Raw genomic sequence first — 72,089 nt, forward strand, 5'->3', positions numbered from 1 at the left:
TCGTGGACATAAGCCCACCGAACAAACTTCCACGAGAGCTTTCGTAAAACCGGACAGAAGCCCACTAGAGCTTTTGTGTAAGCGGAAAAATCCCACCAGAACTTTCGTATAAGCTGAAAAATCATGCAAATGAAAGAAACAAGACTTGGGATAGTCACATATATTTTTCAATAATATTTGCAAATTACTAAATTTACGTAAATCACACTCTGTAGATTAAGAATACGGTAACCACTTTCAAATTAATTTTTAATAGTTCCTTTTACTTTAAAGATCTTAATACAATGTATGCGAGTTTCTTCATCTAGTAGCTAGCGAACGTACCTTTGATCTGTGGTTTGATTTCCGGTCAGTGAGCATCGAACGCACTCCGGTGGTTCAGATCCAACTTTAAAACTAGTTCTCGTTCTGTAAAGCATCGCTTTTGACAAACGACGTAAATGGAAATCAATCAATCAACCGAAAAGTCTCATCTTAGATTCAGAGAGTTTTTCGGTAAGGAGCACTGCAGATTCTATATTTTTCTTTATTCAAGGTAAAAGTAATTGAAGTTTCGGGACTCGAATTCCATTTTCATATCCTTTTTCTAGTACATAACTTTAAAATATAAATTTTAGTTCAAAGAGTCAGACCTCTTTCCCTCCTTCCTACAGCTGTTCGTCCAACGAATGAAACATATTCTCGCTCCTTCGGAGCTTTGGTGACCACTTCAAGTAACTAGGGACCGAAGTATTCACAATTCAAATGTATGTCTGTATTCAGTACTATTAAGTACCACACATTTTGATTAGACTCTGCTGCTTGGGGTCGCGGGTTCGATCCCAGCCCCCGTCAAGTGAAATTTGTGGTGGACAGACACCGTGTGCGTGGATTTTCTCGGGGTTCTCCCGTTTCCTCCCACTTTCTTCATTCCACCATTTCATTCATTACTCATCATCACCGTCTCTTTTAGCCTAACCGGCATAAACGTGGGACGTAAAACTTAAAGATATTTAGACTCTGCTGCGCATGTCACCCAGATTGGATCGGTCGAAAAAAGACAATATTAACGTGTGCTACAAATTTCTAACTGGAATGAATTAGTAATTAAGAAACTTTTATATTTGGGAGTAGAGCGTAGCTCATTTGAAATTTGTAACATCGTGTATTTAGATAACTCAAGGATGTATTTAACTAATCATCTAAGGATGAGAAATGAAATAATCAATTACTTTTGGATATTTTCGACATCACACCACAAGCTATTAGGACTCGAAATGGTCTTAATTATAGAAATTCTACTACATTGTAATGGCACAGAAACTTAACCATTATGGTTATCTAACATCGCAAATAGATGCAGTACTCACAGGTAGTTCAGCTCAGTTCAACTCCAAACGATGTCCTTCCACTCTCCAATCTTAATTACAACTCCCCGAGCCTGTAATTTGAGAAGTGTGTATATTTTACACAATATACTTACATTTGTTTGTTTTGGTATTATGCGATATTGTAAGTAGTTTGACAACTGGATGATCATGTAATAATTTATATGTATAGTGACAGAAAAAGTGTCTGACGTAAGGGTATACTATAATGTTGTTTGTAAAGTATTAAAATGTTAAAGGGTGAGTGGCACTCATTGTGAACTAGTCGTTATTTCGTTGACAACTTTGTTGTGAGTTCTTGTCTACCACTTTTATCGACAGAACTATCAGAGTACGGGGCATAGATTATGAAAGTGTTGGATGAACCGGGAGCAGTAATAACCAGGTATGTGATTGGTGCAGATTAAGAATAGGGTAACCACAAATACCTATATCTTACTTGTATATATATACATTGTAGTATGTGCATATGCTTTTTTCTGCAAATTATTTGTGTCCTTTTGAAGATTTCAAACATTTCATAAAATACTTCGGAAGGGGCTTAGGTCCCTTCAAACTGTTTCTCCGCAGAAACGAAAAAATATGTATTTCTTTTACGTCTAGTATGTGCATGCATAGTTTCTATTATGGATGGCTATACCAATCATTTGTCTTTTATTTGTATGTTTGGTCAGCTTATATGAAACCTCTTGAGGTCTTTTGTCCGTTTACACGAAAGGTCTAGAGGGCTTTTGTCCGCTTTAACAAAAGCTCTGGTGGGCTTTTGTCCTACACCCATCGAAATTATGTACTGACGAGTTCTATACCATTTTGTAAAATGTACATGTAACATGGTCCAGAGAATGATTAAATTTAATGTGGTAACGTAGGAGTTCGTATATCTTCGGCAGCATACTATTCATAAAGCAATCAAGTTGAACTCTCCTTCGAGTGAGTGAAAAGGAAAAAAGGAAAGAATATTTTTAGGCAACTGACTTTAAAAGAAAATAGCACCTCCCGCTCCATCCTTTTTAGACGGAATGACTCCATCGAGCGTTGGAAAACAAGTTTGATAGCAATATTCTGAATAACTGTGGGGGGCTAAATAAAACAAAGAATGAAGAGCTGTGTTTCACTGTATTATAATTTTAAAAAAATCGTATTGGTCATTTACATAAATTTGAAGTGAATTAACATAATACTCTGTCCCTCCTAAATAAATTAATTCGTATACTGACTACAAGTAAGAAATTCGACAAGATTCAAAAATTTAGGTACCCAAAAAGCCCAAAAAGCTAATTCCTAATCCTATAATCCTAAGAATGAAATATAATCTGTGAGAGCTGGTTGTCGAATCTCATGACATTTTTTTTTCTTTTGTCTGTCAATTTGTCAAAAATGAAAGCAAATACTGCAATGTGTATGACCATAGTCATAGATAATGGTGTTATACACCAGAAAATATGCAGAAAATCAACGATTAGCGTTTAAATCTGTAGACACTTGCAGTGTTAATACATATTATGATTCAAAAAATCTAGGTGAAGAAAGCGATTAGAACAATCTATTCAACGGCATTACATGATAAGTTGTATTGTCTTTGCGGTATTTTTAAATATTACATCTACTTAATCCTAATTGTATTTCGAAACTATTTTGCTTATTACAAATGTAATAAAAGTATTATTTGACAATTAGAACACAGCCGTTTAAGGATTCAAATTGAATTGGAGCTGCTCAAAATAGCATCAGCTGGAGATATTTTGTTTCTGTGGCTATGAACTATCTGGTTCCTTAAGCCTGGCCGGAGAGGGGCTAGCCTGTAGTTACCTCCTTAATAAATATAGCTTATATTTATGTTACTAAAGCTGATCAAACATTAAAAATTGTTGATCATACCTGAACAAACGTCTGACATAAAAATAATTTTAAATTTTTTGAGAGGGGTGTTAACTGCACGCAGGTAATTGCAGTCTTACAAAGTCACTCAAATTCTGTTTTTATATGCAAATATGCAAGAAAGACTGACAGTGTAAATAGTTGTAAATACATTAAAAACAGTTTGTATATAACTAGAGAATATGGCACCACACTTTTTTTAATTTGATTTGTTCGCTTGTATGGCTAAAGCCGTGGATTCTAAGACCTCTGAATGTTAAAAGTTGCCATGCTGTGAGAAAGGGGAGGGAAACAGTTTAGCTTCGTCTTCCTGTTTGCGAAGCGTGCATAAGGGAGAAAAGGAGAGAGCACTCAACAAGCAGAAGAATCAAGTAAAGGAGGTGTGTGTTTTTTTTTTAACGAATGCGCACTATAATAGCCATATACTTCCAATGTGTCTTTTTGTTTACCGTTTCGTGTGAGTATTCGTTACTAAATCTTCTCAATCTCTCCAATGCAGATGTGAATTGATTCCAGGAATCATATGTCTAACTTCACATCCAAAACTAAACGAATACTTTGAGTCCTTGGACTCCCAAGATTCCGAAATGGATCCGAGTCCTTTGAGTTGTCTTCAATATTCGTTCCTTTGAGTGCTCAAGAAGAGTCGTTACTTTGTAACGACTCCGTAACTAATGACCCATCCCTAATAGAAATTAATAATGCTTTGCATAATATAAATTAGCTAGGTTGCTTATTAAGTACTCATTCTTGATGGATACTAACCAGAAAGAAAGCTTCATTTTATCTTGCCTTGAACTAATAGGTTTTACTCATAAAATTTTCTAAACGTCCGTGATATTCCATTTTATCGAACCATAGGAAAATTAATAAGATGTATAGCTGCAATCAGGAAACGCACTCCTAGTTGTGATTGGAGTGTCATTCCTGGGGACAGATGAACTGCAGAAGTGCTTAACCGTTGTATTGTATTGTATTTATTTCGCCCTTTCTTCATACATTTGGCACTGTAACACAATGCATATGAAGTGGACACGTCATTTATATATAAATACAAAAGCAAACTAAACAATAATAGTGAAATTTACACACTCTAGGTTAAAAATAATGCCTTATATCTTATTACACATTACATGACATCATTATTAAAAATAAAGTTAGACCGGGAAACCCCTTGCAGTGTATTTACAAATCCTCGAACAAACATCTAATGCCAAAAACAAGTAATGAACACTGATTTACTGTACATCATGTAACATTTTTACTCACTTTGCAATTCATGTATTGTTCTACCGAGTAAAAGCAGTGTTGTAATAAGTATTTCGGGAGTTCTTTTTTAAATTTAGCAACAGAGTCCTGAGTCTTTACATTTTGGGAAGTTTATTGTAAAACATGATACTGTCGTATTTACACCCTTTTTCATATAATACTGTTCTGTGTTGTACAATAGAAAAGTTTTGTTTGATTCTTGTATCATGATCATGTTGTTGTTCTACTCGCGTAAGAATATCTTGTAGGCGTCTCTTTACAAATATCAATAGATTTAAAATATACAAACAAGGTACTGGAAGTGTACGGAGTTTTTTAAATATTGATTCGCAGTGATTTTTTGGTTTAGCAGTTGCCATCATTCTTATTATTCGTTTCTGTATCGTAAAAATTACTTTGGCCTTGTGTGTATTTCCCCAAAATATAATACCATGTGTTAGTTTCGACTGGAATAATCCAAAGTAAATTGTTTTTAAAGTAGACTCTTCTAAAACAATTTTTAATACTTTAATTGCGAAATACTTTTGATTTAATTAGATATTTGCACATCCCAGGAAAGATTTTTATCTATTCAAATTCCTAAGAACTTAGTTGAGTTTATATAGTCTATTTCGTTATTTTCAACTACACTGTGTTTACTGTCTGTGTATGTTTGTTGCGCAAGTAATGAAAATTGATTGCTTGCGTCTTTTCAATATTTAATTTTAGCTTATTTTCTTTAACCCAGTCAGATAGTTTACAAAGGATTTCATTTCCACTACCTTGGCAAGGTTCTAGAACACAAGTCCCCCTTCCCATTTGGCTGTAATAAAGAGAGAAATCAACGTGCCCTCAGGGCCTCTAACCCGGCTTCACTCGCTAACACTCACTCGACAATACTATGTCAATTAAGTATTAAACTCTGGTACAGGAAGGAACCCACCTAGTTACTATCCTACATGGGGACAAGCTGTGCTCTAGAACCTTCCCCACTACCTTCAACACCCTCATTTGTTTTATCTTTTACTATAATATTATCGTCATCTGCATAAACGGAAGCTTCTGCTGGAGCAATATTACTTGGTAGATCGTTAATATATATCAGGTTGTGGATATAAACATAGCGTACGGACATATTTCACAAATATGATCGTGCAGTTTTACTATACGAATCCATAGTACAAGTAGTAGTATTAGTAGGAGCGAGTTAAAAGCCCCGCAGGGGTTGATTGTGTTCTGGTCTTGACATAAAATGGGCAAATTAAAGACGCCCAAATTTTTATGTACATTTTAGATCTGTAGATCCGTATATTAAAACTGCGCCAAAATGACATTGCAAAAAACTCTAACCCACCTCTACTAGTTAGAAACAAAATAGCAAAAGTTGTGTGCAAATTACGAATAGTCCGTCAGATCACTAGCGGATCCAGAAGGGTCTTTTGGGGGGGGGGCGGTTAGCTTCCTGGAAGATGACTGTAGCCTCAAGGTGTCCAGAATTTTACTTTTCAAGAATCGGACGCATATGAATGCAGGACTGGAGAGGGGTAGCTAAACCTGATTCCCAGATTCCAGTTTGGAACTCGAATTTGTTTATATATATATAATGTGTGTGTGAGTGAAAATATTCTTTCTGTAGATTTAAATTAAATACTCACTTTCGGTCATTTACTAGTCACCGCAATATGTCAGATACGCTGTCTTGCACAGTATCTGCACAAAAGAAAGTACTGTATTGACGATGGCATTCATTTTAACGAAAGAGTGTAAAATTTTCTCTAATCATTTACATTTTGAATAACAATTGCGGGACAGCAATTGATAAAAACGAAAGACTCGGTGTGAGCAAAAATAGATAACAAAAGTATACATGCATAAAGAATAATATAAAATGTCAACAAATAACAAAAGACACAATATTTCTATGTACATTTCTTGGTAGCTTAAAAAATACAATAATTAGTTATAAATTGATGTTTAATAGTAAATGAAACCCAGTGTTCCAAATAGGCCAAACTATAGGGAAGCAATCTTTACATATTGCTTTCGTTCCTGTTTATATCAGATAATATTCAGTAAATTGAAAACTGAAAAGAAAGAAATATAATATTCAAACTGAACTCCATGGACGTTTAGTGGCTCCGTGATTATTCCCCGTGGTAGTGGTTGCCCGAACATGAATTTCGTGGCTTTCCCCCAAAATAAGAATGTTATGGTTTTTGCCTTAAAAGAACTGGCCTGCGCTTTCAAGGGCACAGATCAGGTACAGGAAAATGAAATGGATACACTTTCTAATACATATACTAATCATCACTGCATTTAAACCTTGTACTGTACTATTAACTGGAACCCAGAAAGATGGTTTGAAGTTAAACTACAGCAGTAACATATAAAGAAATGAATTGTGAATATAAATCCTACCTAGGTATATAAATATAATAAGTTGCAGTACTCCTTAACCATATAAATCACTACGAAGGTAAATGGACAATTTATTCAATAATATACTGTAAATAACGTAATAACAAAAATATCAATACTAAACTTTCACTTACACAAACTCAAAAGAAATTTTGTCGGATCTAGAACGAAATGTTTATAAATTTTACATGAATTAAAATTATATAGAATCACAATATAAGCCATTATAATGTATGACTAGTAAAAAAAACTGAAAGATGAGCATAACCTACACTAAAATGAACGAAAGATGATCAGAAATGTAAAATCAAAGTGATGTCTCCGTTCATTACTGCACACAAACTATATTTCCTAAAATATACCGACTGGCAACATTATTTGACAATATCAGATATTTGAAAAAAAAATGCAAATTAAAATTTAATTTTGAAAAATTCTCACCTTTAAACGAAATTACCAATTGAGAATAGAGTACGTATAACTTGTTTTCCTTTCATCTCAGATATAATATGGACGCCGTTTGGTCTAATGGCTAACACGCTTGCCGTTGGCTCGCGTGATCCCGGGTTCGATTCCCGGTGGGGGTACAGTTAAACGAAAAAGTGATCTGGATTCCACTATAATCAGTAGGTCCGTGTCTCCATTAGCCGTTCTGGCACAACCGTAGGACGTTAAACAAACAAATATATGTATAATATATAACTGTTTATTAAAAATATAATATAGCCTATATACCGGTACACATTTTTTTACCATTGTAATTGTGCCCTTTTGTTTCAGTTAAAGATTTAAAAAAGCAATTTCAAAAACTTTTTCGAGTTTGTTCATCTTTCTCGATTTTGTTTGCGATTTAGATACACCCAAGGAGTTCAACTTTAGACTCAGACTCATGACTTTTGGGGAATATTCACGAGTTGAAAATAATTACGAGCAAAAACCACGATGGGCGGAAACCACACAACGGCCTTAGTCACCTTGTAGTCCATCTCTGTGAAAGTTACAGCACAAACTCAAATCTATGCCCTGTCTTGTTCCTGGCAAATTTGTCGATGACACGATCGTAATCCACGTTTGTCTCGGTGCGTATATTGTAGTGCACCCTTACTAAGTCAATCTGCACCCATCCGGGACCGTAGCCATGTATTCAACCTCTTTAGTGTTGGAAATGTTCTTTCGGTTGATGCTCTGTATAGGGTATTTTGTACGAATACACATTTTATGCAGTGGTATAATTGAGTATGTAAAGAAAAAAAGCATTATACCAGACTAGGAATAGGGAGTTGGAAATTGGCTCTATTAGGTAATTTCTTACATGTAGTTGTTGGAAACATAGTATAATTATAGCTATGCTTACAACAATAATAAAATTATATTATTCTAGTCTTCGCCTAGGTAGGGCTTCGCCCCCAGACCCCTAATTTGCTCTGCATAAGGCCTCACATAGTATAGCAAATGCTCCTACGTGCTACTGTGGCACACTATTTCGCTTTCTTCCTCCTCTCTCTTTCATATAGCATTGGATTGAACTAAAACTCTATCACAAACTTCAAACACCTTGTAAGGTATTTTAATGAGTCACTCCCACGTTAAGTGGCAAAAAACGCTCAAATACATGTTTAATTATTTTAAATGAAAAATTAACCTACCAACTTTCATGTCTCTAACCGTAAGGTATCCCGAGATATGGGTATCTTAATAATAATAATAATAATAATAATAATAATAATAATAATTTCCATCCCTTTTCTCTCTTTGTATGTAAAATATCAAAAACGCATAAATACCTTTTCAATTATTTGGAGTGAGAAGTAAATACGTTAAATTTCATGTTTCTAACCTTCGAAGATTCTTAGATATTGATATCTTATTATAATAATTGCAATCCTGCCCCCTTTTCTTTCCCCCCTTTTACTAAAGTATCAAAAAATGTTGAAACGCGTGTCAAATTAATTAAAATGAGAAATCCAAATTTCAAGTCTCCATTAATAAGGGATTCGGAGAGATGGCCACCCCCTTCCCTTCTACGAATTTCCAAGAAATCCTTCCTTAGTGATACCCTACGTCACAAATCTTATCTACTGTCCGAATTCCAAGTTTCTAGTGTGAGTGGTTTAGCCTGTGCGATCAGCTTGTGTTATTTCCCAAGAAAAGATGTATTGCCATTAAAAGTCACAATGAATCACTGGTGCCTTCCTAATGTTTCCGTGTTTGAACCCCAAAGGTCACGGCTCTCTTGTTGATTTAGTAGCTAGCGGACGTATCTTTGATGTTTGATGCATGAGGTTCTGTGGTTTGATTCCCGGTGAGTGAGCATCCAAAGCACTACAGTGATTCAGATCCAACTTTAAACTCTAGTTCTGGTTCTGTAAAGCATCGCATTTGACAAACGATGTAAATACATGTCAATCAATCAACCAACCGAAAAGTCTCAGATTCAGAGAGCTTTTCGGTAAGGAACGCTGAAGATTCTATATTTCTCTTTATTCAAGATAAAGGTACTTGAAGTTTTGGAACCTGAATTCCATTTCCATATCCTTTTTGTAGGACACAATTTTAAAATATATCTTTTTAGTTCAAAGAGTGAGGCTGAGGCGCCTTACCCTCCTTCCTACAGCTGTTCGTCCAACGAATGAATCATATTCTCGCTCCTTTGGGGCTTATGGTGACCGCCTCAAGGAACTAGGGACAGAAGTATTCGCACTTCAAGTATTCTGTATTAAGCACTACTAAGTACGGTACCACATATTTTGATTAGACTCTGCTAGGCTTGTCTCACATATTGAATCGGTCGGGAAAAGATCATATTTGTATTTTGGAACGATGCATTCTGAAAGTAAAGTCCAGACCTTTTGGGGGGGGCGGTCGCCCCCTCCGCCCCCCCTTTGGATCCGCCAGTGCGTCAGATTAGGCAAGCATTTTTCTTTCACGTTCGCTCTTAAATAATTGTCTAAATCGCTCTGGACAGTTATTACTTTGGCGTATGCCCAAATAATTGCGTACAGATTTGTAATATGCTTACAAACTGATATGCACTGAAAATGATTACTTCTTATTTTATAACCTGCCATCGTAATATATGCAATTATTTCATCACGAAATTCACTCGCAGTTTCCTACAAATTGCTTCTTAGAGTAGGAGTTTTGATGAGTGCATATTCACTTTACGAAGATTTCCACCAACACCAACTAGAAATACAGGCGCCGACGCGGGAAGATGACGTCAGAATCTTAGTCCAGAAACCTAGAATCCATTTCTTTTTCAAATCTGCCCAATCATTCACCTAGCCTATTATTTCAAAATGATCAACATATCTCTCAACATCATCGCCTATCCGCCCTTAAAATGGTTCTGGCCTAAGAATATGTGACGAAACCACCATATTATCTCTCTGTCCAACTTCAGCCATATCTAATTGAAAAAAACTTTCACTATTATCAAAGGCAGAAATAGATCTTCAATACTAGAAAACGAGTGGGAAAACTGTAAATTTACGTTAAGCTTATCCAAACACTTTCTTGTAAAATGAATACGCCCTGGAGAAGAAGAGGCAGTTGGTTCAAAAAATTCAGTTATATCTAATTCATCACTAATGTTATAGTCTGCTGCGAAATGACGCAACATAAAAAAATACTAATTATATGCACAAATTAAATATCTATCTATCTATTAAAATGCTACAGTACCAGTTAAGAACGACCGAGCTCTAACCTATAACCTTAGCTTTCAAACCTTTGATTTACGGTTATTTGTGATTTCACGTTTATAACAAAGACAAATATTTTTAAAAGAGTGTACTTTAAATAAATTACTTAAAGAAATATCTTTCACAAAGTTTATCCTTTTAAATTATTGTTCAAAGGCCTTTGCCTTTAATAAGCCTTCTCCGAAATAAATACAAATAAATTGTGCTGCCATCTTTGGAGCTCTTTTAAACTACATTTATATGTTTGTGGCCAATCCTTTCGACAATGAGATCTCGGAAACTACAGGCTCTAGAAAGATGACGTTTTCACTGATCGATTGCAAATTTCATGTAGATTGTCTAGTTCTAATTGAATATTTAAAAAACATGGGCACTATTTCTTTATTACATTTTTGCGGGTACATTGGAAGTGTTGAAATTAAAAAAAAAACTAAAGCATCACATCCTGAGCATTATACATTCCAACACCACACTCTTCTATATAGGGGTTGTGTATGTCTCAGGCGTTTGTTTCATGGCCAAATAATAATGGAAAAGGAAGGATAACCATTTCTCCAGTCTAAGGTGAACCTTTTTTGGGGAGTGTTTTGCCCAATGACCACCATATATAACTGACTTGTAATTAATTGTGTATGTAATGTATTTACTTATTACATACTGCATGCAAGAAGAAAGAAAACACTGGTCGTACATGAATTAGAAACTCCAACCGAAAGCAGGCTCAAATCTTGCAAACGGTGCGAGATATTGAGAAAAAATTTTAAAAATCTCCCCTTTATGATACCCCTTGGCTTTTTTTTAATCAATACGTCTTTCACTTGTGTCTGTAAAGGGACATGTGCAGATGTTATAAGGAATGAGAAGGAGATTTATGCTCGTATGCGAATGATGCGCTGTGTAGAGACCGCAGGTTCAGCTAGTAACATTAAAATTACTTTACACCAAACCACCAGACCAATTTCTGTTAAAATTCATTTACCTAGAGCTACAAGGCTTGCAGAGAAAAAAAGAAAGTATCAATCCCATCTTGTTCCGTCACTGCAAATAGTGTCGGCAAAGCACTGAAGGCACCTTAGAGAGTGTAAGAAAATTGTTGCCCAACCGATTCGAGATGTCTCCACCACCAGCTTTATGAAAAGCTGAAAACATAAATAATTATATCGTGTAGTTCTTTCATGAAAATACATGAATACTAAATTCGGGATGTAGCTTTAACAGAGCTAATATTGTAATTATAAATTAAATACACAGAAAACATATTTTAGAAGATGCAGCAGAATTTGGGTAGATAAAATAGAATCTTAGGTCTATAAAATATAATGGTTTGTAATGTAAAGTCTCTTCAATATGTCAGCTGATTACAGTACCTTCAAGTACTGAGGTAGCTCCATGAACTGTCGTCCAACGAAGTTTCTCCGCCAAAATCTTTGCACACTGGCTCCACAAACTCGGTGTTCGTAGCTTTATTCAAAGGCCGGTTTTAGAAAACCCAACCCCTTTCTTCTCTTCTCCATAAAAGGTAGCAAACTTCCAATGTTAGAGAATACCCACAATTACGTTGTCAATGACGTAAATCGAAAATTCTAGAAGGTTTAGAACATAAACCTCCAACGTTCAGTACTACAAGCGTTACCTTCAATCGACCTCACAGCAGGTGACATCGTCCAACGTGAACTTACCAACATAGCTGATAAACTAGAAAATAAGGATTTCCACAATAAAATAATGTTTATCTTCGCGGATATAAAACACTTCAGTCTGTAGAAAACATAATCTGGCATGTTAGACAATATCAAAAAATTGACTCAACAAACTAACATAACAAAGTGTAGCTGACATATAACAAGATGTGTATTGTGTAAAAGTAGCAAGTAAGGGGAAAAGGTCAGGACAAGGAACAAGATGTAGACATGTGCAGGGTAAAGGACTTCTGCCATTGCACCTAGTGTCATGAACCAAACAAGTATTATAAAATGCTTCAAAGAAGCTTAATGCTACATGAGTTCAAGTCTAGGAAAAAAATAAAATTTGTAACTGACATCCACAAGAAACGAACGACGGACTTTCGGGACCATATTTCTCATCATGTAAGAGTATTATAGGTACAGATCACATGTTTGTGGAGATTTTAAAGCTATTGCGTTCATATTAAGATTCCAACTTTGTTTTACAATGTTCTACTGTTATTGTGCTTCAGGGATAGTAGGAACTCTACTTTAAACAACAACGAAAAATGAGAGAAACATACGTAGTTGGAGAAAAGAACGTGGCACACAAACCACTAATTCCTTCAGGTAAAGTATGTTTGCCTCTATTACACATTAACTAGACCTCATGAAAATTTTTGTTAAAGCTATGGATCGTAATGGGTAAGGCTTCCAGTACACACAGAAAAATTTCCCTAATGTCAATTACGCAATAATACAGGAATCCCCAAATTAGAACATTACTGCACGATACAGTGTTTGAGAGTTTCTTAAATCTAAGAGTTGGCTGCATGGAGATCTTGCACCAGGATCATCGAGAACTTTCTATTCATACTGAGTCGAAGTGTATGAACATCCTGTAAAAGAACTCCTACAAAAAAACAAGGAAATGAAATCCATATGTCTCTCAAAATCCATTTCTTGTACTCGGACTTTATTAGTATTCTTGAAGCTGTCACTCACAGCATGTGGAAAGATTACACCAACAGCTGGGAACGATGGAAAACCGTTATAAGGGCAATAGGAACTCCAGGATGCTGCTGGACTATTGCTGGAACATAAGAAGGGACCTTCCTAATACAACATAATGCAGAAAGTCTACAAAGAGTGCGTTATAGGTGAACATACATACATAAGCTATATTAAAATGCAATACAACCGTTCTGGATTGAAGCGCGTGTTACTTAAAAAATTGAGCTCGAAAAAAGGAACTGAAAACAAATTTGAAATGAGCGGAAAAAATCAATTAGAAGCATTTTACTTTTTAATTATCTCTTAAGAAAAAATTCTCTTGCAAATTTCAGATTTGTTCCCTAATCTTATTTAAACTTCGAGGAAAAATTTATTTTCACGCGAAAATTAACTGGTATAAATATTTGTTGATTTTGCTAATGCACTGTTAGAGATATTATATCAACAACTTGGGATAAAATAGCAGAATTGAGTGTCCTTCCGTGTACCTTATAGATGAAATAATGATATGTAATATAAACGAAAATCAATAAATTTCTTTCAGATATTTGAAACATCAGATAGAAACAGTTTACAGATCACATCATTAACCCCAGCAAATATACGGTATATTTTCCACAAAGGGGTAAAAATGCATACAGGCAAAGTCCCAAATATACACAATATTTTTGTAAAAGCCGAGTGAGTTTTACGGGAGATATCGTGAAACAGACGGATTGTAAGACGTAGAAATGCCAATCGAGTGGAATAATGAAAACTCCGCTTACGCTTGCTTCAATAATGAATAGTGGGTGTCTTTGAAAAGCAGTCTCATTTAACTAGTTACGCATATATTCTACGAATTATATAGTTGGGTATATTGTATGTTTCTAATCTGAACTCTTTGTACATACTCATTAAGTATATTCTTTTCAGGAAAGGGGACACACCTATCTCTTGAGAGATATTTTCTCATCCAAATAAGAGACTTCGAACTTCTAAGGCATGTAACAAAAGGTATAGTTGAACTTCAAACTTAAAAAAGGACAAGTTGAAAAATTCATGTAAGAATTCTCATACGTTTAAGTGCTTTTGGGTAGAAATTACTGTGAAAACTAACTTCTGAGTGAAGATTTGAAGTCATACAGTTCAGAGACGTCTTAGTTCCGAGGAGTGCAGGAATAGTTTTAATGAGAAATTAACCTTTATAAAGCACTTCCTAACATTCAGGTCAAATCACCCATACATGTAAAGAGTGTGAAAGGAATTATTTTTTCAATATTAAGATTTCAGAGGAAAAAGGTAACAAATACAGATGAGCGCCCTGATCTGTATTATGAGTGTTGGATGAAATTTTAAAATAAATCAAGCTTGGGAGAGTATATCATCTCGTATATATGTGAGATACATCTCGTATGTCAGAACTGTGGTGAAAGATATATTCGAAAATAAAATCTCCAAAGATATGCGGGAACACACTAATAAGAATGGAATGTAGTCACTCACTCAAGATATACGCTTGATATCTGTCACCATTGTGGGAAACAATTTAGAAGAAAGTCAATACTGGAGACACATGTGCTAACACATCTCTCCTGTTACCTCATATCATTCGCCAATGTGGAAAAAGTTTTAGTAAATATCACATATTAAAAGGGATATGGAAACAGATACAAATTTAAAATCTTGTGTATGTCAGTTGTGTGGTAGGGGATATAACGACATATCAGGCTTGAAAAGGCACATCAAGAAACATACAGGTGAAAAACCCTATAAATGCAAGGAGTGTGGAATAGGATTTTATGCAAAATCAAATTTGAAACAACATGCGGTAACACATTCTGGTGAAAAACCTCATTCTTGTCAAGAGTGTGGAAAAACATTTAATCGTATTTCAAATTTGCAAGAGCATATTCTAACACATAGTGTAGAGAAACCTTATAACTGTCACGAGTGTGGAAAGGGTTTCATTCGGAAATTATATTTACAAAGACATATGTTCACACATAGAGGACAAAGACCTCACCCTTGTCCGGAATGTGAGAAACGATTTATTCGGAAATCACAGCTAAAAAAACATATGGTAACACATATGGAGTTGATACCTCAAATGTGTCAGTTGTGTGGAAGGGTATTTAGAGATATGTTCCTATTGAGAACACACATCGCTAGACATACAGATGAGAGACGTCATTTGTGCCATGTGTGCGGGAAAAACTTCTATGACAAATCACATTTGACAAGGCACCTAGTGACTCATTCTGGTTAAAATATTCGTCTTACTAATGTAGAAATAAATTTCATTGTGATACAAATTTACCGCAGCAGATGCTATTACTAAGAGTACAAAAACCTCATAACCCTTACGAGTGTCGGAATGGGGATTCGGAAATCACATTTAGAAGTGTATATATTGACACACAGACTAGAGAAACGTCTTTCTTGGCACGAATGTTTATATTTTACTTTTAAGCATTATTGCAAAGACGACTTGTTAAAAACACACAAGTGCGGAACCTTATACGTGTTACGACTGGCACGGTACTTACTACAAAATCAATTTGCGACTCGAGATAAATAATGCGTATAGGGAATAAATTTTATACATTTTTCAGGTGTGCCGCACAGAACTTCGTGTAAAGTTACATTTGACAACCCACTTAATAATACTACCGCCGAAACATCCCACGCACCTCGTAAAAGAAGAAAAAGTTTTAATATTTTGACATCGAGATGCGTCGTAGTTATTCATTGGGTGCAAAATTCATACATTTCACCAGAGTGGAAAAGGATATACTTAGGAAAACTTTGAAACAACACATCCTAACAAACGAAATATGTTTACCTGTCAAATATCTTCAACGGTGTTTAGTTGAAATAACTATCTGAAAGTTTGCTTACTAATACAAACTATTTAAAAATAAAAATTTGTAAGAAATGTAGTGAAATATTTACCGGTATATTGCATTTTGACACAGCAACTCAAGCCAAGAAACCTCACTCACTTCATGAACAAGAATTTATTCGCTCATTATATTTCACAAAAGACAATCGAACACAACTATACATCTTATAGGTATTATGAGTTTAGGAAGACACTTCGTCGCGCTAAAATGTATATATACTTAAAGCTGACGAATTCTACACATGAATTGCTTAATTTGAGAATAGAGGTTAACGTCTAAACAGCTTCAATTTTGTACAAGGCAAATATCTTTATCGTTGAAACGTGTTTAGGAAGGGGTCTAAAGATAATCTTGGAAACACACATGATAGCTCATGCACATGTATTTTTAAAGCGTGAGATAAGTGTGAAAATATTTACTTGAAATATATCGTCTCCAAAGATATATAGTAACGCTCACAGATAAGAGCCTCCATATATGGCACGTGTGTGGGGAGCAATTTAAAGATAAATCAAGTTTGCAGGCACAATAGGACATTTAGCTGAAAGAACGTACGTGCGTCAGAACTGTGGAAAAAGATGCATTCAAAATATGATCTAGAAAGACATATGATAGAATACACATATGAGAAACCTCGTATTTGTCACAAGTTTGTAAAGGATTTTAAACTAGAACTAGCCTGGCCGGGCACAAATAAATACATACATATGACAGGCCTCAAATCTCTCAGGCGAGTGGTGAAAGACTTCATGAACAATCACATTTGAAACAACACATAGTGAGTCATTTCGATGAGAAACCTCATTCGGGTCAACAGTGTTGATACTAATAACTAACTAACTAACTCTATGGCCTGTTGATACTAATAGTAAAACTAATTTGCAACCACCTTAACACCGAATAGAAAAACTTCCTAACTCTCGAGGGTACGACAAGCGATTCAGAATTTAGTACAGCTTTGGCAACTAGTTACCTATTCATACAGGTAATTCTTTTCACGAGTGTCAAGATTGTGGAAAACGACTTAGACAAAAACCGTCTGGAGGTAGACTCATGTCCAAAATGATTGTCGCATATCTTCAACTGCCTTCTTGTAAGAATATAATTTCACAATGATCTACACGGTACTTTTAATACTGAAACTACGTGTATAATTGGGAAATGTATATTTGTGGTAAATTTCATAGGAAAATAATTAAAATGAGTAAACTAAATTTTGCTAAATGGACAAGAAAGTTTTATTTTCGTTTTACTGTACTTACTGCTCTTTTGACATGAAATTTGCCACATACATGTCTTTGTCGATTATACACATACTAACATTATAAGAAATACCGGGCGCGGCGCGAGAGGGGGTCGAGCCCTGCCACCGCCCAGGGCGGCAAGTTTGATGGGTGTCAAAATTTCAAAAAGAAAATACAGGGGCGGCAAAATTTAAGAGAATATAAAAGCGCCGGCATGTGAAAGTACCGTCCAGGGCGGCAAAACTTCTAGCGCCGGCCCTGCATGAGTGTACATGTAACAACGCATCTCCATGGGAGATCTCAGATGAGTCGTGAACATGGAAAAAAATTCGCAAATAGTCACACTGGACAACAGATAATGATGTAAAATCATATGTATGTCAGTTGTGTGGAAGAAGTTATAAAAGCATATCAGGCTTGAAAGCACACATCACGACACATACAGGTGATAGAGCCTACATGTGTAACGAGAATGAAAAATGATTTTATCAAAAGTCTAATTTTAAAAATACATATGGTGACTCATTCTTGTCGAGAGTGTGGAAGAAATTTAATCTTAGAGCAAATTTGCAAGAGCACATCCTAACACATAGACTAGAGAAACCTTTTAAATATCACAGTGTGCCAAAGGTTTCATTCGAAAATCTCTCATACAATTGCATATGTTCACACATACAGAGATATCTCATGTTTTCCCGGAATGTCGAAAAGGATATATTCGAAAAGCATGTGAAAAGCCATATGGTTACACATAAAAATTTGAGATCTCGTATGTGAGTTGTGTGGGAGGGGATTAAAAAAATATGAGGAACATCTTTGTTTGTACAAAGTTAAAAGCGTGCAGTTTCACTATGCGGATCCACACAGAAATTCATTTTTAAAAAAATACTTTCTCGTTTCACTGAGGTGTGCTCTTACATTCTCCGGTGCAGGTTCACTTTAACAGGTCTTCTTCAAGACAGCTGGCAACGTGTAGTTTTACTGTACGGATCCATAGTATAAGTAGTAGTAGTAGGAGAAGGAGTAAGTAGTAGTAGGAGGAGCAAGTAGTAGTAGTAGTAGTAGTAGTAGTGGAAGTAAGTAGTAGGAGTAGGAGGAGTAAGTAGTAGTAAGAGTAGAAGTAGGAGTACTTAGTAGGAGTAGGTATAGTAATAGTAAGAGTAGTAGTAGGAGGAGGAGGAGTAGGAACGGGCAGTAGTAGTACTTAGAGTAGGAGTAGTAGTAGTAGCAGTAGTGGGAACGGGTTAGAAGCTCCGAAGGGGTTGGTTGGGTTCTGTTCTCGATACAAAATGGGGAAATTACAGACTTTCCAAAATTTTATGGCAGCTTATTGAAGATTACGTGCATTTCAGGTTCGACTTTAATTTCTATATTTCCACGTAAATACGCATCTCAGATGTAAGTGCACACAATATTTCCATTACTTATACACTACTCTATTAAAATATTATAAATTTCTTCTGTAAATTTTAAAATCTATGGATCTCTATAGTATGACTGCACCGTTAAAAGTCATTTGTATCATAATAAGCATATTCGAAAAAAAGCTTTAAAAGAAATAGTGGCTGAAATATCTGCTTTTAGTTTTGGTGTCATAATTGCGCTCTTCTGCAGTGATTTGTTTGCTACGTCACGACAAAATGCTACCGTGTAAAAGCACAATATACTTTTGATGCCATAGAATATTATAAGAGATTTTTGGCAGCACATCTGCTACGAGAAATGCTTTCGTCTAAAACTAGCCTTAGACAAAAGAAATTGAACGAAACACAATAGGAAACCTAAGATCACCATTATTAATGTATTATTAAACTCAACGTATCTCCTACTCCAAATTAGCATTACCAATAAAAAAAATAACATTACTAGCACTCAAAACTGATTAAGAATAATCACATTTTAAACATTGAAATATATAATTGAGCCTGACTAAAATATAAGCAGTTAGGCAACCCTGAATTAATCGAACATTTGTGTCTATGGTTATGTACTTACGGCAGATAAGGAAACGACAGAAGATATATTGTTCAGAAAGTATTATAATTCTTCATGAAAGACTAGAATTTAAGGAGACCTAGTTCATAAAAAGTTTAAATAATACATTATTGCAAGAATTAGAAGTATCTTATTAGTTATTGTCTTAATAATTGAACACGCGGTATCACATTCACCGGTGACCTGTTAGCCCCTCATGTAAACAAATTTGATCCGAATTAAGTCAGATCGTTTGATCGCTAAAAATTATTGTTTGATGGCCACTCGTATTGACGTAATACAAATAATTATGTAGGAGGCTAACAGATTTGTCTCTTAGCCTCCCATTTAACCAAATTTGATTGTAATTGGGTCAAATCGTTTAATCGCCAACAAATATTGTTTTATCGCCACGCGTATTAACTTTATGCAAGTAATTATGTAGGGAGGGCTAACAGGCTAACCTGTTTGCGCCTCCATGTAACTAAATTTAATCGGAATTGAGTCCGATCGTTTCATCATCGTTTGATCACCAACAATTATCGTTTGACCTCCACGCGTATTGATATATGTAATCATGTAGGGCGGTCAGCAGGATAACTTGTTAACCCCCTTAGAACCAACTATGATCGGAATTGGATTAGATCGTTTTATCATCGTTTAATCAAACTTTAAAACTTTTCAACCAAAAAATTTCAAATTAAAAATTTTCAAACAAAATTTTAAAACGATAATTTTTTCAAACACAAATAATTAATTTCAAGCATTAATTTTGAAACAAAAAATGTTCAAACAAAATTTTAAAACGAAAAAAAATTAAAACAATTTTCAAATTAAATTTTCAAACTATTCCAACAAAATTTGAAAATAATTTCAAACTAAACATTTGGAAACAAAATTATCAAACTTAAAAATTTAAATCAAAAATTTTGAAACTAAAAATTTTCCAGCAAAATTTCGAAACTAAAAATGTTCGAAAGAAAAATTTTCAAACAAAAGTTCATAAGAGCGGGCCGCGGTGGCTCAGTGGTAGAGCATTCACTTCTGGTGCTTGCGGTCCCAGGTTCGATCCCTGCCCCCGCCAAGTGAAATTTGTGGTGGACAAACACCGTGTGCGTGGGTTTTCTCGGGGTTCTCCCGTTTCCTCTCACTTTCTTTATTCCACCATTTCATTCATCTCTCATCATCACAGTCCCCTTTAGCCTAACCGGCATAACCGTGGGACGTAAAACTCAAAAATTTCATTTTTGAAATTTAAGCAGATTGACCCTAAGTAATATTCTCAAAGTTTAAGAGGAACGCATCAATGTAATATGTCATGGACCCCTATATAACAGTATGAGATAAAATCCCATCAAAGGAGATAAAATAGGTCAATCACTGACCACGTGACCATAGTAATATTTGATAATAATTTACCCATCGAATGGGATAAGCTGAACCACCCAATTTTGTACAATGATACATATTCTTATTCTAAGAACAATTACCAATTATTGATTTGACAATACCCAAAATTTAATGCACAAATATACCTGTGGCCTATGAAAAGTAATAAACCCTGTACTCATTCATTTAATAATATAAGATAATACCCTAACAGCACAAGGTGTGCTAGGCATGTGCTATTTAGGCGTCCCAGCTATTTTTTACGTACCCGAGACTTGGTACATATGGTATTCATGTGCTAAGTATGTACTTTAACTACCTAAAGTTTTAGGTGTTTGATAAACCTAATTGATATTTGCGACTATGTACCACAAATGTAGCCCTTATATGCCTGGCTCAGTTTCGCACTGTGATAGTCGTTTGTTTTTATGTCGTCACTTGGGACATATGTCTTTCATGTTCGAGGTGCTTCCTTTAGGTGCATACTTTTTCAGATACTTATGACACATAATTGATATCTGAAGCGACGCACGAATGACAGCTGTTTGCATTTGCTCAAGCGCAGTCACATGCAACAGTTTCTCGCGCTTTGTGCACCACTTTCTCTCTTAGTACACAATCGCTTAGAAAAAAGAAGCAACAAGTAAATCAAATTTGGGAGATGAATTTAGAACAAGAAATGACCAGTGGCGTAACTTAATTTTTTCTGGGGGAGCAAGCATTAATACTCGTATTTGGTCCCCCTAGAAAAGTTTTTCCTAATTCTTGGGCTCCCTCTTTCCATCTTGCTCTTACTCTTTATGGAACCCCTGAAGCCTGTGGGCCCTTCCGCACGGCAAGGTCTGCGGGGCCATTAGTTACACAACAAATTAATTAAGGGAACACTATTGATAATATCAAAGCCATACGAATAAATATTATTTCTAGAGCCCCTAATATATATCGAAATGGGCCACGATTCATTTTTGTTTTATTTACCTTTTGTGTGCTGTTTTGTTTATGTAATTTAGTGAACCTGTCTGATGCTTCATTTATGATTTCGTGTTCCTATCGTATATGGAATAAGAAAGTTTTGTCTTAAAATGGGTCCCCCTCCTCGAACGGCGGGAAGCTTCCCTGGGGCAGTATCCCCCTACCCCCCACAAGTTACTGCCCTGGAAATGACAAAACTGATGGATAAAATTAATAAGAATTTTTCATACGTATGTGAACAGTTAATTATTTACGTAGTTAGGGATAAAGAATTGTGTTTCTTCGATGCCAGCTATCGCCGATCATTTGAAAATGAATATGGAAGAACCATGAAATAAAGTAAACAGACGCGCGTCATTTTGTTACAAAATTACATGGCGACCGGATTTTATCTGATCCCAAACGGTTATCGTCTTATATACAGGATTACAAAAGCACTCTGATTATCCAAATTAAAAAGACTCCAAGGATTTATCCCTCTACAAGCGACGTTTTGTTCATCGCCTTCGTGGCCAATTCGGAAGAGCACGCACCTAGTAATCAAAGAGTTGGTGGTTCGCGTCCACCCCATGGTACTTTTTTTTTACTTTTTTAAAGTGTTTTTTTTTAGACTCGCCTTAATGTAAACAAATTACGCATAAAGGTGATTTAACATATTTTGGGTGAGTAATTTTCGCTTACGGTACGAGTCAGAACATACCTAGAACATACTAGGTAAGTTCCCCAAGTACATCTCAGGCACGTGCCTAAGGGCGGACATAGGCTGTGACTATCACTTGTCATCCATCTGATTTCTCTCTTACAGGTACATAAGGCAGATACTGGGCACATTCCCATGTACGTGAGGGAACATGATAATCATATGCCTGCTATGTAATTGTGCTGTTAGGCTAAAGCGGGATCAAAGAATATAAAATAGGTAAATAACCTTGGAAATTTGATTTATTTGGCCATATTTATACCCATAAGAGGCAACAAGATAGACACCAAAATTTACAATGCATCATAGAGAACGTTTACCGAATTTTATTAATTTTGGTCGTGTTGAAATTATTTTTCTTCTTTCTTTGTTTATGAATTACGTAGATAAATGTAAATAATATCCAATAATAAGATTTTTTATGTTTTTACTTCTGGGCTATCAAGTTACAAGATAGATGTCATGGTTGTTATACACTAGTGAAAACAGAGTTTAGTGTCGATATCAGCAGAAACCATGTGGTATGGACGATTGTGAAACTTTTTTTAATGTTAAGAGAACAAAAAAAGATTTGTGAAAAAAATTATAAATAACAAATATGCACATTTTTGCTTTCTATATGCTTTTTTGCGCTCTCTCTCTGACACTCTCTGTCCAACCTATACCACTAGACGAAAACTGTGTGGCAGAAAGCTTAAATCCATTGGTGCCACAGGAGAGGAGAGAGATGAAACGCCTTTTTGGAGATGCTTACTTGTATTTTGAGAATGTGAAATTTTCAAAATACAAGAATTTACCTTGAACCACTACTATTTTGATATAGACCATGAGTTCTTTTTTTTTTTTTTTTTTTGCTTTTGACGGTTTTTTTTTAGAACTTGAAACACCATTTGTTTTTGTGGGTCCCATGAACTATGATAATTAATAATTGCGGTAGAGGCTTAAAAATAAAAAACGACTTTTTAAAGAATTTTTTTTCAAATTGATAGTAATGAAAGTAGTCCCTATGTAAATCTAAGTTAAAGCTCTTAAACAAAAAAACAAGTTTACCCGATTTAAAGATTTACATAGGCTCATAGTTCATGTGGCTTACCTTGAGTGACTTTAACGGTGTGACATAGGCTACGAATATAATAGCATGTTTTTTTTTTTTTTTTTAAGATGAGGAACGGAGTCAAAGGCAACCAACAGATTACTCATTTTACCAGGTAGTAGTATTTTCAGTCATCTGCCCTGAAACCATCGACCGACATTTGTCTGAAATAGAAGACATTCATAGTACACTGTATACACATTTGTACTTACTTCTCTTTGTACTAACATACCATGACGTCAGATTGACTCCAGGAATAAAAGAATCTCAGATTAGGTGTGATTCGTTTAATAAAAAAAAAATATTTACAAATAACTCGCATTACTGTACACTTTTTTATGCAAGAAGGAAAGAAAAAAATTGATATGTTGTTACTCGAAATGAAAATGTCTGTGGCCACACTTAAGTTATTATAGCGATGAATTGTCCAGTTGGGTTATGGTGTCCTCTTTTAGGCAGTGTCTTCTTATGATGTCTTCTCATGACATGCACTTTTCCGTTACGTATATGCACTTTTTTCTCCCGATTAGGAAGGTTTCTCGAAGATTAGCTGCTACACATCCTTTTCAGTAATGTCCCCATTAGCAAATGCCGCCACGCGCTTTCGGTCCTCCATCTACAACGGCGGCACGGCCGCTCGAATGTGTAAGCAAATGCGGATCAGTTTCGGTATTCGGGCTGCTGTCGCTAGTGCGTTTGGTGGCTAGATTTCGTATTCGGACCGAAGGCGGATACCCAGCGATTGGTCTTTTCTGACTAAGAGGCGATATATGGACAACGGACCGCCGTCTGGTTTGCCGCCTTGTTCCGAAAGCTTCGGTTCGATGTATTCGCTTTGCGTTTGTCAATTGTCTATAACAGTCCGCGTGTGGGATTTTCCAAGACATTGTGTTTGTATGTAGAGTATTACATTCGTGTATGTAAAGTATTACATCATGTGCGTTCTATTTTCAGTTGTTTGCTTTGATGATGATAGTTTAGCTACAGTACCAGATTGTTGGATTGTAGAACAAGGCACAGAGTACAAATGTGCATGGCCAACAACTGGTAAAAATTCGAATACATTTCATCGATATGCGATTTTCCATTTCAATCCTGAGCAATCCTGGAAACAGTACAAGATAAAGAAGCTTTACACCTGCGGTAAGTATATTTTATTTTATATATTATGATAGATTCATAGTTATTGTCCTTATTCCGATGAAATTTACAATACAAAACGGAAGCACAGACTGTTTAATATAAAGAGGCAGTAACGATACCGGCGGTAATTTCACTTCTAGTTGTCTCGTAATGTTCCATGTATATGGCAGACGTCTTGTTTTATCAAATTTTTGGATGAATCGGTATGTATTGCATTATTAAGGTAACATATATGTCCTTGTACATAAGGAATAATTCTAGTGTAGAATGAACACTATTCAGTGTTCCAATGCACTACTCCGGACAAATCGAATTGTGTTTACCTATGTTGTTGCTACTGTATTGAGTGTACAAGGACATATCCGACTCAATACTATTTCATTTTGGGGTAGCCACATTGTATTCATGACATGTTAACAGGTCTAGTACCTTCGAGTAAAAACAAAATTAGAATTTTTGGAATCCAAAAGCCAATGTTAAAAAAATGAAATGAAATCTTGAAGTTTAACGTCCCACGGTTATGCCGGTTAGGCTAAAGGAGACAGACGGTGATAATGAAATGAGTGAAATGGTGGAGTGAAGAAAGTGGGAGGAAACAGGAGAACCCCGAGGAAAGCCACGAGCACGGTGTTTGTCCACCACAAAGTCCACACGGCGCGAGCTGGGATCGAACCAGACCCCAAGCACCGGAGGTGAACGCTCTACCACTGAGCCATCGCGCCCCCAAGCCAATGTTAAATCGAGTGGAGTGTTAAATTCACGTATGACTTACATAATTTCTGTGTCAAGTCTTCCAATTCATAATGGCTAGTACATGTGTTGGTACTGGTTTACTTATGGCGCACCACATTTTTGAAGGTTTACAGGTAAAATGTACATACTTTGCATTATAAGATATCTCATTTCTGCAGGCGATAGAATTAAATATAGAGCAATATACCAGTATTTTAGCTGTACAGATGTTGAATTACCGTTACTAGTGTAAAATCATTACAAGTGGTTTACGACGTATGAAATAAATGAGTGCATATGAAAGATGGCTCTATTGGATGCTGTTTTGCACGGAAAACGGATTTTTGCACAGTATACAGTTAATCTTCATGTTATGTTTACAAGTGGAGCGTTGCTAGGTAAGGTTCTAGAACACGTCCCCCTTCTCATTCAACTGTAATAAAGAGAGAAAACGACGTGCCTCGCTCGGCAATATTAAGCTTCGGTTCTGAAAGGAACTATTCTAGCTACTAACCTATATTGGGGGACTTGTGTTCTAGAGCCTTCCCGCGTTACTAGTATGAAACCATGACAAGTGCCATTGAGATTTCTATCATTGCCAAAACCCACTTCTTTTTACTATGCTCGCTTATGCGTATACCTGCCATCGTTGACGTGCCTGCGGCCTTCGGATGCACTCCCGAGCTGAGCTATAGCGTGGGCCCTCCAGCTTCGCTTTGAAACAGTTTCAGTTAGTTAGCATTCGTGCTTTTTAATGGCCACCTAGCAGAAGTTGATATGTGTGTTTCGCATTGTAGTTTTTATGCCATACGTTCAGAACCGTATTTGTACGCAAATCGTAAAAAAAAAAAAAAAAAAAAAAAAAGTAATTTTCAAAAATTACTTCTCATGGGCCTCCTTGAATTTTATCTATGTCAAATAACATATTTTCATGTCGTCCAACGCAAATCATTTAGGAAACAATAAAAAGAAAAGTAGTGAAGGAACTATAATTTTTCATCAATTATTTCGAATGGGGAGCCAAAAGAAAACCTGGAAGCACGCGTCTTTGGAGCGGAGGACCCTAGTGGGAGTGAAAGGCGGAAATTTTGGCACCGGAAATTTTGGCACCAGTAGTTTTGACACGGTAATTTTGGCACCGGTAATTTTGGCACCAAGAAGCGAAGCAAACGGAAATTTTGGCACCATTTATAATAGAAATACAGAAAATGTGAGAAAATACTCTGAATGTAATAGATATTTAAATTTACATGTTATTAACTAGAACTGCTCCAGCGCGACGAATCAAACCAGTGACGAATGTACAGTCAGCGACAAAATTTCTTTCTCTTCTGTAAAATTTATTTTGCTTATAAGTTTAGAATTGATGGACTGATTTGAGTACTTTTCTGAAATTTACCGAAAACTATATCTGCTTTAAGTTGCTGAATATTGCACTCAAATCTGTTCGTCCATTCGAGAGATATTCGCGGAAGAAATTTTAACATAGGAAAAGAGCTTTTGTTACTGGCAGTACAGACACCGGTAAAGATACTATTGGCAGTTTCATTATATATTCAAAGCAAGTTAAAATTCCCCTCTAATGGGTTTGTATTTTACTTTCAAGTGCAAACAGTAAAAGCTAATTGGAACCAAGGAAATTGAAGTACAGAGAAAGAAAATTAGAAAATACTCTGGATATAATAGATGTTAATGTACCAATTTATTTTGCAGAGGAGATTACATCGAGATTCTTTCCATCGAAACTTCCGACTCCCCTCTCACGCATATCCCAAAGCCTCATTAAAAGTTTAAGATTGAAATTGAAACAAATCCCTGAACGTGATTGGCTTGTCACACGGCGGCGCTGAAATCCGATTGGCCGGTCAACGGATGTTGTCGAAAAGTAAAAGTATAAATTCAGTATTTGATTTTTACTTCATTATTTTCAGTAGTGTCATTAACTGAAAGCATGGATGTGATAAGGTCAACGCGAGGAGGCGAGAAATTGTGTTTAGAGGGGTATATGTATACAAAACATAAGATTTCGAAAGAAAGTATTCGGTGGAGATGTTGTAAAAGAGTTAGTCTACAGTGCCCAGGAATTTTGAACAGTGATTTAAATAAGTGCAATACAGTTTTGATTCACGAACATATACGGTGACGAAGATGCAGTGAAGGTTGAAAGTAAAATACAAACCCAGTGCAGTGAACATAGTGCAGTCTTCAGCAACTCAAAGAAGATACAGTTTTCTATAAATTACAGAAAATTTCTCAAATCAGTCCATCAATTCCAAAGTTATAGGCAAATAAATTTTACAGAAGAGAAAGAAATTTTGTCGCTGACTGTACATTTGTCACTGGTTTGATTCGTCGCGCTGGAACAGTCCTAGTTAATCTATATATATAAAAGAGAACGTACAAAATCCTTTGTCCGCTCATCACGCTAATACGGCTGAACCAATTTCTTTCATTTTTGGGGGGTTATTAGGATTTGGACCCTAGATGGTTTTTATCATATCACTTTAATTTTTAATTACCAGTGTCTTGAGATAATTGACCATTCAAGTGTCCATAACGTACAAATCCTTTGTTATTAGTTCATCATAGGTAAAAATAAACGTATTTATATGCAACCCGCATGACCGTGTCACTCGGCGGGTTAACATAAATGACAGGCGATATACAGCGGAAAATAGCTTGAATCTTCTGTTTAAAATTTTTTAATTGATTTGCTTATTTTTACAGACACTTTTACAATATGCCAGCACCGGGATGACCGCAGCGAAGCGGGGCGGGTTAACATAAATGACAGGCGATATAATGTTAAGATTTACTGCAATCTTCTATGGTTTTTATCATATCACTTGAAAGCGAAAAAGTAAAAATTATCTAAGTAACAAAGTTTATTGCGTTCCGGGGTGACCGCAGCGAAGCGGGGTGAACGCTGCTAGTAACATATGAATTTAAATATCTATTACTTTCGGAGTATTTTCTCACATTTTCTGTACTTCAATTCTAAATGGTGCCAAAACTTCCGTTTGCTTCGTTTCTTGGTGCCAAAATTACCGGTGCCAAAATTACCGTGTCAAAACTACTGGTGCCAAAATTTCCGGTGCCAAAATTACCGCGCCCCAGTGGGAGTAGTAGTAGTACGCGCTATGGTCGTTCAGATTTCACTTTAAACTGTAGGTCCACGTTTCTCAATACCTCACTAATAAAAAGGGATATATCAATAACCACCCTTTCAACTCATAGAGCATATCATTGAAGCGTATTGTGAGATCCGCAGGGCATTATCTATTTCATTTACATTATTATTATTAATTCTATTTTTCTAACATGAGAAAGAAAGAATCTCACCCAACTCCTTCCATGCCTTCGGATCCGGTACTGCTACTCAGTGTACCGTTCCACACGATCAGTCGAAAACAAAACTAACAATTCCAAAACTGCTGTAAATGACAAATCCGGAACATAGATTCATATAAAGAAATTAATGGTTCGTATTCATCATTCAGTGCATTCGAAACTGTTAACTTTAATTCGACGTAATCGTTTGAAACGATTCAGTGGGATGCAGTACCGATTCGGAAACAATAATGGCTCTATCGTGACCGTGGGAAAATGCAATAAACGAAAAAAAATGTATAGAAAGGTTTTACCATGGCAGCGTCACGTCTGTGATTGTGCGGATTGTAATAAAGGTAAAAAAAAAAAAAAGCCCTGCGGGGTCTCTCACGCCCTTTACTCGCTCAGCTATATCTTGTAACCTAACTGTTTGTCAGTAAAGTGTGTGTGCAACTGGCTGGGCGATTCGGAACAAATGCCAAAAATATAAACACCAGATTAGCAGCATTACTTACTTCATGTGGACACAGCCAACAACGTACTAATCATTTCCGTTCGTCACAGTTAGAAATCACGAATCATAATCAAGTGACTCGAAATTCCTACCGAACAAAACTTGGGAGAGGGAAGTTTCCCCTTAAATTTGTGTATTTACATTGTTCTCGTTGTCACCTTAATTGGTTTTTCATCTCCGCTTTGTGTCATCTTTGTAAATAGTGAAACAGAATAATGTAAACAACTCGAAAGACTGAAAAGTATAAATACCATATATGAGAAACACCTCTTTGCGGCCAAAATAGCCTGGTTTAAACAAAGAATTGATTCACACAAATCCTGATTCGTGGTTAATAATATGTAATAGCACTCTGGAATAGTATGCTCCATTTCTTTCAGAGATGAGGGTGGACGAAAACTAGACGGAATAAAGTTTTCTAAAACAGACCTTAATGCCTCGATGACGTTGAAATCTGGCGATTGTGGAACCCTAGGGAGGCGCGAAAGTTAATCGTGATGCTATGTAAACCATGTTGTGAAAATAGTAACCATGTGACAGGCAGACAGATCGGGTTGAACCATAGGAAGGACGTTGCTCTATAAAATGATCTCAAAGGAATAGTCATCGTTCTAGGCAAGAGTACAATGCTCCTTGGAGAAAATCATAATCTCCCACAGTGTCACAGAATCATACCGTTCATAATTGGTAGTGAGAACAGGTTAACGAGGTCTACACGAATAACAAACAAACATGCTCGCCAATCGCAATACATGCTGTGGAATAACGCTTGAAATGTTAAGTTGTTTCCGACTACTGTTCACGTTATTCTGTCCAAATTCTGTATAACCTTCCGTTACATAGATGTTCAAGTAATGAATTCGTGGTATTTCATATTAGTGGAATATAAAAAAAAACTTTACTGTTAATTGGAGATAAATAATAACGAACTTATTTCCTCTGTTTTTTTTTTTTTTTTTTTTTTTCAATTTCAGACAATTACAGAAAAGCAAGAGAGAAAGAGGTACTTGCAGTCGAAACCTCAGATTTAGCAACTACCGCCGACACAGAAAACGTAGGAAAACTCGTCGTTATTTTCACGAGACTGACAGTGAGGAGAACATAAGTTCAGATGAAGACTTAGCGAGCCATCCGTTATTTGGCAAAAATAACGGCATTCAGGATTCTCCAGTTGGTCTGTTTCAACCATCATCCATAGGTATGTTCTCAATCACTTTATTTCACATTTTATTCTCGACTGCATTTTAAGGGCATATATGATATACTTGTTGTTTACACTGTTTTTTAATAATTATGTAATGTAATGTAGGATCACTTGTTTCAAATATCATAGTAAAATATACACTAACCTGAGATTGCTACTGCTACTTCAAGCATGATGCTTGAATTCTGGGAATATTTATCGCACTGCAAAACTAGAATACAAATGCCTTTAGTGTAAAATATTTTGCGACGAATTGTATAAAATTCTTCTTTGTATCCCGATTGTTAAGCATGCAATTGCAAGAATGTTATTTGCCTTAATGACGAATGATGTAGCCGTATCTACAAATCTTTCTGGGGCTAATGGAAAGTTTCCTTTTGGGAAATCTAATCTGCTACTTGTTATTAAAGGTAGTTATTTTCCTCACGCTTCTAGAACGTATTATTATTATATTTTTTCGTATTAAATATGGAAGAAGAACCTATTTTTGTAATTTTTGACATATTTACCATGTTTTTGCTAGCTGTACTACTAGTCTACAAAATTTCACAACCGATGTCTCCTTCCATCTTTAACAGTCGCATATCAATGTTATTATTACTTTAATATATACTAATGAAGGGGGAAGGTTCAGTTACTGACCCCATTATATTTCTATACATCTGAGTAAAGAAACGAAAATAAATGTGTTTCCTAGCTCTTCAAATATTTACATGAAATTACGATACATGTACGTGAGCTATTGTTTCTGTACATACGCGCATATAAACACTTCTACCAATACACTGAAAACTACAGTACGTATAACCTACGATAAAATATCTCCATGTAGTCGATTCGTATCTCGTCATTCATTTTTAAAAAGATGTGAGCAGTAGATTTTATGAGTTGAATTTGTTTTTGAAAACATTAATTTGAGCATGCCAAACTGGTATATTTGCCGTCGGGTGAAATATATTTTCAAAATAAATGTCTCAAATGCTCAAAATTTTAATGGAAAAATTAACAGAGATATTGACAAAAATATTGCGTGGGATCAGTCTCTGACCCCTTCCCCCCCCCCCCCGCTTATTCATATCCGACTGTTAATAGAAATGTGCAATCCGTTTTAGGTGTTCAAAACGGACATTGAATTACTGCGAAAACAACACCAAACATTAAGAGTGAAAAGTTGTGATTGTTCCGAAAAGAGGACTCGCTGGCGCAGTGTTTACGCAACGGATGGTACACTGGAGACCCGGGTTTGATTCTCGGTCCAGTTCCAATTTTTCACTTTGTAATATTTTTAATATCATGGAGCGCCGTTTGTTTATACACTGCTTTTAGAGTGCGATGTCCCTCTTCAGCAATAGCTATGTAAGACGTAGCGCTTCTGTTCAAAGTATGATTTTTCTGCTTGAGGCCCCATGTTCGATCTCGCTCGCACCAAGTGAGTTTCGTAATTGTTTGGCGAACACCGTGTGCTAGAATTGACTCCCAGTTTCTTCATCCAGCGATTTCTTGTATCATAATACACACTCCGTTAGCATCAAACACAAAATTAAGTTTCATAAATTGTTTTCAAGTTTTCATTTTGAAACTTCTCGAATTTGTTAATATCCTCTTTCTTTACTTCGTGGAATTTGGTAACCCTGATTATCAGGGCCCTCAAAACCACTGCTACGCAGTGATTTCTTTTTTCAAAACTGATTTCTTTTATTAGCATGGGATTCACTGGATGTGAAGAATTAAAGCTATGGGAAGAAGGACTCAGATGAAAACTAGGAAACTTGTCATTAAGTTAACTGTCAGACAAAAGTGCTAATTCGAGATATTATTTACAGTTAATTCTTTAATATATAATGAAACCTCTGAATAACGGATCGCGATGGATATGATTATTTGTCTGCAAATAAGAGATATTCATTAACGAATTCCTCCTAGATAATTACTCTACTGGTGATTACATAAAGCAGAATTTAAAAATTCGCATTATTTAAGAGTTACCGAGCGGAATAACGGACGGACGTACCAATATTACAATCTTATAAGCCCCACTGTGTAATTCTAACAGAGGCTAATATCGAAATACTGTACTCAGTGTTAGAATCGCTGGGGGATTTGTTTATATGGGCGTGTACTACAAAACATAATGCTTATAGGGTCATTTTTCTTTCAAGTGCAAGTCACTTCTATAGAAGTCTCTTAATGTGATTAATGACGAAAGTAAAAGTAGAAGTAACCGAATAAGAGTTTACTAAGAGAGAACCAACCACCCATGGCGGTTTGTGAATTTCTTAGGAAAAGAATACTTCAATAGTTGTCTGTCGTGTAGTCATTTGCACTAGCTTCTGATCAAAATTTGCTTCTAACTGTTGGATCTATTGAAACGGAATAGAAGATTATAAAATTAAATAAAGTATTTTCTTCCTAAATACGTACAGGCTGAAAAAATTCTTGTCAGTTATGAAGAGGTTACTGTAATGGTGTGGGTACAGCAAGACTGTCCTGTCTGCATCTGAGTGTTTCCGTAAAAGGGAAGGCTCTCTGCCATAAGAATAAACTATATCTTTCCCGGAACGAAATACATTTGTCCATATAATGGACGTGTCCGGTATAGAGAAGTGTTCGTTAAGGGAACTTTTACTGTATCTAAAAAAATGTCACAGAAGCTGGACAAAATACAAACAACTAAGTGTAGTTTACAGTCTTTCATAGTATAAATTCTACATATATTCATTAATTTAAAATGTTGACTGTTTAAAAAATTTGCATGCTAATTAGTTCATGTTGTTTAGTTACCAAACACCATTTTCTTTCACTCCTTCTACTTATTTATTTTTTATTTTTCAGAAGTATTTCACAAAACACTGAAGAGCCTTTCAGATTTTGACATAGACAAAATAACGGCACGATGGTTTAAAAATGCTGTCGACAGACGCGGTGGCAGAGCGAGAAGAAAAAAATCACCTATTAGTGAAGTGCCGGAATATTTCTGAATACCAATAGTGAATACGTTTAAACAATCTTTTTGTTAATAGAAAAATATTTGGCAGTAAGTAAAAGAAGATTTTGTTCTAAATTAAAATGCCTAAGTGCAAATTAAGTACAATAAAAAACAAAGAATATTATCATATAAGGAAATCAGTAAACTCACATATGTCTTCAGTAGAAAAGGAAGCAGGAATTAACCATCAGGTAGTGATAAGCAAGTGTGTTAGTAATACAAACTCAGGTATTAATGTAGAAGCCCCTTCTACATCAACTGGTACTGAAACTTTTAATAATGCAACCATTGACATTTCACATCTGAGTTCGGATTATAGTGATCTAGAATTCTGTCAAGATCTTAGTGCTGGTAGTTCATTTTCAAAGAAATAATGCTGCAACATACGCAGGTGTCTCTGTCTACTATAAGATCAAAATAAAATCGGACCTTATTTGAAAGTGTTGCGAAACGAAAAGTTTCATTTGGTGTGAGGTCAACCTTGATGATAGTAGTGTTTTTGCGTTAGGTGAACATAAGCTGTGCAAGTCATTTCTTCGGAATATTTGCGAAGCTAATGTTCATCTCTTGCAGACGTCTTAATTATTTTGTATTGTAAACTATGTATGTAATTTTCCTTTTCTAAGAATAACAGTAAAATTTGTAATACGAAATAAAAGCTGTTATATAAAATAATGCCATTTAATAAATATATAGTAGAAGAAAAACTATTTTATATTTTCATAACACCCTAAAACTGTATGCTAGTTCCCTAAGGACTCCCATTGCAGTGATTGTAGAAAACAGTGTTTCTCAAAATGTGGGTCGTGACTAGTAGGATAATCTCTGGATGTATATAGAGCAATCGGGCGAGGAGAAAATTTAAACAAACTCTCAAAAGTAAAATTAAAAAAAAAAAATTGATGTTACTTAAATCACCAAAGATATGATTGTAGGTCACAGAATTAATAACTGACAAATCCTGTACACCAACGCGCAGTTTCAAAGGATTGAGATTGCCATTTTTGTAATGTTTATTTTCTACTTACGAGAATGGAATATGCATATTTGATTTTCTTTTTTTAAATGTATTCTTTTCTTGGATAAAGATTTTGGTGAATCACTCCGGACATTTAACCACATATATTATTAGGATACGACTTACCCTTGCTTATTAGTGTTCCACGGGTTCCGTGCTTTTGTGTGAGTACTGTGATTCGAACATAGTGAGTAAACTACTTTGTTATAAATGTTTTTGTACTCCCTACACAAAATGGGTTTTATGTCTCGTTTAATATATTTTTAGAAAGTTTGATTCTAATATTTGTGCCACGATTTGTAAAAGGAGTTGCTGAAAACTTTTTCTGGTTAACCCATTTAAATTTTAACGTTGCCATGTAATCAAAATGTAAGGTGTTTTTCAAAGAAAGCTAGCCCGTCCCTAATTACCTTACCTTCGTGGTTCGTGCATCATTATCATCTGCATGAACCTTGGTTTCGAATTATATTTACTTTCGTTACGGGTGGATAAACTCGGAAGAAATTCAATAAATTTTAACCCTCTCTGTTCTTCTAATTTGGGCCACAGGAAAGAGGTAACTACGTAGTGTAGGGGAAAACCATGTATTCTGAAGAATTCAGTACATCGATTATATCTTAAGGAGACTACAACCTATCACTGTAAGGTAAGTGTTTTTGGAAATTCTTTACATTTCAAAACTGAAATAAAATTAAATCTTTGAGTTTTACGTCCCACTCTTATGTCATTTAGGCTAAAGGAGACGGTGATGATGAGAGATGAATGAAATGGCGGAAAAAATAAAGTGGGAGGAAACGGGAGAACCCCTAGAAACCCACGAGTACGGTGTTTGTCCACCACAAAGTCCACACGGTGGGAGGAGGGTTTGAACCCGGGACCCCAAGCGGCGGAGGTGAACGCTCTACCACTGAGCCACCGCGCCTACATTTCGAAACTGTGTATGTGTACATTCACTTAAGTAAGTCAGTAATAATGGCCTAGGAGCTGATGTGCTGATCACAAATCACCCAGTTGAAGTGCACTATCTGGTGACCATAGCTGTTCCTTGCTGTAGAGCCACGTAACCAGATGACGCATGTTGAACTTTGTGATTCCTATCTGCGTATCAGCTTTGCTTCCAGGCGCCGTTATTTCTGTCTTGCCTAATTGGATTTCTTTTTGTATATCCTACTTAAGGTAACTCCCCAATTGCCTCACTATGCTAGTCCGATCTTACAAATCTGGAACTCTCGAACTCCAGCTGAAATTGAGTCGAATCCGGAATGACGCGCTAACCATGCAGCTTAGCGAACCCCTCTCTCTCTCTCTCTCTCTCTCTCTCGCTCTATATATATATATATATATATATATATAAAGGAAAGGGTAAAAGGGAACCTTCACCAGATCCGGAGCCTCCTTTTTTTTTGCACTGTCCCTATATATATATATATATATATATATATATATATATATATACAGTGGCGTATTTACGATTTTGTTTCGCGAGGGGCTTTGCTAACTTTCGGGGGGGGGGCTTTGCCTGAAAATGTGAGAATTCTGCATATTCCATATACTTTACTATAGTAAGTAAGATTTCGGGGGGGCTTAAGCCCGGAAGTCCCCCTAAATACGCCACTGTGTATATATATATATATGGAGAGAGAGAAAGCATTGGCGGGATAAGCGCGAACTCAAAGCGGAACTATGGCGAGGTCAGCCCTAAAACCGCCAGCGATTCGCTGGCGGTATAAGTGTAATTTCGTTGACGATCCGCCAACGGTAGCCGCCAGCGGTCCGCCATTTCGTGGCTTGATGTCGCTTGAGGTCCGCCAGCTATCCGCCGGCGCCTTGCTAATGGGGGTAACGCTTAGAAAAACAACTGCTAAGCTGTAGGAAAGTTCTGTAATATGCTTACACTGGGTATGATATAGACTGATTACCCCTTATTACCATATGCAGTGTGTGGTACACAAGTTTCACAAAATTTAGACAATAGAATTTACAACACTTATGGGTGAACATTCCCTGTGTTGGACGGTTTTAAAAGTTAAAAAAAAAAACTTGTTGTGGTTAGTTCCTTAAGAGTTTTAACATTGTTCGTGAGTAAGTTAAAAGTACTGTTTACCTCTTTGTTTTTTTGTTCCACTGAACAGTATCATTTATTACATAGATCCCGGAATGGTTCTTGTAACAATGTTTTATTGGATACCGTAGTTTGATAGTATAAGTTTGGTGTATTACGAACACCCCTAACTATCTTACGATAAACTAAATGAAACTAGTATAATGTCCACTAGTTTTGTTTAAAAAAAACGACTAACCCACTTCCGTTTTTTGAACCATTAAACTTACTTTATATGAGTAATATAAACGTCACTACGAGCACTATGGGTTTTACTGTTGAGTTCCGGATTTTAGACCGAAGCGTTCTCTGATTTTTTTTTTTTTTTTTTTGTTAACCGTACTTATTTAGCTGCCAGGAGCTCCAAAAAGGTAGATTTCCTTTTTGTGTGCAGTTTTTTTTTTTTTTTTTATGGGCCAACGGTTTTGCCCTGACAATAATTTTGGCTTTTTAAAATGAGGTCATGACTTTGGCTGTTAATAACTTATTTGCGTTACTTTTTTTTAATTTTAATAGTACCTTGTCATTTTTACATTTATTATGAACAAACTTATATATTTTTACACATTCACAGTGTTATATGAAACACACACGACATTAAAAGAAAAAAACATAATTAAAAACTTTTGATTTTTCCACTCCACAAATGACAAGCTTGACAGGTGCTGACACCTGTGCGAAAAAACAGGCAGGTTGCCTAGCAGAAAACAATCACAAGGCATGTAAACACAATAGAAATTTTAACTTAATTACACTCATCCCTGCTTAGACATGTATTATAGTTACTGTTTAAACATTATAACATTTACAAAATATATTTAGCACGAGAATTATAGTATTAAAATTTATTTACATTGTCATGTGGAGGGGTACTGTACTTTTTAAAGATATTGGTGCATAGACGAAAGAGGGATGTTATTCATTTTGCAGACGAACATCGCCCGAGTGGGCTCAAGAACTGTTTGTAAATAGTACTTTTAAATAGTACAATTACGGTATATAAGACGTTCGGACATGGGATATACCGTTCTGAGGAAACATAATTGATATTTCGATGCATCCAAGAACCTTTGTACTTTGATTAACTTTAATAAACAACTTAGCCAATTCACATTTTCAAATTTCGTATTACTACGCGTATGGGCAGTCTAGGCCTGTCCAGAGAGGAAGCGCAGCAAGAGGAAGAAGGTGAGAAAAAACGTCAACAGCAATAGATGTGACACGTTATTGTTCCCAGAAAATAACACTTGAATGTTATTAAAATACAAAAGAAATGTTTTCGTTTTCTTGGTGCTGTATACAAGTGTATTTAACTCCTAGTTAACCACCTAGGAGTGGGAGTAGTAGCATAGTTTTATCATAGGTAGCTCTAAAATAATACCTTTTCTGGTTCTGAGTGCTATGTTTAGATGGAAACAGTTGTACTTTCCTCTCTGCTGTCCAGGAGTATTTTGCTTGAGGCTACTAGTTTGGATAGGAGCTGAAAGATGATTTTGAAACTTGCAAAAAAAAAAAAAATCCGTTGCGTTTGTGAATCCTTCCAATATCTTCCCAATGAAACTAATATTTTTGGCGCTTATAATGTGAATAATGTTGGCCTTAATATTCTAATTTACATGATCAACATTCTTATCTAACGTAATATTAATAATATTAGGTTATAAATAATATATAATTTCAATTTTGATATGCAAATTTTTTGATAGCTAATTTTCCTATCAAAATTCAAATTAAGTACGCATTGAGTATATACAATACCCATAGGTCATTGATCACGGGGCAAGGGCATTGACTTTTGACTTATGATGGAACAAAAGTTTCTGCGCACTCGGCTCGTTATACAGGCTCCAGTACTGCTCCAGTTAATTCCAATCAAATTTGCTTATATGGGGGGGTCAACACGTTAACCTTTTAGACCCGTGTGTAATAAATTTTGTTTCGTTAATACGCATGGAGGTCAAACGATAATTGTTGGCGATCAAACAACGATCTGGCCCAATTCAAATCAAATTTGGTTACATAAGATTTTACGGAGGAGAAAAATGTAACTCAGCTCCCTCCAAATAGCAGTAGAAAAACTTTTTAAAATATTTCTGTTCTTAGGATGTTGATCGCATTAAAATTTCTGATTTTTGTCTCATTTGGACAATTTTTAAGGGTTTACCCCCATCATCCCTTTGTAATCGCGAACGAAAATTTTATATTTTTTTTCTGTTTTATTGTTGTCTGACGAGCTATGAATCCTGCAATTTTCGTTCTAATCGCTCAACTCCTTTTAGGCTAAATCCAAGAGCCGAACCATAGGATTTTATGCGGGAAAATGCCCCTTTGTTTCCTCCAAATAGTAGTACTTTTTTTAAAAAAAAAAATATTTCTGTTTCCAGAACGTTACTCTGATTAAAAGTTGTGAGTTTTGTCTCGTTCGGAAAATTTTTAAGGGTTTTGACCCCGTCCCCCTTTAGTATTCGCAAATAGATTTTTCCCCTTTATTGCTGTCTGATGAGCTATTTATCCTGCAAGTTTCGAATCCAGAAAGTTTCGTTCGAATCGCTCAACTCCTTCTAGTCTAGACCCAAGAGCCGAACCATAGGATTTTATGCAGTAATGTGTCTCTCTGTTCCCTCCAAATAGCAGTAGAATTAAAAAAAAATCTGTTTTCAGGACATTACTCTTTGTGGGCATTGTCCCATTTGGACAATTTTTGAAGATTTTGACCACTGTCACCTCTTAGTAATTGCAAATAGAAAACTTAATTTTTTCGCGGTTTTATTGTTCTCTGATGAGCAATGATTCCTGCAAGTTTCGTTCCTATCGCTCAGCTCCTTCTAGGCTAGGCCCAAGAGCCGAATCGTAGGACTTTATGGAGGAATGTGCCCTTGTGCTCCCTCCAAATAGAAGTAGAAATACTTTTAAAGAATATTTTTGTTTTCAGGACGTTACTCTGATTAAAATTTGTGAGTTTTGTCCCATTTGGACAATTTTTAAGGGTTTTGCTCCCCGTCCTCCTTTAGTATACACAAATAGAGAATTTAGTTTCTTCGTGGTTTTACTGTTTGATGACCTATGAATCTTGCCAGTTTCGTTTCAATCGCTCAGCTCCTTCTAGGCTAGAACCAAGAACCGAATCATAGGACTTTATGGAGGAATATGCCCCCTGTGTTCCCTCCAAATAACACTAGAACAATTTTCAAAATGTATTTTTTTCAGGACATCACTCTGATTAAAATTTGTGAGTTTTGTCCCATTTGGACAATTTTTAACACATTTTGCCCCCCGTCCCCCCTTTGCATACACAAACAGAAAATTTAGTTTCTTCGCGGTTTTACTGTTGTCTGATGAGCTATGAATCCCTTAAGTTTCGTTCCAATTGCTCAACTCCTTCTAGGCTAACCCAGGAGTCGAACTATAGGATTCCATGCAGGAATATGCCCCCTCTGCTCCCTCCAAATAGAAGTAGAAATATTTTTAAAAAATATTTTTGTTTTCAGGACGCTACTCTGATTAAAGTTTGTGAGTTTGCCCATTTGGACAATTTCTAAGGGTTTTTCCCTGTTCCCCCTTAGTATTCGGAAAGAGGAAATTTATTTCTTTTTTTCGCTGTTTGATTGGTGTCAGATGAGCTATGAATCCTACATGTTTCTTTCCAATCCCGCAACTTCTTCTAGGCTAGACCCAAGAGTCGAACCACAGGATTTTATGGAAGAATATGCCCCCTCTATTCCCTCCAAATAACACTAGAAAAATTTTCAAGAAATATTTTTAAGGACATTACTCTGATTAAAATTTGCGAATGTTGTCCCATTTGGACAATTTTTAAGGGTTTTGCCCCCCGTTCCCCCTTTGCATACCCAAATAGAAAATTTAGTTTCTTCGCGGTTTTACTGCTGTCTGATGAGCTATGAATCCTGCAAGTTTCGTTCCAATCGCTCAACTCCTTCTAGGCTAGACCCAGGAGTCGAACCATAGGATTTTATGGGGGAATATACCCCTTCTGTTCCTTCCAAATAGGACTAGAATTTTTTTTAATTATTTGTTTTCAGGACGTTACTCTGATTAAAATTTGTGAGTTTTGTCTGATTTGGATTTTTTTTATTTTTTGCCCCCCGGACCCTTTAGTATTCGCAAATAGAAGATTTAATTTTTTTGACTCTTTATTGTTGTCTGATGAGCTATGAATCCTGCAAGTTTCGTTCTAACCACTTAATTCCTTCTAGGCTAGACCCGAGAGCCGAACCGGAAATTTCTGTGTATGCATACACAAACCTCCGTAGAGCATATAGTTGTAGAGCTTTGCTGTATATAATATGAATATAAGGATACGACTGTACTACATCATCTTCTATATGCATGATGGTTGGCGATCTTTGTGACTTACTGTTACATATACGAGGAAGAATCCCATAAGCATTCCGTCAGCGGGCCGCCGTAGGCCCATCGACGTGCGAATGGCGGGCCGTTGGCGGACGCCGCCGCCGGGTCACCTGCTCGATTACACTAATTACGCCTTCGTCCCGCCGGCGGGGTATCCGCCATAATCCTGCTGCACCCCGCCTTTAGCCTATATCCAGCCGCTGAAATCCCCCCACGTATTTCCCGATGTGCAAGACGTAATCGGATATACTGCAAACCACGCGGATTGCCCCAAAATATTTTTCTTCATGCCGCCTTTAATTATCTACTCTCAATTTGGCAGCAACGTATTGGCAGTTAAGTGCTGAAACCTTTATACCAATACATGGTTAAAATACAAAGATTTAACACCATTCTTTTTCAAGAATTCCATTCCCATCCGGGAATGGGTGGGCTGTAGAAGGTTTTTTTAAGCTAGCCAGGAGGCTAGCGCCCTGTTAGAGGGTTACGTCCTTTTTTTGGGATGTAGAGTCATTCAGTCATTGTCGTGGCTGTTGTTGAGTGGTGAAGTGACGGGCTTGAGCCCTTGCCTTCCATGTTTGTTGCGGCGTGGCTTGTTTTGAGTGGCGTAACTGTTCTTCGGGGCCGCAACTGTCGCTGGCTCCGTGCTGGTCATCTGGGGTGTTCAGGGGCGAGGCATCCTGTACAAATGTCTTCTTGGTTCTTTGGTGGCGATGTTCTCAATGTGTGGGTATGCAGAACTTCTGACCTGGCGCCAGAAGGAAGCTGATTGTTGTTGTCTGACCTCATTCAGCGTCGCCAAGTTGAGATCTTCATGAAGTTGAGCCACTCTGATGTCCCACGAGTGTCCTGTGATTGCTCTCGCAGTTTTGTTCTGAACCACTTGCAGCTGGCGGAGATGTGTGTGTGGTACGTGGCCCCAAGCTTGGTGGGCGTACCGATCTGATGCACATCTTGTAGACGTGAAGCTTGGTTTCATGGGTGATTTAGGGCTCAGGAAGAGCGGAAGGAGGGCTCGGAAGCGTTGTGTCGCCTTCTTCGCTGTCGTGGAGAGGTGGGGGATGAAGGAAAGTTTCTTGTCGAGAATGACACCGAGGTACTTTGCTTGGGGACTGAGTGGGAGGTTGGTTCCTTGTAGGGAGAGGTGGATGGGTCTCTGCTTCCTGTTTTTTGTAAAGTCCACCAGGGTGGTCTTGTTGGGATTTATCTTGATGCGCCAATTCCGTGTCCAGTTTTCCAACATGTGGATGTGTCGCTGCAAATAGACTTCTGCATACCGGTGATTCAGATGGCTTGCAAACAGTGCGGTGTCATCGGCATATGTGGCAGTGGTGGTGTTGGCGGTCTGAGGGATGTCGCTGGTATATACGTTGTAGAGAATGGGGGAGAGGCAGGAACCCCCCTGCGGAACTCCCGCTCGAATACTTCTTGACGTGGTGGTATGGCCTGCATGGTGTACATGGAAACTACTGTTTTGCAGATAGTTGTGTAACAGGTTCACGAGGTAGGTTGGGAAACTCGCTTGCATGAGTTTATGAATGAGACCTTCGTGCCACACTTTGTCAAAGGCCTTTTCTATGTCCAAGAAAAGGCCTAAAGTGTGCCCACGTTCGTTAAATCTGAAAGTGATGTCATCTGCCACTCGCACTAGTTGGACTGTCGTGCCGTGTCCTGGTCGGAAACCAAATTGATGCGGCGGGAGGATGTCCTGGGTCGTGATATGCTGCTGCAGGCGCCGTTGGATGACCCTTTCCACAAGTTTGCTGAGGTGAGATAACAAACTGATAGGGCGGTGGTTTTTGAGTTCTGATCTGTTCCCCAGCGTCTTAGGGATGAGTATGACTCGTGCGTCCTTCGAGGCTGGGGGGAAGTGGCCTGTGTTGAAGATGGCGTTGATCAAACGGCAAAGGAGCACTATGACTTTCCTTGGTGCGTGTTTGAGCGCTTGGGGTGGGATACGATCCGGTCCAGCGGCACGGTGGGTCGGGAGATGCTTTACAATTTGTTCCACTCTCTTGGGCGTAACAGTGGGGGGTGGTTCAACAGTTAAAGGTGATTGGCAGTGTGGATGGAGTGCTGAACTGCCGCCAGCGTCTCGGCGTCAGGTTGTATATCATTCGGTTGAAAAACACCTTCCAGGTAGTCCGCAAAGAGGGTGGCTTGCTCTTCCGGTTTGTACACCAATCCTTGTGGACCTCTGAGGGGTTGCGCACGTGGTGGGCCAGTTGGTCGGGCAAGTGTTCTGACTAGTCGCCAAAAGTCGCGTGAAGGTGTGTCCATCTCCTGTAGGGTGTTATTCCACTTCTGCAGACGCCTGCGTAGCAGCCTCTTCTTTATTCTTTTGGAAAGGGAGTTCCATACACGCTTGTATTCTGGGTGTCGTGTTCGCTGCCAAAGTTTTCGTGCTGTTCGTTTGAGGTGGATGAGTGCCGATGTGCGAGCCTCTGCCGGGTCTGGTTGCTGCTGGTGAGATGGATTGCTGGTGGTGGTGGTAGTCACATCCATCGCAGTGAGGATTGTGGAGGTTAAGGATGCTACTGCTGCGTTGATGTCTTCGGGGGTGCGTAAAGGAAGACGAGGGTCCACCAACGCTGCCAGAAGGTCCGTGTATTGCTGCCAGTTGGTCTGTCGGAGTGTTGGTAGTAGCCTTGCAGGAACATGTGTGCGGAGGGCCACTGTTAGCTTGATGGGGATATGGTCTGAGCTGAGTTCCGGAATGGTAATGGGGCCGTCCGTCAAGGCGATGTTTGCGCTAAGCACCATGTCCAAGATATCGGGCTGTCCGCCATTCCGTGGAAAGTGCGTGGGTTACGTGGGCGCGGAAGGCAGAAAGTCGACGCCACGGAGAGCCTGATAGAGAATGCGGCCATTTCGGTTGGAAGTTCTTGAGTTCCAGTGTGGGTGTTTGCTGTTTAAGTCTCCACCAACCAGCACTCGGTGTCCCAGCCTCCTGAGAAGAGTGTGGTCTAGCGGGTGAAGAGGCCCATTATGAGGTTTGTAGGCGGAGATCAGCTGCAGTGGGCCGTCCGGGGAGTGGACCGTGACTCCTATTGTTTCAAGTGAGGTTAGTGCCGGCGTGGGGAGAGGGTCGTGGGCAATGTGCGACTTTATGAGAATGGCCATACCACCCATGGGTCCTTGTCGGTCTGAGCGATATGTTGTGTAGTTCCTGACAGTAAATTGCTTGTCGGGCTTCAGGTGAGTTTCGCTGATGAGGGCCACGTCTATTTTTTCTCGGGTATGGAAATCCTGTAGTTCCTCACGTTGGTCGGCTATGCCGGCAGCGTTCCAGCACGCCACTATCAGATTGCGGGTAATAGCAAACTTATTGCGTCCCATCATCCAAAAGGTCTGCGGCTACTTCCAGGACAGTAGTCATTTTGGTGATGGGATCTGTGGCTGCAACTATCTTTCTTAAACCTTTCTTCAGCTTCTCGATGATGGATGTGAGATTCAGTTCCTTGAAGAGATCTAGAAGTTCTTTGATAGAGGCTGCTAGCGAGGGTTCGTTGGCTGGATTGGTTTCTGCAGGTGGAGGCGTGGTCTGTTGGTTAGTACGGGAGTGCTTGGCGGTGGCATCCGTGGGTCGCACTGACTGAGTGTTTTTCGTAATCATAGCACTGTTACTGGTTGCACTATCACTAGTTTTACTGTCACTGTTCTTATGTGGTTGCTGCGGGGCTGTTTTGGATGGTTGGGAGCTGGTCTTGTTGGCGGGTGTGGATTTGGCTTTGAGGGCCATTGAAGGGCTGGAATCAGTTTGAGCTTTCTTATTGGGTGCTTCAGCAGTTTGTTCTATGCAGGTGTTTGACTCTTGTTGGTTGGCTGCTCTTCTGCTCTTAGCCGTTTTGATATAATCACATCCTTGGTAGTTGGCGGGGTGATTGCCGCCGCAGTTGACACACGACGCTGACGAGTCACGGGTCTTCTTGGGGCATTCCGACGTATGGTGCTGGCCGCTGCATTTTACGCACCGTGCGTCCGCTCGGCACGTCAGTTGGGAGTGACCGAGGCGCTGGCAGCGGAAGCACTGTAAGATGTCAGCGCCTTTGTAGGGCTCAACTTCCACCCTATAGCACAGGATATAGCGGAGGTCATAGATTTTTTCCGCTTCCTTTGACTTAGTGAGGTGCACCAGAAAGAGCGGGAAGCGAGGACGCTGCCCTGTGCTGTCAGGTCTGCCTTGAAGCTGGGTCACCGAGATGACCGGGAATTCTTGGTCCACTAGATCGTCGTAAATGTCCTTGGGTTCAGCGTCTATGGGAAGCTTGCGTATAACCACTTTCATTGGGCGGGATGCTTTTGGAAGTTCCGTGGAATAGGAGTAGCCTTGGCTGGAGCAAAAGGCGTCCAATTTCTCGAAGTCGCGCGGTGTAGTGCATTGAAACTTGATATAGTCGCGACGCTGCTCCAGTTTGGGAGGGGCAGATAGGGTCTTGACTATGGATTTCACGAAGGCAAACCTGTTGGTGATGTTATAGATGTAGATGGGGGGATCTTCTTGGCTGCTGCTACCGGTGGGGGCGCTGTCGACGTGGAGGCTGCATTTTCATCACTCTGGGCATTGACACTGAGGGGAGAAAACATGTTTCGAAACTGCATTAGGGAGGAGATGGGGCCCTCTGTTGGAGGTCGCGCCGTCTTTCTAGGATATTGAAATCCAGGGAGGATCTGGGGCCTGGCCTGTGGCGTCGTCCATGTCCACCACCACCACCACGTCGTCGATGTTCAGTGTCGAGAGGTCCACTGGGGAGCTGGAACTGGGGTCGCTAGCAGAAGAGGACTCTTCAGGGGGGACGCTATGGTAACTTTTTGTGCGGTGGGATCAACTGGAGCATACAGCTCCGTGTTCTGGAGGCTGTCTTCTAGCACTTCTTGGCTGCACTAGTCTAGCTTGCTAGCGGGGAGGGGTACTCTCTGGCGGGGGCCGGTGCCGAGTGCTGTGTAGCGTAGTCCCTTGAACTTCTTTTTAATTTCCTTTGTCTGGCCCGGAGGGACTTTCCTGCACTTGTTGGATGGCGTGGACATTATATGCACTGATAGAATGTATATTGGTTCAGAATAAGACCGCGTAGTGAGCGTCTAAGTGATTATTATAGGTACTTGAACAGTACTCTATTGGTATTGTTGGTGGTAATTTGTTGGTTCCTATTGTTCTAACACTGGTCACGAGCGTATTAGACCTGCTCGGACTGGCAGAATGTGTCTTTTCGCCTTGGATTCCTGAGTTAATATAGTCAGTTTTTATGCATATGGGGATCACTATCTTTTAATGTTCAAGCATCGATGTTGTTCTAACGCACCCTACCGGGTGCCCGTAGCGCACTATACACAGATATACGGTGGAATCTGCTTGTATATGAGAGAGCTAGAGCTGGTTCAGCCAGCCAGGTGAAGGCGCTTTCGTTTTCGTCCGCGCTCTCTGATCACTACGTTTTCAGCGTCAGTGCGTGGCGAGGTAGTGGGGAGTGCTTTGTCCCTTGTTGCATGCAGCATACGACATGCACACACGACCTACTGAATAATAACTATGCACTCCACTGCACTATCATAGCACTGTGCACTGAACTGTAGTTAACAAATGGTTGCCGTAATGTTTATGTTGGTAAGTAAAAGTTTATTTTCCACCAAAAGTTTATTTTTCCTTGCGGAAACACGATTTTAGAGGAAAAGAAAACGCGCACGACGTGGCTAGTTTACACTAACATCCGGGTATGCGGGATGTAGAAGACAATAACTTCCAAGCATATCTGAAGTATCTCGTAATTGTCAGTGAGAATTGTAATTTTGGAGTTGATTGTTTGCAATGAACAAAGCTTTAGGTACTATATTTGACATTTTGCCGAGTAACAAATAACGTAACATGTTCTGCAGTAACCGGTCACTTAAATACTTTTGGAAGCCATCGAACTGTCTGACAATAGTTACATGAGTACAGTGCTGCCACCTGTTGCTCTTATATCCTAGGTCAGCAGACGTTACCAATTTTTCTGTTCATATAGAAACCAGAACAAATGACATTCATCACGCTAATAGTGAAGAATTGTGGGTAATGCAAAGTTGATCCGTTTCCGCCACACGACCGTAAGCAGGGACAACCGCCACGATCAGCGTATGGCCCGAAGGCTACATCCGTCGCAGTACCACGCAGGGAGTAATCTACACTCCCCTAACCACCCCCCAAATTTCTTTACACGCACGCCTGGATGGAAAAGGGATACTTCCCCAAATCCATTTGTATCAATCAGTATCATATAGGTTATTTATTACATCAAGTTAAAAAAGGTTTAGCGTTTAGGAAAGAAGGCAATATTCTTATTTATTTCACCTCAAAATACGAAGCGACCTCGTTCTCATGTACGGCTTCGAAAACCACATGACCTCATTGTGTCGGGCGGTATTTCGATCAAAACAATTGATAAAACAGACCCGCTCATACCTACCCTTCTAGGCTCCGCAGTCGTTTCCGAGAAAAGAGATTGATGGACAGATGCAGACGACTGAAATTGGCATCGTCCTGAGCGGTCATTCACCTACCTCCTCCTCAATAAGGAATAATGTGACAATATAGTAATAATTAACGTTAGGATCTTGATTTTGCATCTTTTTTCTGGATTAGTATAAACATTGCTCGTTGTGTTATAAATCCTGTTTTATTAAAAACAAGTAATTTAAGATAAACTTGTTTGTGCTTTTTTGCATTTTTTGCCCATTTCTGTGTATAAGTGCATTTTTTACAGTTTTTGGGCATTTTACATGCATATTTAGTATTTATTCTTACTTTTAACTGCATAATTCTCATTTTTCTTATAAAAACAATAAATTTAAGCAGAATGCTTCCGCCTACACGATTCTAGTTCGAAGATTCGTTGGAGCAGGCGTGGCCAATGTCCGCAGACTGCAGTCTGACGATTAGTCACAGGAAGCGAAGGAGCGAGAGCTCAGTGACTTTGGCATTCGCTGTTTTGGTAAGCTGTTGGTAGGCGCCTAATTCTGCAGTTTATCTGGTTAAAATGCCGAAGATAAAAGAGAGTACTGCTTCCAAGCTTAAACGATTTGAGAGTGAATTTGGAGGTGGAAAAGTATTTACAACAGATGGAAGTGTTCCCTAGTGCAAGGTGTGTGATAGGGCAGTTTCAGCCGAAAGAAAATTTACTGTTGAACAGCATGTTTCAAGGGACAAACACACACGGGGACTTGAGTTACGTGTGAAACAAGAGACAAACGCCGCGCAACAACTTCTCCCGCAGTGTGGTACATCCAAAAATCATTCTGATTTTTTTTTTTTCGAAGATTTGTGCGAAGCATTTATTTGTGCTGACATTCCTTTGAACAAAGTGGACAACGTGACATTGCGTGACAATACACTTGTAAACCCCTCCCCGATTCTTCGACATTAAGGCTGTGTCTAACGTTTTCAGCTGAGATCATCAATCCCTATATAATAACATGGTGAACTTCTTTCCAAAATATTATGAAAACTATTTGTCTTATGCAATTCAAAATTTCTCCAGATGTTAGCCTACCCCAATACTACATGTTCACTTTTTTTATTTTTAATCTAGCTGTTATAGTTCATTAATATTACTTTTTACAAATAAATATGACATCGTTGGAAAGCATATAAGCAGGATTTCCTTTCCTGTTCGTGGAGGTGCAGATACCTCATCCATTCACACCATTGTTCCTCAGTGATCTTGAAAAAGTTTGTAGGGGAGGGAAACAAGTTACGAAATGAGATCGTTTATCTAAAAATGCGGGGAGTGCATATCTTCGAAGTTATGTTCGTTGACAATCTGATCATATGGTCGGAAGAACAAAAGGTTGCGGGAGGCAAGACTGGCTGCTGTCAGAAATGAGACAATCTTATCTATCTGTATATCTTTTTAGTTGTATTTTGTAACAAGCCTTCTTGTCAAACAGCGTGCGCTTTCCCTATTTTCCTATTTCAACTATTTTTGATCCTAAATCTTGATTCTTGTGTGGTGAAGAAAGGGGACACGTGAGAGAAATCACAAAACTAAAAGCATTATCATCAATATTTTGCTTTCCAAAATAAGGAATATAACTTTAAAAAATAAAAATTTTAAAGAAATATCTGGGAAAATGAAAGAAGAAATATAATAAAATATATGTGTGTGTTGTGTTATATAGTATATTTGGACTCAGTTTCCTGATCAAAGTTACGTTACATCTTATGAATCTACAATTACGTCACTTTTGAATAAAGATATGTTTATCGTTGTTTCCCCTATGTAGTTCATAACACTTCATAATTTTAGGGAAAAATATCTGGCAACGTGTATTATTTCTACTCTCCTGATTCATTTAAAGAACGAAGTACCGGTTGGTCGCAAACTAGAATTATTATTTTCAGCTGAGGAATATCAAATTTTCAATCAAATTTGGTCGATACATGAGCCTTGTCGCAAATTGGAATGATCACAAATCGCACTGAATCAATAAAAGTATATCCACAGAAAGATATATTAGTCCATATATCCACATTCATGCATAGGCCTACTTCCATTTTGTAGTTGACCATCCATTAGAAGAGAGTTAATACTTGATCTGATGATGGTTTGCGGGTGAAACATCTCAATCAAAATCTCGCGGCCTACAATTTCGCCTGACGAATACCTGGATAACATGTAACTTATGTAACTGAGATACAGCACTGAAAAGTTTGCTCCATTATTAATATTATGAAGGATAATTTACATTTATGCTCAAATAATTATATGTTTTGGTTAGTGGCGCATTTAAGAGGCTATCGGGCTCAAGAGCTCCCTGAAATAATTTCATTATTATTTTTCTTACATTATACGTACAACACAAATGCTTCTTACTGGTTCTCAAGCCTCCCCCTCCGAAACAAGATCCCAAATACGCCACTGGTTATGATAACATTTGAATCGATATTATAGTACATCTCTACAAGCGCTTTGGCAGTTTATACTGGTTAATATTTCACTATGGCGTAAGAAAAACAAAACTGGATATTGGTCGATATTTGTGATGTATTTAAATTTTAGCAATTCGAAACGTATGTATTTTTTTACTTCTATTCACATAATGATTGGATAAACTTCTAGTTTACGCGCATACCCACCGTTGCTAACGCACCTGCTCCCTGCAGACGCACCCCCGCGCAAGTCCACCAGTTCATCCCATTCTGAACGTTTGTTGGCCACGAGACCAGAAATTCCTCGATTATAATCTCGAGAACCACACGAGAAGTATCTTTTTAAATTCGGGACGGCGCAAGAAATACAACAATTATCGTCTCGTTTTCGAGACGAGAAATTTCTCGAGTCCCGTGGACAGCACTGATTCACCCAAGTTTTGATCTCAAACTCTGTTTTAGTGTTGCATGATTGATACGTGAAAACCTACAAATTGGTAAAATGATGATACGAAAGCAATGAAGAGCATTTATCTACATTTAAAATATGCAAGTCGTTACACAATTTAGACCAATAATAAGTATGGTTTAAATGTTATTATACCACATTATTCGTGGACCAATCGTGACGAGGAAAGGTTGTGATATTTCCAGATGAAATTAAGAAAAATTAGGGCATAATTTCTTAAAAAACATAAATTACCAAAACAGAACAATAACATGTCAAGACAAAAGCGAAAGAAGTCTTCGAGGATCGGGACGTGACGAGACCTATTAAATTTAGGAGACGAGACAAAAAAAAACTTACTTGTCATCTCGTCTCATGGGGAACACTATTTGAAAGAAATAGATAGATTCTTGCTTGTAGTGATTACCTGGCAGATATTGGTGCAACATTTTTTTGACATGAATAATAACCGATTATGTGGCATATCAATCTGCAAGTGTTTCATCAATCTGGTGCTGTTATTGGGGCATTAGCCAAGAACAGAACACTGTAGAATGCATTTGGTTATTATTTAGAAATGAAGTGAAATCTTTGTGTTTTACGTCCCACGATTATGCCGACTAGGCTAAAGGAGACGGTGATGATGAGAATGAATGAAATAGTGGAATGAAGAAAGTGGAAGAAAATGAGAAAACTCACGAATATGATGTTTATCCAGCACAAAGCCCACTTGGTGCGATCTGGGATCGAACCGGGAGCACATACACACCAGAGGTGAGCACTCTACCACTGAGCCATCGCGGTCCCCGTTATTATTTAGGGCATAATAACTTATGTAAAAGAATCTTTGAAATTCTCATATTTTTAATCTGGACGGAAATAGATTTGATGAATACTATTTCTTTTACCTGCGTTTATTAAACTTCCAAACTATTCTATGCAAAGGTTTCCAAGGTCTAATAGAACGGCTATGTCCATCTGTCTGTTAACAGGTATAACACCAAAAGCGTCAAGAGATATGGAGAAGGGTTTTCCGGAATCGATTTAGCGTCCTAAGAATAGGTTACGTCTCCTCCGTCAATCTTCTATATAAATTGGAAGTAATAGAGATGGACCACTTACGGGCCATAAATGAAAAACTATATTACCTAACGACAAGAGGTTTTAGGGAATTGATTCAACGTCTCTAGAAAATGTACCATTTCCTATCCTATCTCTCTATTGCAAACCGGAACGGGTAGAAATTTACTAGTGTTTCCGGTTTCAATATTGATGTTCATAGATCATAAACGATATGATATATCGAAAAGCAGTTCTCGGTCGTTTTCTTCTTAAACATATATTAACTATTTTGCAGCTCGTTATACATCACAACAGCATAAATCCTTTTCGATCTCTGTGTAAACGTTTGTCAGTTGATGCGACAAATAAGCTAATTTACTCTACACTATACAGTTCAAAACTACTTTTATAAATGAACACTTCCCTCACTTGAAAGGAACATAGGCAGATTTTCTGAAACTTTCGTACGTCGTTAGCTCCAATAGGCCTCTACCTGTAACTATTCGTGGAGATGTTTATGTAGAATCAATGGAATCTTGAAAATCTATGAAGAAAGAAAAAACAGACTTTGATCTTATCTGCTATAAATCTGCATTCCATTGGTTTCTTCGGGTGACATCCAGAATCCTAAACGGCAGAAGTCCTAAAAATATAGGCACTAGTCCTAAATTTTAGGACTTCTGCAGTTTAGGACTTCTGCCACGATATGATTTTTAGGACTTCTGGCGTTTAGGACTTCTGCCTTTTTCATTCACTTGCTTTAGTTCTGAAATTCGCCACCACCACACGAAATTGGGACGATGCAGCAACTAGCTGGCAATAATGTTACGAACGTAGCTAATTCCAACAGTAACAGCTATATTTGTACTACTAAGATTATTATTATCACTATCTGTTCTGCATTTATACACGAGTTACATAATACAACCTATTTCATTCTAAGAATTAATTACATAATTAGTTAAGAAATTAGTTTCTTTCGAATGGAGATACGAGAATCCCAAGACAAATTCCTAAAACAAAAATAAATAAATAAAAAATAAAAAATGTTTAAAAAGCATATTTTACCAGACTTCTAAAACCAAGCAAACATTCAAAATTGCAATAGGCCTATATACTATGCGGAGCGAATTTTATTAAGAGTAGGATAAAAATCCACCAAAGTTTACTTAATTAGGACAAAAGCTCACTAGACATTTCACGAGTGAACATTAAATACCAACTGTATACATAAAGAACGCAGTAAATTTAAAATTGAACAAAGAACATTTATTATGCAATACAGTGGGTGACATTCATAAGTCCTAAACGGCACAAGTCCTAAAAATGTAGGCACTAGACCTAAATTTTAGGTCCTGTGCCATTTTTGCAGAAATTACTACATAGTCATTTAGGGGTGTGGCCTGCAAATTTTTCTAGGGGAGCAGGCTTTTTATATATTAAAAGCAAATCAAAAGTTTATTTCCAGATTACGAAAGCTTCAATAAGACAATAAATTTATACATATTACACCTGTACATAAATACATAATATTATTATATTTCCAGTTAGTTCCTTTTTGAAACCTGAACCTTGACAGAGCGTAAGTTTAAAACCACAGCTTGCGGGAAATGTATGAATAAGTTAGTTATAAGAAATCGGAAACTGTACATGGAAGTCCATTTGTTTGACTGTATTTGTCTTCTGTACTCTTATATAAAATAGTAAAGATGAGTGATTTTTTGGGCATCCTACTACAACTAGAGTCGTTAAATTTTAATTATAAAATAAAATGTTCTTATGAAAGCAGGACATAAGAAAGAATTTTTGGAAATAAGTATCGTAAAAAGGGTGGGGCAAGATTTTTTTAAAGGGTAGTGTATCTCGCAAGTTTCTGAAGCTAGTAAAATGAAACTTGGCATATAAACTTTCGTGTTAAAAAAAAAACTGAAAATTGAACACAAAAGGGAAAGAGCAAAGGGAGCACTTTTTTAATGTTCGAATTCCCCATTACTTACTCAGAAAATATGTAAATAAATTAAGGAAGGATTGTTTAAGTTAGATGCGGGAAGCTCGGTATTTGAACTTTTAACTAAAAGTAATAAAATACTATATGTTTCAGCGTCTTGAAAATTACACATATACACACATACATCGCATAAGTGCGTAAATTTGAGCAGCGACAAATATATTAAAGAATTTAACATGTGAAACTTCCGTTCGTTATTCTTAAAGACTAGCAGAATATCCGTTCTTCACACGGGGAGAATAGTTTCATTTTCGGTATACGGAGCATCAAAACTGTCACCAGTGAACTTAGGGACCCCAAAACTATGAGTTTAACACTAGTGTCAGTCATTTTCACTTACTATTACATGTCATCCTCTCCCTTTAGGAGTAATAATGGGGGCTGAATTTGGATTTAAACGGCATCGGAAGTGTCACTGTTCATCTCAGCCACCCAGAAAAGTATGGATTCGACACTGATATCGACCATTTTTATATACCCACATCTTCTTCCCCCACAAGTTGCGGTGCTGAATTTGGATTTAAATGTAATCGGAAGTGTCACTGTTCATCTCAGGACCCCAAAAACCATGAATTCAACACTAGTATCGGTCATTTTGGATCATATATATCCAAGTTGCGGGGATGCATTTGGATTTAAACTGCATCGGAAATGTTACTGTTGATTTCAGCGACTCTAAAAACTATGGATTCGACACTATTATCGGTCATTTTCGATCATTTTTATATCTCTCCACCTCCAAGTTGCGGAGATGAATTTGGATTTAAACTGCATCAGAAATGTTACTGCTCATCTCAGCGACCCCAAAAACTATTGACTTGACACTAATATCGGCCATTTCCAGCCATTTTTATATATCTCTTCCTACCCAAGTTGCGGGCCTGAATTTGGATTTAAACTGCATCGGAAATGTTACTGTTCATCTCAGTGGCCCTGAAAACTATGGATTCGCACTGATATCGATTATTTTGCATCATTTTAATATACCTCCCCCTCCCTCAATTTGCGGGGATAAATTTAATTTTTTTAAACGGCATCGAAAGTGTCACTGTTCACATTAGCGACCTCGAAAACTATGGATCCACACTAATATCGATTATTTTTCATCATTTTTATATACCTCCCTCAATTTGCGGGAGTAAATTTGAATTTAAACGGCATCGAAAGTGTCACTGTTCACGTCAGCGACCCCAAAAACTATGGATTCGACACTTATAGCGGTCATTTTCGATCATTTTATACATCTTCCTCTCCTTCCCCCAAGTTGCAGTGCTGAATTAGAATTTAATCTTCATCGGAAATGTCAGTGTTCATCTCAGCAACCCCGAAAACTATGGGTTCGACACTAAAATCAATAATTTTTAATATATATCCGCACTTCCTTCCTCCAAGTTGCACCTTCAAAGTGAAATGATAAAACCATTTTAGGCCCGAACCTCATCTATGTTGAAAGTTTTTGTCGAGATCAGTCTGGTGGTTTGAGTGTTGTTAAGTTACAAAAATAGTTACTTTCATTTATATATATATATAGTTACATTCTTTCATTTCTAGTCTAGTTAGTTACATTCTAGTATACTTTCATTTATATATATATATATATATATATATATATATATATATATATATATATATATATATATATATATTTATAAAAAACTCAACTATTGCTTCTGGACTATTTCAATGGTTCGTTCTTTAATACATCCCTTCCTCAACAATGGTTGCGGAATTGATTAAACGTAATGTCCTTGTATTAAATAAATTTATTTTAAATATATCTTTCTCATTAATTTCAATTAAGTTGCTTTTCAAAGATTCTCTAAAATTTCAGTGACGCACTATGGGCTATAAGCCATTAACTTCTATGGCCACCCTGCTACAAACTACAGACTTAAATATTCGATAAAGCATTTCAGTAGTAAGTAGTTGCACAATATCAATATGAAAGTATTTAATTCCAACGGTAACAACTATGTTAGTAACACTAAAATTATTATTAATAATGATAACGAGTAAGAGTAGTTAATTACGAGTATGACAAATATTTGCTACAGAAGGACTTCTGTACAAGAAATATGTATGTAAAAATAATTTACTTCAAAACAACACAAGGAAAACAAAATTTATGACGTACATAACTAATACACAATATTATGTTACTAATATGAGGTCAGTGGTGTGGAAATAGAGAAAAACAGACATTATGAAAGATCTGGGAATCACATTTGGTAGCAAGTTAAAATTTTGTCAACATAGAAATATGTCATGGAAAGAGCAAGAAAGGACAATAGACTTCATTTATTTATTTATTATTTCAGAACGACAGAATATGTATTTATACAAATAACTTGTAAGAACTAAAGTTCTGTAATTTGTAACAGTATATCTAAAATTTTGACTAACAGATTGACAGTATTCTTCTTACGGACGCGATGGTAGCGCCACAAGAGATTTTTAGGACTTCTGCCTTTTAGGACTTCTGCAGTTTAGGACTTCTGCCGTTTAGGACTTGTGCCGTGAAATGATTTTTAGGACTTCTGCCGTTTAGGACTTCTGCCATTTAGGACTTCTGCCGTTTAGGACTTCTGCCTTTTAGGACTTCTGCCATTTAGTACTTGTGCCGCGAAATAATTTTTAGGACTTGTGCATTTTAGGTCTAATGCCGTTTAGGTCTTGTGCCTTTTAGGACTTCTGCCGCGTCCCCGTTTCTTCATCTCCGGAGACAACCCAAAGTTCGCGCACGTGACCTAGCGGAGGACAGAGAATGAAAGAAACCTACCTGCTTAGCTTCCTATTTGCTGTTCTGCGCTGTTGCAAAATGCAGTCATTACCTTACACAGCTTTTAAAGGGAAGAAAATTAATTTTTAATTAGCGCGCTCTAATATTACCGTAGCAAGAAAAAGTAAAAGTGAACATGCAATATTAATACTAACAAACATTTGGACGAATTTTGAAATGTATAAAATAAATAGTTTTCACAATATTTTGGAAAGAAATATGCTATGTTATTATATAGGGAAATCCCAACGCTTTTCGGGGGTTGGACACAGCCTTAAGGAAGAATTACGTGAACAAACTTTACGAGAAAACAATGCAGTGTATTAGACAAGAAGTGGACGGAAAGACAATATAGGTGTCCATGGATGAAACTTGTGATTTGGAGGGACGAAATGTAGTGAATGTTGTTGTATTGTATTGTATTGTATTGTATTGTATTGTATTTATTTCGTCCTTTTTTCATACATTTAGCACTGTGTTACAATGCATATGAAGTGGACACGTCATTTATATATGAATACAAAAGTAAAAGAAACCATAATAGTGAAAATTACACACACTAGGTTAATAATTAAGCCTTACTTCTTAAATCTTATTATACTGTACATTTTACATGACATCATTGTTAAAAATAAACTTAGCAATTATTACTTGCAGTGTATTTAGAAATCCTCCAACAAATATCTAATGCTAAAAGCGAGTAATGTCATTGATTTACTATACATCATGTAACATTTCTATTCACTTAGCAGTTCATGTATTCCTCTACCGAGTAAAAGCAATGTTGTAATAAATTTTTCTGGAGTTCTTTTTTAAATTTAGCAACAGAGTCCTGAGTTTTTATTTCTTTCGGAAGTTTATTGTAAAGCATGATACCCGCGTATTTACACTCTTTTTCATATAATACTGTTCTGTATTTTACAATGAAAAGTTTTGTTTGTTTCTTGTATCATGATCATGCTGCTGTTCTACTCGCGTAAGGACACCTTGTAGGTGTCTCTTTACAAATATCAATAGATTTAAAATATACAAACAGGGTACTGGAAGTATACGAAGTTTTTTTTTTTTAAATATTGGTTTGCAGTGATCTTTTGGTTTAGCAGTTCCCATCATTCTTATTATTCTTTCTGTATCGTAAAAATTACTTTGGCTTTGTGTGTATTTCCCCAAAATATAATACCATATGTCAAATTCGATTGGAATAATCCAAAGTAAATTGTTTTTAAAGTAGACTCTCTTAAAACATTTTAAGTACTTTAATTGCGAAATACATTTGATTTAATTTTTTACTAAGCTTAGTTATTTGCACATCCCAGGAGAGATTTTTATCTATCCAAATTCCTAAGAACTTAGTTGAGTTTACATATTCTATTTCGTAATTTTGAATTACAATGTTCCTAGGCTGTGCCTGTTTGTTGCGCATGTGATGAAAATTGACTGCTTGTGTCTTTTCAATATTTAATTTAAGCTTATTTTCTTTAACCCAGTGAGATAGTTTACAAAGGATTTCGTTTGCACTACCTTCAACAACCTCATTTGTTTTAGCTTTTACTATAATATTATCGTCATCTGCATAAAGGGATGCTTCTGCTGGAGCAATATTACTTGGTAGATCGTTAATATATATCAAAAATAATAGCGGAACTAATACGGATCCTTATGGCACTCCACATGTTTTTTCTTGTTTCTCTGATATGTAGTATGTAGCTTGGTTTGTATCCCTGTTATTGTATGTAATTTCCACTACTTGCTGCCGATTTTTCAGATACGATTGAAGCCATTTGGATGCAATGCCTCTTATTCCGTAATCTTGTAGCTTTGAGAGAAGATTTCTATGTGACACTAAGTCAAATGCTTTCGAAAGATCCAGGAAAACACCTATACATTTCTCCTTACTATCTAAACTTTTATGTACACTTTCCACGAAGTTATATATTGCGGTTTCCGTTGATTTCCCTTGTAGGAAGCCATGTTGCTCGTGTGTTATTAGATCATGTTTAAGTAAAAAGGATGCTAGCCAGACACTCATTGTGGTTTCTAAGATTTTTGAGAAAATTGAGAGAAGCGAAGTAGGCCTATAATTTTCAAGCGCTGATTTGTCGCCTTTTTTATATATTGGTTTTACTTTTGCAATTTTTAATATACTAGAGAATTATCCACTTGAGAATGACATATTTATGAGGAAACACAGGGGGTCAGCAATATATTTAATGCTTTTCTTTACAATACTTGGCGGTATGCCGTCTACGCCAGCTGACCATTTAATTTTCATTTTCTTTACCACTTTTATTATTTCTACATTAGTAGCTGGATGTAGATACATTGTATTGTTGCAAATTTTTGAGAATATTTTCGACGTGGATCATGCTGAATCATTATTGTACGTTTGTGATAAGTTGGTGTAATTGGAGTGATACAGGAGGGTGGGCCGGGTAAAACATTTCTTTTGAATTGCGAAATTCTGGAAAAGGTCAATTATTCCACGATCAGTAAGTTATTTGATAAATCAATGCATCTCTTATGGCCTAATGGTGTCCTTTACGAAAACGTGCTGCTCTTTGTAACCGATGCTGCACCGTATATGGTAAAAGCAGCGAACTCACTGCAGGCGCTATATTCGAAAATGATTCACATTACGTGCCTCGTGCATGGTTGCCACAGAGTGACTGAAGAGATACGTGTGCAGTTTCCTGATGATAAACTCATAGAAAGTGTAAAGAAAGTGTTCAGTAAGGCCCCATCACGTGTAGCTGCTTTAAGTCTGAGCACCCTGAACTCCCTCTACCACTTAGCCCCGTTCTTACCAGGTGGGGAACGTGGCTAGAAGCCTGTAAATACTATTGCCAAAACTTCGAAGCTGCGAAGAAAACGATAGACTCTTTCGACCCCTCCGAAGCTTCCGCGATTCGAACTGTACAAAAGATACTGGCCAATCCTGAAATTCAAGGTAAGCTTGTGTACATTCAATCTAATTTTGGATTTCTACCACGTGTGATTACTTCCTTAGAGAAATCTGGAGAAAAGTTGACAACTTCAATTGACTCAATCAAAAATGCAGTAAGTGCATGAGAAAGTGTTCCTGGGTAAGTAGGACTGGTAGTGTCAAGAAAAATTACAGATGTATTTTTTTTTTTTTAAACTCAGATTACCATGTTTTGTGTACGATAGTGAACAGAAAATTTGTACTGCCCAAATTAGAAAGTGATCTAGGAATAAATGATATGGTCTATTTCGAATATGCTCCGGTGGTTTCTGTAGAAGCTGAAAGAACCTTTTCAATGTACAAATCGTTATTTGCAGACAACCAGTTCGAAAACCTTCATATGATTTTTGTAGTTTATTGCAACTCAGTGTTACGTGCCTCTTTTGAGTAAAACACAAAAGAGTAGAACCATATATATATATATATATATATATATATATATATATATATATATATATATATATATATATATATATATATATATATATATATATATATATATTCTTATTGTTCCATGTCCTATTTTAATAATAGGATTCCTCTCTAATTTTGCTTTGGCTAGTGCATATTTCGTTTTGGCAGTGGAGATCTCGAGTTTTGCTGATCTGGTGCATTCTATTAATACCCGCATTACCTTATTAGTATTTTCTTCAAGTTTAGGTCTGCTATTTGCATTAGTTACAATGGTCAGATCATCGGCGTAAGCTACTACTCGTACGGTTTCTTTTAGGTTGTTTAACAGTTCTAGACCTGATTGTAGAGTCAAGTCCCATAATAGTGACTCTGGCTTGTGGACAGCCAATAGAAATTTGCTTGTTGATTTCCTTAGTTATGTGCTTTATACATTATTATTCTATCTGTACAGTAATTCGTAATTAACATTAAAATTTGTCTATTTTTAGTTTCTCTAATTCGTGGAACATTTCTGGCCACCATAAATTATCAAATGCGCCTGAGATATTTACGAAAATAACTATGATATATTTTCCTCCCACATCCTTTGATCTTTCGATATGTTCCAACAAGTAGTTAATCGTTTCATTAATCCCTTTATTTTTCCTGAATCCACATTGCAATTTGCAGGTTTCTAAATTTCCTCTTCTTATTGATATCCTCTTGGCATTTATTTTCTCAAAGATTTTTCCTAAAATGTTTAATAGGCAGATAGGTCTATATGCCTTTGGAGAATTTGGTAATCCCAACTTGTTCTTCTGAAGTATAATCAGATTGACCTTCTTCCAACTTTTCGGAAAAACTCTCATATTAATGCATTTATTGTAAAGTTTAGTTAGATATGGCGTCCAAAACTGCTTATTGCATTTTAATATTTCTCGTTTTAGTCCGTCTGGACCGGGTGCCTTATTTTTCGTTAAGTCCTTCAGTATAATTTTAATTTCATTATTTGATATATATATATAGCTCTCTCTGAGATCCGTTGTCATCGTAGTTAAAAGCTTCGTAGGACTGTCTGAGGATTCTATTTTCGTCATTGTCTGTTTCTGGATCATCGTCAGGAAGCAACTTGTTTACAATAAACTCAAGTGTTTCTCTTATATCTTTTGTAAATTCCCCTGTTTGCTTTTCTAAAGTTGTTAACGTTAACGTAGTACTGACCTTATCCATGATAATTTTATACGGCATGCCCCACGGGTCAGTAGCTACTTTTCCTGCGACAAAGTCATTCCAGACCTTATTTTTCCTTTCATTTAATTTTTCAATGTACTCAGACTTCAGGTCAAAATATTGTCTGAGTCTGGTAGCCCTGAAGCGTAGGTCATGTGTCCGCTGATATTGTCTTTTCTTTTCCTCTTGATTGCTTTTTTAAGCTTTGTAACTTCTCATTCCACAAGAAAGATCTTGAGTTTATTTTAGTAGGTTTTCTCGTATTAAGTGATAATATTTTGTATCCCAAGAAAACGCTCATACACATAACGTGGATTTTTAATTTTCCCTTTAGACCTCCTAAAAAACTAAAAATATTCACTTTTGGCAATTTTCCTGTGGATTAGTCCCGAAAGGCTACAATCACGCCAAATTTCATCATTGTAATCCTGCCGGAAGTACGTAAACATTTTGCGGTGTAGAAGATATTCCATATGAACAACATGGGAAAGATTCTTCAGTTCCCTATAAAACCACTCTAAATTTGCAAATTTTTATTTTTAGTGACTCTGTTAAATAACCCTATAGAAAAAGGACGAACATATCGATTTTCAGGTTTTTATTTCAATTCCAAGTATCTAAAACACAAGATTATAGGTCCAAAACTAATGCCCATTAAAATAACATGCGGAATTTATTCATCCCCTTTAGACCTCAAAAAAATTAAAAATATTTACTTTTGGCACTTTTCCTGTGGATTAATCCCAAAAAGCTATAATCATAACAAATTTAACCATTGTAGCTCTGCAGGAAGTGACCAATAATTTTGGAGTGTCGGTGTGTCATATAAATAATATAGAAAAAAATTTTTTGAATTCCCCATAAGACCCCACTGATGTTGAAAATTTTTATTTTTGGAGATTTTCTTAGGTAACACTAACGAAAACATACTGTACGAGCATACTGAATTTCAAGTTTTTGTTCGAATTCCAAGTACCTAAGCATGAGATTCTTCATCCCCTATTATTATTATTATTATTATTATTATTATTATTATTATTACGTATTCTGCCTTTCAGCATGTCCTGGGACTAATGAGTTTTTTTCTTCTTTCCAATTTCAGATTTAAGCCTGGAAATATTACGTTTTTCGATCTTCAGCTTCAATATTTTCTTCTGTTTTTCAAATCATCGATCAGTTGTGTTCTTCTTCTTCCTCCTATTCCTCGGCTTCCTTCCATCTTTCCTTCTATGGCGGTATGAAGAAGACAATTTTTTCGTAAGATGTGTCCAATCCAATTGGCCTTCCTACAAAGGATGCAGGCTAGAAGTGTCCTCTTCTCTCCTATCCGTTTTAAAACATCTTCGTTTGTTGCTCTATTTGTCCATTTTATCTTCTCCATCTTCCTCCAACACCACATTTCGAAGTTCTCTAAATATTTCTTCCCTAGCTTCCGTAATGTTCAAGTCTCAGAACCATACAGTCCAATGCTCCAGATATAGCATTTGACCAATTTCTTCCTACGTCCAATATTGAGCTTGCTAGTTAAGAGTGATCTTTTCTTGTTGAATGTTTCTTTCGCTATGGCCATTCTTGACCTGATCTCTTTGGTGTAGTACGTGTCTCTTGTCAAAATACTTCCCAGATACTTTAAATTCTCGACCTCTTCAAGTTCTCTTTGTTCTACTCTAACCCTTAAGGGCGCATGTCAACGGGATATTCTCATGACTTTCGACTTTTCGACGTTAATTTCCATTCCATTAAGTTTTCTAGTGTCAACTATTTTGTCAGTCATCTCCTGTAGTCCTTCTTCGGTTCTAGCTATAATAACTGTATCATCTGCATACCTGATCTTGTTAATGATCTGCCTTCCAATCTTGAAATCTCCAATTCCCATTAATGCTTCCTTCATTAAATATTCACTGTAAATGTTGAATAATTGTGGCGACATACTAAATCCTTGTATTACTCTCCTTCCGATCTCCACTGGTTTCTCCTCTATACAAGCGCAACTTCACTTCTCCTATGTACAAGTTTCGAATGGGTCGTCGGTCTCTCCAGTTGACTTCGATTTCTTTACGTATTTTCAAAAGTTTCGTCCAATTGACGCGGTCGAAAGCTTTTCGCCAGTCGATGAAGCCCAAACATAGGTCTTCCTTCACATCAAGAACTCGTTCTGATATAATTCCCATCAACCCAATAGCATCTGTGGTGTTTTTTCCTTTCCGGAATCCAAACTGATCTTCTTACATCTCTTCTATCTTATTTTCCAGTCGCCTGTTCAGTTTTACAAATATATATATAATAAATAAAATAAAATATGGAATAAAATAAAATAATGATGATGATACTGATGTGTTTTCTGTATGATGTTCCCCTTCCTTAAGACTATGGTTGCGTGAATGTGTCACTGACTGGTGACCGCGAACTCGCCGGGCCCAGACGGGTAAGCTGTCAACACTCACTGACCCATCCACCAAACCAATCGTCTCCGGAAGATCGAACTCAAATTGACCCAAAATGTGAAGATTTCCAAGCCTCCTTCATTCTCACTCACAGTCCAGTATCCAGATCTGCAATTCATCATCTCCCCCCCCCCATCGCGAGATAGGTTGCAAACCACAATCTAACAGATACAAGACACTGACCCAAAAGTGAAACTGGCAATGAGTGCTTCGGAGATCTGAATGTTTGTATTTACTAACCTAGATTGAAAAATATATCTCAAACTGAATTCTGAATAGCGCAACGGAATTGGATTTTGTAAAAACTGAGTGCCAAAATGAATTTTGCTGATTTATTAACGAAGTGAATTTTTCTGTCAGGTCTGTGATTCCAACCCCGGTCACACTAAGTGAAATCAATTCTGTATGTTTTCAAACGCTACACTTTGATTTTGTCACACTGTTCACGTACTGCTTTTCAAAACTCTACATACTACATGCTAACAATACCACTGAAGTTAATTTACTACATAATTCTAAATGATGAACTTTGCACTGGAGAAGAAAAGATTGTGTTACGGCTCGTACTTTTTATTTACACTACTTTTCTGTATGACAAGAAACTAAAAAACCAAAAGAATAAAAAAAGTCGCTATGGTTAGAAATGTGAATGAAAACTTTTACATAGCTGAATGGGTAAGTTTGTCTACAAAATTGAATAGAATCACATTTTTCTCCTCACATCTCGTGAGCAACTTCTACATGTATTCAATTTCTGTCAACTGCGAGACAACTTGTATATTATGATATTTACTACAAGAAAACAGACTAATCACATAAGCTTTATACTACACATATACACTCATCAGGACTGTGTGCTATACACTCAATTTCTTTTCCTTCGTATTTCTCTTTGGTCAAAGTTGTGCAAGTGGGGCCAGCACAGAGGATTTATACCAGTAGGGTGACCTCCTTTTGTATGAGCTTAGGCCTATCCACTTTTACCTTTCACAACAAAACATTTCCACTGAGATAATACACACACTAGGAAATTCAAATGAGAAAAGAAAAATGTATACTTAACCTAAATCCCTAACCTAACTATCTAAACTAACTTAACACATATGAAATCACTTTTATCAAACATATTTGTAGTATATATAGCATACACAGCCTGTTACTAAGGACGTATTGAACGCTTACCATTCAGCTTTAAATTTTCTGTAATTAAAAAAAATCCTAAATATGTTCTTAAAATCTGCGCTTTTGTTTTACTAATGAAGGGAATTTTAAAATACAAAGCGGATATTTCACCGTTGATGAACATCTCCCATTATCAGTAGCTGTACGTGGCACCCTTGTCATCAATGTGAGCCGAAACTTTCCGTAAACATTTGTCTCATCGTACCCAATCTGAAGTAAAGGTGAGCCAAAACCAGCGAATGGATTTACATTGTATTATTTAGCAGTACGGGAAAAATTTTGAGGTTTACATTTCCAAAATAAATATAAATTTTGGGGAGAATGTGTGTACTCGAAAGTACCCACATTTCTTGGACTGTTTATGACAATCGTCAACACTGAAACTCAAAGAAAGAAAATATCCCCCCATTGAACGAGCGGTTCCTGTCACCTCTTGAGTCTACATACCATGCAACTTAGGGAAAACGACGCGGAGTTAGCACCCAGATAGCAAAAATGACTTGCAACAAACTTGCAGCAGATTTGCCATTCAAGTCTGGCAAACTTGCAGCAGACTTGTAATGCAAGTCTGCAAGTTTGATGTAAGTTTAATGCAAACTTCCTAGTTGACGCTCTTCGAACTTGCAGCACGCCTGCAGTGCAAGTGTATGGTAAGTTTACAAAGCAAGGTACTGCAAGTGGTTTACTTGCACAACAAGCCTACTGCAAGTTTCCACTTGCACTGTAACTGCACAGCAAGTCGGCAGCAAGTTAGTGCAGGTTTGGCGCAAGTCTGTGCAAGGATACCACTTGCACTGCAAATCTACAGCAAGTTTGTAGTAAGTCTTCTGCAAGTATATACTTGCATTGCAAGTCTACAGCAGGTCTTCAGCAAGTGAGTGTAGTAAGTCTTCTGCAAGTATATACTTGCATTGCATTGCATGCCTTTTACAAACCGAACATTTACTGTATACGAACAATCACACAGTATATTTTTCTCAACAACTTTGTCAAACAACACACATTTAAAATATAAATTATCTCTGCATACTGAATACTTACGTAATTATCCACATGTTTTAATGTTTCACACACTTTGCACCTACTACAAATGGCGGCCTGGCGGGGAGATTTCTAAGATTAGACTTTTGTGCCACCTGTTGGTAGAAACTAGAACTGACACACTTGCTACAAAGTTGCAGCAAGCCTCCGAGGCAAGTAAAATCTAGCTAGTGAAAATCAAATTACGACATTTGCGGGTAACTCTTTCAAAACGCCTGCAGCAGGTGTACAGTGCACGGAAAGTCTAGCAAGTTAAAATCAAATATAGTGAAAGACTTGCTGCAAACCAACATGCTGCTAGGGCACATTAATTCAAACATCACTACACCAGAATAATACATATTCAATCCGAAAAATGTTAAGATTTAGCAGGTTCAAACTTGGCCAAAACAACAATAATTTGGAGTTTACCTTCTACCACTTATTTGATGTAATCTTCCATATACAAAAAAGATGTTTACTCCCTGGTCAGTTGATTCCTGCCGGACTTCTCAAGGAAAGATTCTTTTCGCCCCCCTCAAATGAGTAGGTTATTGGCGATCACAAAAAAAATGCATTTTCTGGCCGTCGCATTCGATTCTCGACCACAAGGCTTCACCCAAATGGCTGGCGTCAATCCCACACGCTCTGACGTATTAGTTTGTTTTCACTTTCACAACTTTACAGTCGATTGAGCACAACAACCAACTCACTGCCTTCATATTATGTCCACAGATATGGAAAACTTCAACTATTAGGTAGTTATTTTAGAATTTCTTGTTTTTCCACGTTTATGGCGACGAAGATTACTTTACGTCCAACTCTTAACGTTGCTTCCGATGAAAGACAATGACAATGGGAAGAAGATCCCTAATTGGAGGATCATTGTGACGTAAGTATATGATAATAGGTTTATCTCTCAAGATCAAAGAAAGCCGAAAATCTCAACCACAACTGTGATTGCGGAAGATCCAATCACAGATAATTTAGATTAAACAAAGAGATGCTTCAAGAAGCTACTATGGCTGACTTTACAAATGTGAAATTTCAGAGAAGATTTTTGAAATAAAAATTTTGATTTCTTTTGAGGATCCCCTAAGCCAAAAATATCCATGAAAATAGACTGGAAAGGATTCAAAACGACAAGAAATGACCTTATTTCCTAAAATAACATTAGATTTTGGCTAAATATACGAATATTGTCCAATGTAGATATATTTAACCATATATTTTCAACTAAATACACTAAAATTATCTTTTCACGCAACTTAACGCAAAATTTGCGATCTACCTAAAATTGAGTAAACGACTAATTATATATTTTGCAAAAGTTCAATAAATGTAAAATTCTTATATATACACTGGTTGCCCAAAACTTCCGGGCCATGTTACATTATACTATGTATAAGGTAACATCAGTATGCGTGCAATAATCTTTCCAGTGTGGGAAATAAAGCTAATGGTTCTGTGCTCGCTGCAATTCTTTCCTTGTTTTTTTCTTAGGCAATGCAATCGTTGTAACGTCAAGAAAATCGTTTGGCCATTCTCCACTTACGTAGATCTTGTTAATAAGTGAAGTCAGTACTTTCATTGCGTTGTCTCCTAATCCTTTTAGCAAATCTGCTGAAAGGACATCGTCTCCAATGTCCTTCCTCCTTCGTATGTGTTTGATTGATTGCATTAATTCACTTTTCAATATACTGGGTCCTTTTTCTTCACCATCCACCACTTCCTCTGCTTCGATCTCAATATCTTTGTGGCGATTCTTTTGATCATACAGATCTTTTATGTACTCCTCCCAAATTCTGAGGATTCCTTGATGGTCAGTGACCACATAACCTTGTTGATCTTCGATTCCAAACGTTGGTATAGTTTTGTTAGCTTTCCTTTCTAATTCTTGTGCTGTCTCATACATCAGACCATATCTGCCGCGCCGTTGAAATTCCAGTATTTCTTCACGTATCAGTTCCATGTACTTTTCTTTGGCTTTGTCCGTTTCTCTTCTCAATTCATTATTCAGGCTTTTGTATTCATTGATGTTCGTGTTTTTTGCCCTTCTGCGTTCCTCCGTCTTCTTAAGCATCGCTTCAGTTACCCATGGTTTTCTCGGTGCTCTTTCCATCCTGCCAGTGTTATTATGCAGTGTGTCTAGTAGAATCTGTTTAACTTTTACTACATTGCCGACCATATCGCCCATTGCACAGAATTTTTCTTCAATCTTTTCTTTCACATCGCAGTCGATATTTCTCAGTCACCTTAAGTTCCATTTTCGAGTTTTCCTCCCATTTTTCTTGATCGACTTTAACCAGGTTTGCACTTCCGCCACTACGAGATTGTGGACCGAATCAGTGTCCGCTCCTGGTATTGTCTTCACGTCTCGTACACTATTCCTGAAACGATGTTTCACAAGAATGTAATCTATTTGCTAGTGTTTCTTATCTCCTACACTTTTCCACGTGTACAGCTTGTTTTTTTTTTCTTTTCTTAAACCGCGTGTTCATTACCACCAGATCATGTTGCCTGCAGAATATAAGCATTTGACCCCGTTCGTTTCTTCTACCTAGTCCGAATGGTCCCACTACCTTATTCGAAGCTCCTACTAATACTACGCTGTTGAAGTCTCCCATTACTATGGCGTTGACCTTACCTCTTCCTTCCTGATGCAAAATGTCACTAAACTCATCATACATTACTTTTACTTCATTGTCCTCATGGTCGGTTCTTGGCATATACACTTGTATTATCACAATATCTGGTTTTGCACTTAGTTTCACAAATATCAATCGGTCACTGCAGCATTCCACTTTGGTTACACTCCTTGCTACTTCGGTCTTCATTGCTATTGCGACAACATTCTTGACCTTAACGCCACCAGAATAGAATATTCTGTAATTTCCCGATACTGTCTCACTTTTCCCTGGTAATCTCACTTCACTCAAGCCCACTATGTCCATTTTACATTTGTCCATTTCAATTTTTAAATTCTCAAGTTTACCCGCACGTCGTAGAGTTCGTGCGTTCCAGATTCCTATTCTGAAATGAAAGTTACTATTTTCTCCTTTGATGATTCTTGCCGGGGTAGTCCCCACACGGAGATATGAACGGGGGATTATTTTACCTCCGGAATTTTTTACCTCAGGAAGAACCATCATATTTATTTATTCCCCTCCTTCGTCCCTTCTGGGAAAAAGTTAATGTGGTAGTGTTCCCATTTCCTTTCCACATCTCTATGCCGTTGACCACTTTGTGGTTCATCCGCCTTTTAGGACAGTTTCCCCTCCTAAGGACAAGAAGGTGCCCTGACCTCTACCAACTCATCCGCCCTGCGAGAAGACCGTTGGCACTAGTTGAGAGGTCCCCCCTACGTTAGCCGCCACAGACGTTGCCCGCTTTCTCCCGCGAGGAGCTGTAGGTTGGGATTTTCCCTTCGTTTAGGATGAGACCCGAAGGTTTTTCTCAAACCTCTCCAGTACTTTTAGAAAGCCACCCCCCTATACACACTCTAAATGTAAATATATTTACTTTTGGCAATTTTTTATGTGGGTTAGTTCCAAAAATCTATAATCATGCCAAATTTCAACTTTCCACATTAAACGGAAGTACCCGTTATTTTATGTCAGTGCAGTGAGTGAGTGCGTGTGTTTCATATAGTTAGGATAGATAGGTAGGTAGGTAGAATCAAAACCATTTTATATGTTTTAGATGTATTAAGGTTGAACAAAGGATCTCGTAACATTTTTTTTATTTCTACTTTTAGGAATATTAATCCTCGAATATGCAAGGTAAAGGTAGCCTATATGGTTTATTGGAATTCTCCTGAGAAACATGTCAAAGACAAATACTTTCTTTTCATAGCCTTCATTCAACTTTTATTTTTCAAAATTGTAGGATCATTACTTTTCGGACACTCTGTCCTAGGAAGGTGAGGGTGGACTGAACCACTCAGCTATGCAGCAACCAGTGGGTGGGACAACACGATAAAGACGAAAGCATTCATTTCCAGGTGAGCTCATTTTGGTGGTGGGGTTAAATCTGTCGCTAAGCCTGGTGGGACCAAATTTGTCAGTCCAACACTCAGTGGGATCTAGCCCAGGGCCGGGGCCTAGGGCTCCCAGTTTTTTTAAGTAACAGAAATAATTGAAGCTATTATATATATATATATATATATATATATATATATATATATATATATATATATATATATATATATATATATATATATATATATATATTTGAAAGTTTATAATAAATTCATGATATACCTATCATAGTCTGGGTTCTGGCTGTCTCTCAGTTTTTACCTTCTAGATCCTCCTCTGCTTAAGCTATTATTTATATATTTTTGAATGTTTATAGTAAATTCATGATATACCTATCATAGGGTGGGTTCTGGCTGTCTCTCAGTTTTTACCTTCTAGATCCTCCAATGCTTAAGCTATTATTTATATATTTTTGAATGTTTATAGTAAATTCATGATATACCTATCATAGGCTGGGTTCTGGCTGTCTCTCAGTTTTTACCTTCTAGATCCTCCTCTGCTTAAGCTATTATTTATATATTTTTGAATGTTTATAGTAAATTCATGATATACCTATCATAGTCTGGGTTCTGGCTGCCTTTCCCTCCAGTTTTTACCTTCTAGTTCCGCCACTGCCAACCGTGAAGGAGAAATTCTATAACAACAACCTTAATTGGATTGGATGACAACGAATAGGGTTCACTTTTCTTTCTGTGGCACTGAACTTTCAGATTTCCTTAAACCACGTAACTAATTAATATTTCGCGCTTTTAATGCAGAAGTGCACTTTATAGTCATTTTGTATATATTTCACATTTAACATCTCTACCTGAAGCTCCAGAGATTTTATGTATTAAAACGGAGCATTCAAATTTTATCCGCCTTATGCAGAGTTGTTTTGATGTTTGATTAGCGACATACTAAAGCCCTGACTAGTGCAGGAAACATATGTTAGTCGAACTCCTTAGTATGGTACTAATCACGTTTCAGAACGACTCTGCATAAGGCCCTATATCTCTTTGTGTCACAACTTTGGTAACTGGATTTGATCTCTCAGCCCCCCTTATTTTGTGTTTTACTGTAATTAAAATAAAATCTGCTATAGAGAAGACCAATGTATGATATTTTAAGTTCGTAAGTTTGCCGTACAGGGCAGTGGTTCTCAACCTAATTCCTATCACGATCCCCATTTTATCACACCCTCTTGCCAACGACTCAATATAATTTCTGGTTTGTAATAAGCTTGTGTGGAATTTTTAATATATTTCTACTTATTGCGGAGATTTTACGATATCCGTCTATTTCTATAATAGTAGAATCCATTTCTTGTATATAGTAGATACAGTAACTTCTTTAGAAAGTTAAGAAATTTTTAAAACTTTATAACTTCCTTAATTTTTGGACATAATTTAAAAATAATAGAGTTATTTTTAATTCTGATTAGAAAACAAGGACAGTTGTTTAAAAGTTATTGAGTACTAGCAGCGTTCACCCCGCTTCGCTGCGGTCACCCCGGAACGCAATAAACGTTGTTACTTAGATAATTTTTACTTTTTCGCTTTCAAGTGATATGATAAAAACCATAGAAGATTGCATTAAATGTTAACATTATATCGCCTGTCATTTATGTTAACCCGCCCCGCTTCGCTGCGGTCACCCCGGAACGCAATAAACTTTGTTACTTAGATAATTTTTACTTTTTCGCTTTCAAGTGATTGCAGTAAATGTTAACATTATAGCGCCTGTCATTTATGTTAACCCGCCGAGTGACACGGTCATGCGGGTTGCATATAAATACGTTTATTTTTACCTATGATGATCTAACAAAGGATTTGTACGTTATGGACACTTGAATGGTCAATTATCTCAAGACACTGGTAATTAAAAATTAAAGTGATATGATAAAAACCATCTAGGGTCCAAATCCTAATAACCCCCCAAAAATGAAAGAAATTGGTTCAGCCGTATTAGCGTGATGAGCGGACAAAGGATTTGTACGTTCTCTTTTATATATATAAGATTTTAATTTTTGAAAAGCAGCACCTTTGAGTTACCTCATATTGTTGTGAATTTGATGCACTGTTTTCTTTCTGTTCAGTATCACCAAAAACTGTTAAGAGCAACTTGTTTATATTTAAAATTTAGGAAACAAAATCCCACACCAAAAATCTACCTTCATTGTGGCCAGTTTGCTGGAAGAAAGACTATTCACTCACACACATTACGTATCTCATTAGATTTCAATTTTAATTATATTTCAATATGCAGGTTTTGTTGCATTTGTATTTTTCTTGTATTTCAATATGCAGTTCTCATTAGTTTTATATCGTACCTCTTTCACAGTATATATAAAAATAAAAATATGCCTATCAGAACAAAATTCAAAATCATATTTAAAAATATTTTTCAATATTAGATTCTAATTTATATTTATCTCTTCGCGACCCCCGTGAAACCCTCTCGTGACCCCCAGGTTGAGAAACCCTGGTAAAAACTATTTTGGTAATGAATGTGACATGCAGCAGATGGATGAAAGTCTTCAAGTCTTTTTAATTTCCTTCGTTGCGAGGCCTAAATTGCTCTGCGAATGCAGCCACCACAGCGTCTCCCAGAGGAAGCTTCTTATTATCGAGTTAGGCGGACGACGTGTTCCTTCTGCTACTACTA

The 72,089-nt window shown here is 37.1% G+C and overlaps 1 protein-coding gene across 1 annotated transcript; it reads left to right on the plus strand.

The window, feature by feature from the left end:
* Window positions 1-20,238: 20,238 nt before the first annotated feature.
* LOC145666336 (uncharacterized) lies at window positions 20,239-34,261 on the plus strand. The gene is made up of 3 exons (XM_081733453.1): window positions 20,239-24,693; window positions 30,244-30,467; window positions 33,306-34,261. Exons 1-2 carry the CDS (start codon window positions 24,486-24,488, stop codon window positions 30,372-30,374), a joined length of 339 nt encoding a protein of 112 aa, XP_081589579.1. The 5' UTR covers window positions 20,239-24,485; the 3' UTR covers window positions 30,375-30,467; window positions 33,306-34,261.
* The last annotated feature ends 37,828 nt before the right edge of the window (window positions 34,262-72,089 follow it).

This window comes from Thermobia domestica, chromosome 12 (genome assembly GCF_964235325.1).
Source record: "Thermobia domestica chromosome 12, izTheDome1.hap1.1, whole genome shotgun sequence".
NCBI classification, from domain to species: Eukaryota; Metazoa; Arthropoda; class Insecta; order Zygentoma; family Lepismatidae; genus Thermobia; species Thermobia domestica.

Bases quoted from the DNA above. Each gene is read 5' to 3' on its own strand.
- LOC145666336 (XM_081733453.1), top strand. From the start codon at position 24,486: ATGTGCGTTCTATTTTCAGTTGTTTGCTTTGATGATGATAGTTTAGCT. The intron at 24,694-30,243 runs GTAAGTATATTT...TTTCAATTTCAG, and splicing joins AAAGAAGCTTTACACCTGCG to ACAATTACAGAAAAGCAAGA.